Below are 65,792 nucleotides of genomic sequence, written 5' to 3'. Positions count from 1 at the left end.
AAACCCTGCAAAAACAAGTTAGACGTCCTCTAATTGTTGTTGCAAGTTTTACGTGGCTGATTTGAGTTTCTAGCAAGAACGCCTTCTTACCTACGTGACAGCCACAACGATGATATGCCAAAACTATTTACCCTTCATAAGGACCCTTTTCATCAAATCCAATCCGACTAGAGTAGGAGAGACAGACACCCGCTAGCCACCTTTATGCACGATGTGCATGTCTGTCGGTGGAACCAGTCTCACGTAAGCGTACGTGTAAGGTCGGTCCGGGCCGCTTCATCCCACAATACCGCCAGAAAAGAATAAGACTAGTAACGGCAAGCAAATTGACAAACCATCGCCCACAACTTTTGTGTTCTACTCGTGCATAGAATCTACACATAGAAAACCTGGCTCGGATGCCACTGTTGGGTAACGTAGCATAAATTCAAAAAATTTCCTACGCATGTTCAGATCTTCCTATGGAGAGACCAGCAACGAGAGAGGGTAAGAGCATCTTCTGTTGGAATTATGCCCTAGAGGCAATGATAAATGTAGTTATTATTATAATTCCTGTATCAAGATAATCATTTATTATCCATGCTATAATTGTATTGAATGAAGACTCATTTACATGTGTGGATACATAGACAAAACACCGTCCCTAGCAAGCCTCTAGTTGGCTAGCCAGTTGATCAAAGATAGTCAGTGTCTTCTGATTATGAACAATGTGTTGTTGCTTGATAACTGGATCACGTCATTAGGACAATCACGTGATGGACTAGACCCAAACTAATAGACGTAGCATGTTGATCGTGTCATTTTGTTGCTACTGTTTTCTGCGTGTCAAGTATTTATTCCTATGACCATGAGATCATATAACTCACTGACACCGGAGGAATGCTTTGTGTGTATCAAACGTCGCAACGTAACTGGGTGACTATAAAGATGCTCTACAGGTATCTCCGAAGGTGTTAGTTGAGTTAGTATGGATCAAGACTGGGATTTGTCACTCCGTATAACGGAGAGGTATCTTGGGGCCCACTCGGTAATACAACATCACACACAAGCCTTGCAAGCAAAGTGACTTAGTGTAAGTTGCGGGATCTTGTATTACGGAACGAGTAAAGAGACTTGCCGGTAAACGAGATTGAAATAGGTATGCGGATACCGACGATCGAATCTCGGGCAAGTAACATACCGAAGGACAAAGGGAATGACATACGGGATTATAGGAATCCTTGGCACTGAGGTTCAAACGATAAGATCTTCGTAGAATATGTAGGATCCAATATGGGCATCCAGGTCCCGCTATTGGATATTGACCGAGGAGTCTCTCGGGTCATGTCTACATAGTTCTCGAACCCGCAGGGTCTGCACACTTAAGGTTTGGCGTTGTTTTATGAGTATTTGAGTTATATGGTTGGTTACCGAATGTTGTTCGGAGTCCCGGATGAGATCACGGACGTCACGAGGGTTTCCGGAATGGTCCGGAAACGAAGATTGATATATAGGATGACCTCATTTGATTACCGGAAGGTTTTCGGAGTTACCGGGAATGTACCGGGAATGACGAATGGGTTCCGGGAGTTCACCGGGGGGGGAGGGGCAACCCACCCCGGGGAGGCCCATGGACCTTAGGGGTGGCGCACCAGCCCTTAGTGGGCTGGTGGGACAGCCCAAGAGGGCCTATGCGCCAAGAGAAGGAAAAATCAAAGAGGAAAGAAAGAAAAAAAAAGGAAGGAGGTGGGAAGGGAAGGAAGGACTCCCACCAAACCAAGTCCAACTCGGTTTGGGGGGGGAGTCCTTCCCCCCTTGGCTCGGCTGACCCCCTTGGGGCTCCTTGAGCCCCAAGGCAAGGCCCCCTCCCTCCCACCTATATATACCGAGGTTTTAGGGCTGATTTTACACGACTTTCTCACGGCAGCCCGACCACATACCTCCACGGTTTTTCCTCTAGATCGCGTTTCTGCGGAGCTTGGGCGGAGCCCTGCTGAGACAAGATCATCACCAACCTCCGGAGCGCCGTCATGCTGCCGGAGAACTCTTCTACCTCTCCGTCTCTCTTGCTGGATCAAGAAGGCCGAGATCATCGTCGAGCTGTACGTGTGCTGAACGCGGAGGTGTCGTCCGTTCGGTACTAGATCGTGGGACTGATCGAGGGATTGTTCGCGGGGCGGATCGAGGGACGTGAGGACGTTCCACTACATCAACCGCGTTCACTAACGCTTCTGCTGTACGGTCTACGAGGGTACGTAGATCACTCATCCCCTCTCGTAGATGGACATCACCATGATAGGTCTTCGTGCGCGTAGGAAATTTTTTGTTTCCCATGCGACGTTCCCCAACAGTGGCATCATGAGCTAGGTTCATGCGTAGATGTCTTCTCGAGTAGATCACAAAAGTTTTTGTGGACGGAGATGTGCGTTTTTCTGCCCTCCTTAGTCTTTTCTTGATTCCGCGGTATTGTTGGATGAAGCGGCTTGGACCGACATTACTCGTACGCTTACGAGAGACTGGTTTCATCGCTACAAACAACCCTGTTGCTCAAAGATGACTGGCAAGTGTCGGTTTCTCCAACTCTAGTTGAATCGGATTTGACCGAGGAGGTCCTTGGCTGAGGTTAAATAGCAACTCATAGATCTCCGTTGTGGTGTTTGCGTAAGTAAGATGCGATCCTACTAGATACCCATGGTCACCACGTAAAACATGCAACAACAAAATTAGAGGACGTCTAACTTGTTTTTGCAGGGTATGCTTGTGATGTGATATGGCCAATGATGTGATGTGATATATTGGATGTATGAGATGATCATGTTGTAATAGAAAATATCGACTTGCACGTCGATGGTACGGCAACCGACAGGAGCCATAGGGTTGTCTTTATACTAACGTTTGTGCTTGCAGATGCGTTTACTATTTTGCTAGGATGTAGCTTTAGTAGTAATAGCATGAGTAGCACGACAACCCCGATGGCAACACGTTGATGGATATCATGGTGTGGCGCCGGTGACAAGAAGATCGTGCCGGTGCTTTGGTGATGGAGATCAAGAAGCATGTGATGATGGCCATATCATGTCACTTATGAATTGCATGTGATGTTAATCCTTTTTATGCACCTTATTTTTCTTAGAACGACGGTAGCATTATGAGGTGATCTCTCACTAAAATTTCAAGACCAAATTGTGTTCTCCCCGACTGTGCACCGTTGCTACAGTTCGTCGTTTCGAGACACCACGTGATGATCGGGTGTGATAGACTCAACGTTCGCATACAACGGGTGCAAAACAGTTGCGCACGCGGAACACTCGGGTTAAGCTTGACGAGCCTAGCATGTGCAGACATGGCCTCGGAACACATGAGACCGAAAGGTCGATCATGAATCATATAGATGATATGATTAGCATAGGGATGCTTACCACTGAAACTATACTCAACTCACGTGATGATCGGACTTGAGCTAGTGTAAGTGGATCATGAACCACTCAAATGACTAGAGAGATGTACTTTTTGAGTGGGAGTTTAGCAAATAATTTGATTGAGTTAAACTCTAATTATCTTGAATATAGTCTAAGTCCACTTTGAATATGTTTGTGTTGTAGATCATGGCTCACGCAACTGTCACCCTGAATTTTAATACGTTCCTAGAGAAAGCTAAGTTGAAAGATGATGGAAGCAACTTTGTAGACTGGGCTCGTAATCTTAAGCTAATCTTACAAGCTGGGAAGAAGGATTATGTCCTTAATGCTGCGCTAGAAGATGAACCACCCGCTACGGCTGATCAGGATGTTAAGAACGTTTGGTTAGCACGTAAGGAGGACTACTCAATAGTTCAATGTGCAGTCTTGTATGGCTTAGAACCGGGACTTCAACGTCGCTTTGAGCGTCATGGAGCATTTGAGATGTTCCAAGAGTTGAAGTTCATCTTTCAGAAGAACGCCCGGATCGAGAGGTATGAGACCTCCGATAAATTCTATGCTTGCAAGATGGAGGAGAACTCGTCTGTCAGTGAACATGTGCTCAAAATGTCTGGGTACTCAAACCGTCTAGCTGAGCTGGGAATTGAACTCCCGCAAGAAGCTATCACCGACAGAATCCTTCAATCGCTGCCGCCAAGCTATAAAGGCTTTGTGTTGAACTACAACATGCAAGGGATGAACAAGTCACCCGGCGAGTTGTTTGCGATGCTGAAAGTCGCAGAGTCTGAACTCCGTAAAGAGAATCAAGTGTTGATGGTGAATAAGACCACTAGTTTCAAGAGAAACGGCAAAGGCAAGAAGGGTAATTCAAAGAAGAGCGGCAAGCCTGTTGCTAATCCGACGAAGAAACCCAAAGCTGGACCTAAGCCTGAAACAGAGTGCTTCTATTGCAAGGGTATGGGTCACTGGAAGCGCAACTGCCCCAAGTATCTGGCTGATAAGAAGGCGGCCAAAGAAAAATCAGGTATATTTGATATACATGTTATTGATGTGTACTTAACCGGTTCTCGTAGTAGTGCCTGGGTATTCGATACCGGTTCTGTTGCTCATATCTGCAATTCGAAACAGGAACTACGGAATAGACGAAGGCTGGCGAAAGATGAAGTGACGATGCGCATAGGAAATGGTTCCAAGGTTGATGCAATCGCCGTCGGCATAGTTTCACTTCAGTTACCATCAGGATTAGTGATGAACTTAAATCATTGTTATTTAGTGCCTGCGTTGAGCATGAACATTATATCTGGATCTTGTTTATTGCGAGACGGTTACTCTTTTAAGTCAGAGAATAATGGTTGTTCTATTTCTATGAGTAATATCTTTTATGGTCATGCACCCAATGTGAGAGGATTGTTCATATTGAATCTTGATAGCGATACGCATATACATAACATTGAGACCAAAAGAATTAGAGTTAACAATGATAGCGCCATATTTTTGTGGCACTGCCGCTTAGGTCATATTGGTGTAAAGCGCATGAAGAAACTCCATGCTGATGGACTTTTGGAGTCACTTGACTTTGATTCACTTGACACGTGCGAACCATGCCTCATGGGCAAGATGACTAAGACTCCGTTCTCCGGAACAATGGAGCGTGCAAGTGACTTATTGGAAATCATACATACCGATGTGTGTGGTCCGATGAGCGTGGAGGCACGCGGCGGATATCGTTATTTTCTCACCTTCACTGACGATTTGAGTAGATATGGTTATGTCTACTTCATGAAGCACAAGTCTGAAACATTTGAAAAGTTCAAGCAATTTCAGAGTGAAGTGGAAATTCATCGTAACAAGAAGATCAAGTTCCTACGGTCTGATCGTGGGGGTGAATATCTGAGTTTCGAGTTTGGTGCTCACTTAAGACAATGTGGAATTGTTTCACAGTTAACACCGCCTGGAACACCACAGCGTAATGGTGTGTCCGAACGTCGTAATCGTACTTTATTAGAGATGGTGCGATCTATGATGTCTCTTACCGATTTGCCGTTATCTTTTTGGGGTTATGCATTAGAAACAGCTGCATTTACTTTAAATAGGGCACCATCAAAATCCGTTGAGACGACACCATACGAACTGTGGTATGGTAAAAGACCAAAGTTGTCGTTTCTTAAAGTTTGGGGATGTGATGCTTATGTCAAAAAGCTTCAGCCTGAAAAGCTGGAACCCAAAGCGGAAAAGTGCGTCTTCATAGGTTACCCAAAAGAGACAGTTGGGTAGACCTTCTATCTCAAATCCGAGGGCAAAGTGTTTGTTGCTAAAAACGGAGCTTTTCTCGAGAAGGAGTTTCTCTCGAGAGAATTGAGTGGGAGGAAGATAGAACTTGACGAGGTTGTCGAACCTCTCATCCCTATGGATGGTGGCGCAAGGCAAGGGGAAACCTCTGTCGTTGCGACGCCGGTTGAGGAGGAAGTTAATGATGATGATCATGAAACTCCAGTTCAAGTTTCTATCGAATCACGCAGGTCGACGAGACAACGTGCTGCTCCAGAGTGGTACGGAAATCCCATCTTATCAATCATGTTGTTAGACAACAATGAACCTGCAAATTATGAGGAAGCAATGGTGGGCCCAGATTCCAACAAATGGCTAGAAGCCATGAAGTCCGAGATAGGATCCATGTATGAGAACAAAGTATGGACTTTGGAAGTACTACCTGAGGGTCGCAAGGCTATTCAGAACAAATGGATCTTTAAGAGGTAGACGGACCCTGACGGCAATGTGACCGTTTATAAAGCTCGACTTGTGGCAAAGGGTTTTTCACAAGTTCAAGGAGTTGACTACGATGAGACATTCTCACCCATAGCGATGCTTAAGTCCGTCAGAATCATGTTAGCAATAGCTGCATTTTTTGATTATGAAATCTGGCAGATGGATGTCAAAACGGCGTTCCTTAACGATTTCCTTAAGGAAGAGTTGTATATGGTACAGCCCGAAGGTTTTGTCGATCCTAAGAATGCTAACAAAGTGTGCAAGCTCCAGCGATCCATTTATGGACTGGTGCAAGCATCTCGGAGTTGGAACAAACGCTTTGATGAGGTGATCAAAGCATTTGGGTTTATACAAGTGGTTGGAGAATCTTGTATTTACAAGAAAGTGAGTGGGAGCTCTGTGGCGTTTCTAATATTATATGTGGATGACATATTGCTGATTGGAAACAACGTGGAGTTTTTGGAGAGCATAAAGGATTACTTGAATAAAAGTTTCTCTATGAAGGACCTAGGAGAAGCTGCTTATATTCTAGGCATTAAGATCTATAGGGATAGATCAAAACGCCTGATAGGACTTTCACAAAGCACATACCTTGATAAAGTTTTGAAAAGGTTCAAAATGGAACAGTCCAAGAAAGGGTTTTTGCCAGTTTTACAAGGTACGAGATTGAGTAAGACTTAGTGCCCAGCAACTGATGAAGATAGAGAGCATATGCGCTCCGTCCCCTATGCTTCAGCCATAGGTTCTATCATGTATGCAATGCTGTGCACTAGACCGGATGTTAGCCTAGCCATAAGTATGGCAGGTAGGTTCCAGAGTAATCCAGGAATGGATCACTGGACGGTGGTCAAGAATATCCCTGAAGTACCTGAAAAGGACTAAGGAGATGTTTCTCGTGTATGGAGGTGACGAAGAGCTCGCCGTAAAAGGTTACGTCGATGCAAGCTTTGACACAGATCCGGACGACTCTAAGTCGCAAACCGGATACGTATTTATTCTTAATGGGGGTGCGGTAAGCTGGTGCAGTTCCAAGCAAAGCGTCGTAGCAGATTCTACATGTGAAGCAGAGTACATGGCTGCCTCGGAGGCGGCTAAGGAGGGTGTCTGGATGAAGCAGTTCATGACGGATCTTGGAGTGGTGCCAAGCGCACTGAATCCAATAACCTTGTTCTATGACAACACGGGTGCCATTGCCCTAGCAAAGGAACCATGGTTTCACAAGAAGTCCAGACACATCAAACGACGCTTCAACCTCATCCGCGACTACGTCGAGGGAGAGGACGTAAATATATGCAAAGTGCACACGGATCTGAATGTAGCAGACCCGCTGACTAAACCTCTTCCACGGCCAAAGCATGATCAACACCAGAACTGTATGGGTGTTAGATTTATTACAATGTAATTCACATGATGATGTGGGGGCTAGATTATTGACTCTAGTGCAAGTGGGAGACTGTTGGAATTATGCCCTAGAGGCAATGATAAATGTAGTTATTATTATAATTCATGTATCAAGATAATCGTTTATTATCCATGCTATAATTGTATTGAATGAAGACTCATTTACATGTGTGGATACATAGACAAAACACCGTCCCTAGCAAGCCTCTAGTTGGCTAGCCAGTTGATCAAAGATAGTCAGTGTCTTCTGATTATGAACAAGGTGTTGTTGCTTGATAACTGGATCACGTCATTAGGACAATCACGTGATGGACTAGACCCAAACTAATAGACGTAGCATGTTGATCGTGTCATTTTGTTGCTACTGTTTTCTGCGTGTCAAGTATTTATTCCTATGACCATGAGATCATATAACTCACTGACACCGGAGGAATGCTTTGTGTGTATCAAACGTCGCAACGTAACTGGGTGACTATAAAGATGCTCTACAGGTATCTCCGAAGGTGTTAGTTGAGTTAGTATGGATCAAGACTGGGATTTGTCACTCCGTATAACGGAGAGGTATCTCGGGGCCCACTCGGTAATACAACATCACACACAAGCCTTGCAAGCAAAGTGACTTAGTGTAAGTTGAGGGATCTTGTATTACGGAACGAGTAAAGAGACTTGCCGGTAAACGAGATTGAAATAGGTATGCGGATACCGACGATCGAATCTCGGGCAAGTAACATACCGAAGGACAAAGGGAATGACATACGGGATTATAGGAATCCTTGGCACTGAGGTTCAAACGATAAGATCTTCGTAGAATATGTAGGATCCAATATGGGCATCCAGGTCCCGCTATTGGATATTGACCGAGGAGTCTCTCGGGTCATGTCTACATAGTTCTCGAACCCGCAGGGTCTGCACACTTAAGGTTCGGCGTTGTTTTATGAGTATTTGAGTTATATGGTTGGTTACCGAATGTTGTTCGGAGTCCCGGATGAGATCACGGACGTCACGAGGGTTTCCGGAATGGTCCGGAAACGAAGATTGATATATAGGATGACCTCATTTGATTACCGGAAGGTTTTCGGAGTTACCGGGAATGTACCGGGAATGACGAATGGGTTCCGGGAGTTCACCGGGGGGGGGGGGGGCAACCCACCCCGGGGAGGCCCATGGACCTTAGGGGTGGCGCACCAGCCCTTAATGGGCTGGTGGGACAGCCCAAGAGGGCATATGCGCCAAGAGAAGAAAAATCAAAGAGGAAAGAAAGAAAAAAAAGGAAGGAGGTGGGAAGGGAAGGAAGGACTCCCACCAAACCAAGTCCAACTCGGTTTGGGGGGGGGGGAGTCCTTCCCCCCTTGGCTCGGCCGACCCCCTTGGGGCTCCTTGAGCCCCAAGGCAAGGCCCCCTCCCTCCCACCTATATATACGGAGGTTTTAGGGCTGATTTTACACGACTTTCTCACGGCAGACCGACCACATACCTCCACGGTTTTTCCTCTAGATCGCGTTTCTGCGGAGCTCGGGCGGAGCCCTGCTGAGACAAGATCATCACCAACCTCCGGAGCGCCGTCACGCTGCCGGAGAACTCTTCTACCTCTCCGTCTCTCTTGCTCGATCAAGAAGGCTGAGATCATCGTCGACCTGTACGTGTGCTGAACGCGGAGGTGCCGTCCGTTCGGTACTAGATCGTGGGACTGATCGAGGGATTGTTCACGGGGCGGATCGAGGGACGTGAGGACGTTCCACTACATCAACCGCGTTCACTAACGCTTATGCTGTACGGTCTACGAGGGTACGTAGATCACTCATCCCCTCTCGTAGATGGACATCACCATGATAGGTCTTCGTGCGCGTAGGAAAATTTTTGTTTTCCATGCGACGTTCCCCAACATCTTCATACCTTTGAAGATCGCTAAGCGGAAGCGTTGCTAGAACGCGGTTGATGGAGTCGTACTCGTGGAGATTCCGATCTAGTGCCGAACAACGACACCTCCGTGTTCAACACATGTGCAGCCCGGTGATGTCTCCCGCACCTTGATCCAGCAAGGAGGAGGGAGAGGTTGGGGAAGAAGTACAGCAACACGACGGTGTGGTGTCGGTGGAGAGATGAGGTCTCCCGGCAGGGCTTCGCCAAGCACCGGCGGAGAGGAGGAGGAAGAAGAGCAGGGCTGCACCAAGGGAGAGGGAAAAGTGTGTTCTCCAAAGGCCAAAACCCCTCTATATTTATAGGAGGAGGGGGAGGGGTGCGCCACCCCTAGGGTTCCCCCCTAGGGGGTGCGGCAGCCACCATATGGGAGGGGGGCGGCGGCCAGGGCAGGGAAAGAGGGGGACGCGCCCTAGGTGGGCCTTGGGCCTCATCTGCGCCTAGGGTTTCCCCTCCCCCCTTCTCTGGTGCGCATGGGCTGGGTGGGGGGCGCACCAGCCCACCTAGGGGCTGGTTCCCTTCCCCACTTAGCCCATCTAGCCTCCCGGGGTCGTTGCCCCCTTCGGTGGTCCCCCGGGGCCACCTCCGGTGGTCCCCCGGGGCCACCTCCGGTGGTCCCAGTACATTACCGGTGACGCCCGAAACACTTCCGGTGTCCAAAACCATCCGTCCTATATATCAATCTTTACCTCCGGACCATTCCGGAGCTCCTCGTGACGTCCGGGATCTCATCCGGGACTCCAAAAAACTTTCGGTAACCTCGTACAACAATTCCCTATAACCCTAGCGTCATCGAACCTTAAGTGTGTAGACCCTACGAGTTCGGGAGGCAGGCAGACATGACCGAGACACCTCTCTGACCAATAACCATCAGCGGGGTCTCGATACCCATGGTGGATCCCACTAGCTCCACGATGATCTCCTCGGATGAACCACGATGTCAAGGATTCAATCAATCCCGTATACGATTCCCTTTGTCTGTCGGTATAGAACTTGCCCGAGATTCGATCGTCGGTATACCTATACCTTGTTCAATCTCGTTACCGGTAAGTCTCTTTACTCGTTCCGTAGCACGTCATCGTGTGACTAACTCCTTAGTTACATTGAGCTCATGATGATGTTCTACCGACTGGGCCCAGAGATACCTCTCCGTCAAACAGAGTAACAAATCCCGATCTCGATTCGTGCCAACCCAACAGACACTTTCGGAGGTGCCCGTAGTGCACCTTTATAGTTACCCAGTTACGTTGTGACGTTTGATACACCCAAAGCACTCCTACGGTATCCGGGAGTTGCGCAATCTCACGGTCGAAGGAAAAGATACTTGACATTAGAAAAGCATTAGCATACGAACAATAAGATCTAGTGCTAGGCTTAGGATTGGGTCTTGTCCATCACATCATTCTCCCAATGATGTGATCCCGTTATCAATGACATCTAATGCCCATGATCAGGAAACCATGATCATCTATTGACTAACGAGCTAGCCAACTAGAGGCTTGCTAGGGACACATTGTGATCTATTCATTCACACATGTATTACTGTTTCCTGTTAATACAATTATAGCATGAACAATAGACAATTATCATGAACAGGGAAATATGATAATAACCATTTTATTATTGCCTCTAGGGCATATTTCCAACAGAAACAGGGATATCAATGTGATAAAATCCCAAACCTACTGCTGCACTTCCAAAATATTCAGCTGTAGGTTGTAACTTGGCCCAAGCCACACAGTTGTTCACATTGTGATTGCCAGAACATATGAAGCATTTTTTGGCTTCAACACAGTTCCCCACATAGTGACCAGGCCAACTACAATTGAAGCAGATCATGTCTTTGTACCTAGGATCAAGGGGTTGCACAACAGGTCCTGGAGGAGGTACAGGGGCTGTCACCTGATTTGGACCTCCCTTAGTAATAATACCTGGGGCTTTGGTTGCTGCAGGTGCACCCACAACAAGAGGGGCTGCAGGCTGTGGGGGAGGAGCACCCTGACCTCCCTTCTTGACAGGCTGCTTCTTAGGACGTTGCTGAATCCGTGGATCCATGCTCTTCTTCACCACAGCTGCAAAAGATTCACCTCCAGCACCACTCTTCCCGCAGATCTTGAACTTGGTGGGGACGGAATCAAACCTTCCAGGGCGAAGGATAGGGAAACAGTCTTTTATTGAGAAGCACCCGGATTGGAAGAGATCCTTCCGGATCCAGAACAAGTGGCTGCCCAGAGTCAATCTGGATTTAGGTGGAGGAGGGGGGGGTGGGGGAGAAGTGGCCACGATATTTGTGGCGGCGGCTGGGGGAGGGAACAACCCACAACTGACCATAAAAGGTCTCAACCGCCTCCTCGTTCCTGTTACACGGCCTAGAAAGCGCCTTTCCTTTTCCCGTATCCTTCTTCACCACAGATCCATAGATCAATGGCCGAGATTCATTCTGGTAGCCCAAAGAGGGCCATATCTCATCCACATCCCTCTCCATTGCACCCGCACAAGCAGGGCAGATAGATATACTGTTATCTTTCAGAACCGTAATATTTTTCCTTCCTAAACCACCAACTGTCAGACTGTCAATTCTCTAAAACTCCTCACAAATCCCCTCACGACTAATCCCACTGTCCTTCGTGTCTATCCTACTCTCAAAATCACCTGTAGGTTTAGAATTCACATCCACTACAGCAAGATCACCATCTGTAATTGTTTCTCCCACACAAGCAGGTGCATCAACAAAAATGTTATCCAATTGTTGGGATACATTTTTGTGATTAAAGGATTTGCCAACACAATCACTGTATGATCGTACTAAGTCAACAGCAATTACAGGAGTAGAAACTCCATCACTATTGCCATTATCAGGTTGCCCAGAGTCATCTGATAATTTTGCAGTATACGGAGTAGAAACTCCAAGTTTAATACTGTCTACTAGATTCCTACCATTCGACAGAGATTGAATCTCACTAACACCTCGGATTGGGGTCCTAGCAATGGACTTGGCTGTTTTTGAACAAATTGTTGTCTCACTATCTCTATCCATGTTCCAACCAAGGGCCCGAGAATCATGAACAACATTAACAACTGCACGAACAGAAACAGGAGGACGAGCACGTACCTTATTACGAGGATGGACCTCCCCTCGATCTCCTGGCCATGGCGGCGGTTCGAAGCGATTGCGCAGCTCCTTCCCCGCCTGACGTCCTCGCCGCGAAGTGGTCCGCCGCGAAGCACGTCCGCCAGGAGGCCGCGGCAGCAGCTGGCTTGAGGAGGGTCGATCCCCGGCGGCAGCTCCTCGCGAGGGATCTGGGATATCTCCAATACAGATGGCGGATTGATGTTGAGGAGGAACAGAATCGGTGATTTGAAGCGACTCCACTTCCTCGCCACTCGTGGATCCGAGACCTCCGCCTCCCGCATCGCCCAATAGATGAGCTCGAAGTCCATGCCTCCATCGTCGCCGCAGAAGAGGGCTCGCTCCGCGAAGGTCGCCGTGCGGATGATCTCCACCATCATCTCCGGCCAGCTCGCTCGATCCGGGAACTTCCCCTGAACCACCCGCAACATCTCCGCACGAGCCTCCGCCGAACGAAGCTCTGCTGATGGCAGGAGCGTCATCGGAGTCGGAGCGCCGAGGCCCCGCGGTGGCGACACCATCTCCGCACGGATCCGCCGTACTCGGATCCTCCTCCTCTCTCCCACCATTGCGATGAGGGTCGGCCGAGGGAGAGGAAGGGGCCCGAGGTGATGTGGTTCGTCGCCGCGCGCGGTGGAATGGAGAGGCCCGAGGCAAAGCGGTAGCGTAAGCAATTTGTGGTCAAGGCCGGGCGGTGGGCGGCAGTTACTGTCATTAATGGCGGTGGGTGGAGGTTCGCCCGATGTTGCGCCCGAGCGGCCAGGCGAAGCGGTAGGTGCCATCTCAAAAATCGGTACATCTATTTCTAGACCCAATAGTTTAGTGTAAAGCGGGGTTCACTTTATAGGCTTGTGGCATCGGCCACGTTGAAACCAGCTCGAGCTGAAACGGCAACCAAATATTATAAATATTTTCTAGATCACGACTTTTACCATATATTGGGGACAGCACAAAACCATTTTTTGTTGGAGCCACGCTTGATTGAGGCGCTGATGTCGCAGTTCACTTTCACAAGCGCAGAGCCGCCCAATGTAAACGGTTAAAAACACCTTCCGCTGACACAATTTTGAACCAGTCATGTTGAACAAGGAGATTCTTCGCACACAATACAATTAATTGTTGCAGTATAGCTCCGCCCGTCACACACGAACGAGAAAGTAAATGTCTGTGATGAGGCATAGTGCAGATAATTCTAGTGCTGGAGCGGTATAAAAGGCTTTGACGGTGTGGGCGCGCTATGCCAGAATATGATGCGAGTGATAAATATTAGTGATGGCGTTGACAACTAACATCAAGAATAATGTAGGTACTAGTGGCACGTGTCGCATGTCAACACTATAATTTCTTGTCTAGCGACGTTTCATGTTATGTGTACGCCACCAATGTGTTTTCGAGACAAATTAGTTTTTGCAGCACCACAGCATTTTGCATCCTACATGACAACGACACATATGAAAATAGTATAAAGAAGACTAGCGTTAAGTTTAACAATGGCCAAACGACTTATATATTTACAATTTACAATATATAAAGCGGCTAAGCTAGGAGCAACCTCCTGCATTATCAGTGCTCTAGCGTGAGCGCTTTTGTGATGACATGTGTCTCTGATTTTTAATTCCGTTCACTTCCGCTTTTCTATTACTTTTAATTTTCTATCAACTAAAAAAATATGTTAAATTTTTTTCCGCTCATCTCTTAAGGCGACGCTTCAGGTAACCATGTGGCTGCTCTCTACTCGATCCACCTTCTCACAAATCCTCCTCGAGACTACGCCACGATGACGGCAGTGGGGCGGTGCTGCAACACTATGGCCGGGTTGGGGCGGTGCGGCAGCATGGCATCCTCTCCCTTGCATCATCTCTCTTCCTCCCAGCAGCACCCTATCCTCTTCCTTGCCGGTCGCTGGTTGTGGTGTCAACCTAGACCCGCCTCCCTCTTTTCTCCCTCTTTGTCGACCTCTCTCTCTCCCTGGCAGCAGTGGGGTGACAGTGCAGCGGCGCAGTTGACGGTGTCCCTGATTAGGGGGTGCTCACCACGTCATCCCATCATCCACGGACTAAACCGAGGACCCACCAACCGTTGCAGGACAGGCCATGCAAGCCGTGGCTCACGACCTGCTTAAGATGGTATCCTCCTAAGACTTAGCGTAGACTTCACATCGAATCTAAATGGTCGACATGTTTATCCCTAGCTTGCAATCGATCACATGTAAACCGTATATACCCGGGTGCGTATATAAGCCAAGGGTTCAATATGTAGAGACACACTTTCAAGGTTTTAGACCTTAGAACACAATCACATGACGCCGAGGTAGATCATCTTGTACTCTGTACCCCATCCATAATCAAAACAATATAAGCAAGACGTAGTGTTTTACCTCCTCGAGAGGCCCCGAAGCTGGGCAAAACGGTGTCCTCATTTACTTCATGTTACCATCGTATTGAGAACAACAACTCAGACTCCCTTACCCAAGATCCGCCGGTTTTAGCACAGACATCGATGGCCCATGTAGGTCCGACTGTGTGGTCCCTGAGGTTCAATGGCTCATCTTCGAATCAACAAGGGCGTCGGCTATGGAAAAACCTTTGTCCCTGGCCAACTCTTCGCCTTCGACATCATCGTGTTGCACTGTGATTCGACTGGCCACCTCGGCCAGGCCGGGAACTTCCCCTCAGGCCAAACCATCAGGTTAGGCAATCTGGAATATGTTGCAGATTCCCGCGGTGAGCTCGCTTTCTTGGGTTAGGTATCACGCCAACCCAAAAATCCCAGCGATCCGGCTGTCCGGATGCCAGATTTAATCTACGAATAGAAAGCCCAGGCAATAGATACCTCGGAACTGGCTTCAAGCCTGGATCCGAAACCCATGCTATTGGTTCATGCCTCAAGCCCGGGCCGCAAACACTCCGAGGATACGTGAGATCATCCCTTGTTTTGAGAGAGATTTGTTGAATGTGCACCACTGACGGTATATGCTTTCAAGCAGCAGAGAGACATGATACATCTCCGTCGTATCTAGAATTTTTTTATTATTCATGTCAATATTTTATAACTTCACATACTTTTGACAACAATTTATATTATTTTTTAAACTAACATATTGATCTAATGTGAAGTGTCTGTTCATTTTTTGCATGCTTTTTTATTTCATGGAAAAGCCATATGAAATGAAGTCCATACACGTAAAATCTTACGGATATTTTTATGAAATATATGGGATTTTTTGACGCATGAATCAATAGAAGGCCTAGCCCACAGGCCCTACAAACTCACACGGGGCGCCCCCTACCCTAGTGCATGCCAGGTAGGCTTTTGGCCACCCCGTAAGTCGGTTGTGACTCTCCATCAGGCGCAAGGAAGGTAATATCCGAATAAAAATTATGCTAAAATTTCAGCCCGATCGCAGTTATGGATCTCTGGAAATTTAAAAGCGGTGAAGGGTCATAAAATAAGGTCGCGAAATAGAGAAGAAATGAAGAGAGATCCAATCTCGGAGGGGTTCCTCCCCTCCAAGGGTCATGATGGCCAAGGACCAGAGGGGAAACCATCCTCCCATCCAGGGAGGAGGCCAAGCAAGAGGAAGAAGGAGGGGGCTCTCTCCCCCTCTCTTCCGGCGGAGTCGAAGCGCCGTCGAGAGAATCATCATGGTAGCGACCTACACCAACAACTCCGACATCTTTCTCAACACCACCATCACCTTTCCTCATTTATTATCAGTAGTCCAGTCTCCCATAACCTGCTGTACCCCCTACTTGAACATGGTGCTTTATGTTATATATTATTATCTAATGATGTGTAGCCATCCTATAATGTTTGAGTATTTGTCCTATGGGTTTATTGATGCTCGTGATTGGTTTAAGTTGCATGTTTCATTTTGGTGATGTCCTATACTTCATTCCGGGCCATGCACACGTGCGAGATTACCGCTCAAAGGGACGAGCGGGGAGTGGCCGCTCTCCGGGTTTGCCACCACGGGCACCCGATCCAGGGCACCCATTGTGGGTGGAGGCGGCCGCCGCCGTGCTCTAGGGCTTGTCACGACACGAGGGGCAGAGAAGGGTGTCGAAGCAAAGCGAAGCGGTAGTGGATGTGGATGTATAATTACCGGTCCACGACTTCACCATTAAAAATGATGTGTTGGGGGCGGCTAGATGGCTGACACGCTGACCCGTCCATACGTGCGGACTAAATGGGGCAGGTGAAAAGTTGTTGCATCGCCCACATGCGGGTCCGAAGGCGGACGGCGAAAGATGGGTGTGCGTCCGTTCAACATCCATTGAATGCAAATCCGGCGTAAATTTACGTCTGAATTGGGTCGTGGTTGACCCAAGACGAGAGAATTTGTTCCCGCACTTATGCGTTGGACCATAACATTTGTCCATTTCGATCTAAACATTACTAAAGCAGAGTAAATACGATCATGCGTTAGAGTTGACCTAAACAACCGGAGGCAACCCAAATGCGAAAGAAAAGAACGGGAGATAATCCGATGCAGACCAGGCTACCATAGGGAGAATTAAGCAGTGCCATGTCCGTCCGCTGGAGCTGACTGAGGGTAGTGTCAGTCCGTTCGAACAGACATCACTCTGATAACATACGCTGTGTGGGCTGGCCACTGTGCCTAGTGTGATTGAAATATACACTCGGTAAACATGGCAGCCTCATCTTTTTTTTATTGTAAGAGAGAAAAAAAACGAAATGCTTGGGATGACTCAACTGATAAAGGCACGTGCTTCCTCCGCCTATGTGGCCGCCGGATCTGTTTTTTGATTGGACAGCTCGGGAGCAACCTAGTCTAGGTTTTGTAACAGGGCTGATGTTGCAATCTTCCCCACCACAATAACTGACTTGTTACAAATCGAGAAGGGAAGGGTTTGGATCCCTCGACAGCAGGAATGAGAGGGAGAAGGAGAGGGGACGGCCGGCGAGGTGAAGGAAACACAAATGTGCTGGGGAGCCGATGAAGCCATGGATTCGAGAGCTCGATCCGGTGCCATGGTAACGAAGCTGGCACGAGATTGAAGGAGAGCAGGTGGCAGGGAGGCGAAGCAGGCTCACCGGCTTCGGTGAACGGCTGCGGATCTGGATGAGGCAGAGGGTTGGGACAGGCAACACTAAGGCTTATGCTCGGTGTCTGCTTCGGTTTGTCTTGCCGGAGGGCAGGAAGGAGTGGATCAAGGCGGCCTCGATTGCGTGCTGTCGATTGCCGTTAGTACTCACCGGAATCGATCGGCATATATAGGTGGTGGCGATGAGAGCGGAGATGTGCCTTTTTCAACAAGGACTTGTTGCGAGATGCCTCTGCAATGCTGATCATGATGTTGCAGTAGTTAAATCACACAATGAGCATATCAGACGAATTGCGATTTACCCGTTCCTCAAGAAAGACAAAGAAGAAAAATATATGAAACATGTAGCTCATCGAAAGTACCGTTGAGAGGACGAGCTCAAATGAGCCCAGATGAACAGTTAAATAAAAAAAATGAAACAACATTTCAATTAATTCTAATTTTTTTGTGGTAAACTTTGGCAAATGTTCCAAGTGTTTGTAAATTTTCAACATGAGATTACATTCGTGGTCGGCATGGCAGAATAAAAATAAGTCAATGCTCCAAAATGCTTTACCTGGGGTGCGTGTTGTCTGTACTCGCGGGAATCGATCGGTGTAGGTGGTGCGGCCAAAGCGGTGTTTTTTTTCTTCTATTCACCAAGGGTCTTGTTGCGAGATGCCTCTGCAAGACTGCAATTGTCGACGATCCCGCACAATGAGTGTATCAGACGGATTGCGACCTCGGCCGATCTTTTCCGAAGAAAAAAGAAGAAGAAAAAAGACATAAAACGTGTAGCTCGCCTACTTTTTTTGAGGGGACAAGGAAAACAATAATCAATACGGAAATATGGATACGTGATGTGGATCGATATTCACTCGGGCGGGCGGGGGGGCAAGCCAGGTGTGATGTTTGATATGGATTGGCAATTAGGCATTCAAAACTTGACGTGGATTGGCATTCATCAGCCTCCGAAGAAGAAAGAAGGAAGGAAATCAGAGAAAAGAGATTCGGTCGGCAGTTGGGCAGTCGTCCTCGTTCGGCCTGCTACCCAACCCAGCATAGCCAGCTGCCTAACCGTATAGGAAGAGCAGTGGCGAATTGACGGACGAAGTGGAGTTTTTTGTTACCACGTGACACATGCGGTAAGCGATTCAAACTATTTCGAGAAGAAAATAAACTTTTTGTTTGAACGGGACGCTGGAACACTCAAGCGGGCAAACCACACGAGGAATTGATTGACACGATGAGGACTTGCGCGTGCCCGTCGTCGTCATACTCGATATGATGGAGAGCGATCGGTCGATCATGGGGACAGAGGAGGAGCTGGAACCGCAAGCCCAGATGGGCAGGCACCAACCTCGGTGAGTAGATAAATAGTAGTAGAAGCCACGCGATGCCCCATGCATACTCCCGCTATTTTTTGCCAGCGCCTGCCGCCTTCGCCACCGCTCCGCTGCTGCTCTTCCACCTCCTCATCCTCCCTCAGGTACGGCCGTCTTGCACCTCCTCCTCCTCCTCCTAACCTTCTCTACCAAATGGAATGGCGCCCTCTCCTCTACATGGAAAGAAGGAAAGGAAGGAAGGATCGATTGTTTTCTTCCTTTGCTTTGCCTTTCCGTACATCTATATCCATCTATCTATCTACAACTCCCTCCGTTCTAAAATAAATATCTCAAATTTAATACTCCTAATTTTATGTAAATGTTTGTCTCCGGTGCCCCGGCTGAAGATTGGACCGGTCACACCTCAGCCGCTCCCCCGTTGCTCCTATCGATACCTTATCCTCTCGCGTGTCCCATCATTCTTCTTCCTCACAGGAAAAGCGTTGCCCATTGTGTTTTGTAACCCGCACCACTACTAACCGCCATATTTCTTTTTTTATATTTATATTGTATTCACACACGGTTATACATATTAACATATACCAACAAAATAATTGTGCAAAAAACAACATTTAGATTAAAGTGAATGGGTGTAAGTGATCAAGTTGGGTTAAAGGAAAAATATGATGTTGTGAATTGCAATATCATATTTTCCTCTAATTCAACTTGGTCACTTGCATCCATCCATTTTAATCATCTAAGAACTCATCATTCTTTTAATCATCTAATAGCTCATCATCATCTTAATCATACCAAGTTAAAATGTTATAAAACAAAAAAAAGCCATAGTCACCATCATCCTAATCGATAATGTCAAGTTCATATAAACCATAAAAACTCCTCTTTCATAGGACCTAGTCCTCTCTCCTAGGTAAAATGTCATAAAGCAGAATAACATCTATGTCTCCATGATGAAGCAAACAGATCCAACAGTCTTCAAGTTGTGGCTTGCGATCCTTCTTTATTTCTTCACATGCTTCAATTTGGAGTTTTCCTTGTGGTTTGCGCTCAGTCGAGTATGGATAAGAAAAATGGGCCCTCGTAGGGCTTTTAATTGTCATATTACCTTTGTCATGCATCAACGGAGACACAACACCATTTGATAGTTTCTGTTGAAGAACATAATAGTAGCCTAGTTAACAATGTAATTTACATAAGAGCAGCATAAATAGCAATGTAATTTTTGTAATAGTAGTGTAGTTAGCAACTCTTAACAAGATATTTGCGTGCATGTATCATGTATAATTTGGCCCACGTTCATTATATATGTTGTCCTTAGCACACATGACACTATTAACAAAGGTGACAAGAGTATCCTTCTCCTTCCATGTTAGATGTGATCCATAAGAGCATCTCTAGCAGACCTCGTATATCGTCGACCCGCAAAAGTCGTTTACTGTTCGCGGAAAAACTGATTTGCGGGCCGGCGTGGGCTGCGGCCGAGCAGACCCCGTAAAACGGACATGTGTATCCTTTTATACGGGTCCGTTTTGCAGGGTCTTCTCGGCCGTCGCCCACGCCGGTCCGCAAATCAGTTATTTGCGTTTCAATTTCGAGCATGAAAACACATTTATTTGCTTCTTTATTTTCTTCAAAGGCATTGGATACATAATAATTCACCAAATCTTTGCTAAAATAGCAAGACCAAAGAAAACAAGAATCAAAATTAGACATTTTGGAAGATATCCAACTTCCATAACTGCTCCCACTAGTTGGACCAACATCTTCTCCATGCATTCGTTGTTGATCTGTGGATTCTTGATCTTACATTCTTCATTCTTCGCTTTGATTCTAAAGAATTAGACGTTGCTTCCCCTCTAATTTCTTTTCTAATTGGACATGCAGCTGCATCATTAGCCCCAATTATAGTAAGGAGTGCACGAACATCTATTAAGTTTCTTTCTATCAATAAATCCAAGTATTCTTCTTCCCAATACAAAAATGAGCATCCACCTTCCTACACGCATGAACACCTCAATAAGCTATTCAAATTTAACCAAATAAGTTGACAAAGACGAACAGAAAGAAGAACATACCCCGTCGTTATTGCATTTAAAGAATACCCATCCGAGGTGTTTCCGCCTGTTAGATGTGAGCCGCAACACCACTGTCTCTGTGCAGTTGTCGCACTCAATGAGCGGCATCGACAAGCCGGCGAGCTGTTGCGCGAGCACCGAGCCTTGGGCGATGGTCGGAAGAGTCTTTGCCAGCAAACCGATGACAACGACTAGAGGCCAAACCAGTGTGTGTATGCTGCGCTGGCGCTTTGCCGGGGCTGTGATGGGTCCTCCCAACCAATCCATGGCTTGGCGCAGCCGCCGGTGACCGTAAATGCCAAATCTGGTGGCCGCGACAAACAAGTCGCCGATCTGCAGCTTTCCGTCCAGCCGAGGCACGAGGGTGTGCCGGAGGTCAATCTTGGGCGTGTGACGGCCCGTCGGCATGATCCCGACGGCTGATATGGCCGGAATCGAAGGTGGCAGCCTGACGGCGGTGGGTGGGGGGAAAGCACGGGCTGAAATGTCCCACCCACCAACCACTCCCGATATATACAGGGCACCGACGGGGCGAGGGGGAGAACCTACATTTTCGCGGGTTGGGGTGCCATTTTGTCGTGCCCTGCAAAATCTTTTACGGGTCGGAGGCGTTTGCGGGATCTGGTCGGGTAGCTTTTTCTACGCCGACCCATATTTTGGCGGTTATTTTACGGGTCCAGGCATAATACGGGGTGTGCTAGAGATGATCTAAGCATAGTGTGTCATGTCTGATGTCTTCTGTCTTTCACTCGAAGATAGGAAATAAGTTGTCAATTAAAAATAAATAAGTTAAATAGGGATGAACACCAAGTAATTTTAAATAAATAATGCAGATTACTTAACAAATATGGTTGACAAACTCACATAGAGGTAAAACTGGAAGCATATCGACATCCACCCAAATGTCGATATTACTTTCAATATCATCTTCAGGACAAATATCGAAGGTTATTTTCATATCCTCCTGAAATCCATATGCCTTGCATAGAGCTTGCCAAGTTGAGCAACCAAAATGCGATTGATTAACTGCATTGTATAGTTTAACCAGAAATGTAAAAACCATATTTAGTCCTTAGGAGAGCTCTCCTCATCTCCATATTCTCCATTTCTTAAAAATCGAGCTTCTCCAAGACATACCGTCTTGCATGGCAGGAGATGCACTAGTCGAATTGTAAAAAACAGAAATTACAAATTGAAGCAAAGAAACAGAAAGCAAAGAAGCAAAAATAGTGGTCATCGTTGCGTACGGTAAAAACATCAAAAGTCTCGTCAAGCTTGATGGTGAAGAATCTACCATTTTGCAGGTGAGGCTTGTCACACAGACCCCGATCTTCATCGCAATAATCACACTCAGGTATCCCTCATCGTCAGACTACATTTCCTATGTTCATGATTCAAAGATTAAAAATCTACGACAACTATTGATGTATTTGAAAAATCAGCATGGGTTGAGTTTCGGTCTGTCGAGGCTAACTTGAAAAATTCTCATATCTCATGGTGTATATGGTGCACGCACACTCACACTGATATGATGGTGTATGTTGGTGTACACTCCCTCACACTACTATTTTGACCGTCGGTAATAACCGCTCCTCCCTTCGTTCCCGCGTGCATTACCAAAATCTCTAGCACACAGGAACGAAGGAGGAAGCATCCCCCGCGACAACAGCCGGGATTCTTCCTCTGAGATTTCGACTATCGGTGTTAGTTGCTTCCTCCTCTTCTTCTCTCCCTCATACTAATATTTCGATCGTCGGTGATGGTCTCACCTCTTCTTCTCTCCTTGCGCATTGTACCAAGGTCTATATGGCAAGAAGAAAAGAAGAGGAAGCGCCGCCCACGGCAACTGTCGGTATTCCTCCATCAAGAACATACTAAAAGTTACACAAGGAGATCCAACAGACCGAAATTCACCCAATTCATAAGTCAAATAAAATTACATAAAAATGACCATTGCTAAAATAGGACATATCGAGCGCGTGGAATTTCTCTAAACGGAAATAAATCAACATTCCGGAAAAACATACGCACTAGGAGTTGCTCCCTGCAAAATGATACAAGTATCACCAATAAATTGATGCAAAAACATTCCATAGCAATATTACCACGATGAAGTACTAATATCCATATATATGCTTCAATCCATCCATATTACCATCAATCCATCTAAATGCATCCATTCATCTAAATGCACACATTCATCTAAATTCATCCATCCATCCATCTAACCATCGAAATGGATCCATTCATCTAACCATCGATCCATCTAAATGCATCCATTCATCTAAATGCATCCATCCATCAATCTACCCATCTAAATGCATCCATTCATAACCATCTAAATGCATCAATTTGTAACCATCTAAATGCATTAATTCATCCATCCATTCATCTTATCTAGCAAAGCAAAAACAGAGGGTGGATGGAGAAGGGGGAGAGTGAAAGAAACGAGGGAGGGAGAACTACTACAGCGTGGATGACTGGGACAGGGAGGACCGCCGCGTGGGGAGGGCCGGTACTGGGAGGGCCGACGGGATGCGTGAGCAGCGCCATCGCGAGGGAGATAGTGGAACGAGGGGGAAAGAGCGAGGAGTGAGGAGTGAGGGGCGCGAGGAAGAAGTGGATAAGGTACGACCTAGGGGTAGCGCGTGTAGGGGATATGTTCTACTTCTAACTTGGAGGAGCAGAGGTGGGCCTGGCTAGCCACAGTAGTAGCACAGGCTCATGGAAGGCGCTACTGCTAACCCCATTATGAGTAGCGTCGCTCGTGAGCCGGCTCTACTACTGTGGCTAGCCCGTGTGCAAATGGTATCCCACACCTAGCTATTAATAGCGCCCCCTAACACTGGCGGTGCTACTGCTACCGATTACCAGTAGCATGTTTTTTGGCCAGCGCTACTACTAATTTTACCCAACTCTACTCGTAATATTCTACCTATAAGCTTTTCCCTAGTAGTGAGAATCATATCATTAGAAATTGCAGAATTGAGAGCCCCTCCTTAACTAGATGTGGCACTACTAATGCAACTTGGTCATCTTATGTAGCAAACTCTATCAGAATGGCAAACATATCAGCATCATTGTTAAATACTATTAGAGAGAGTGGATCGCCCTAACAGACTTCTTTTTTCATTTTCAAGTGATGCCCAACATATCCATTCCCTTTTATGGACATACTATCACTAGGAAACTAATCAACCCATGCAACCCATTTCTCGGAAAAGCTCTTCATTCTTGTGTTTGCTAAATAGAAGGCCATTCGACTTTGCCCTAATACTTTTCAAAGTCAGTTTTCAATTCCATTGTTCCAATTTGCGGAATCACATATGTGTCTTTTAGTAAAGAATTAAGTTCCGATGGGAAAGTTTCGAATCTATCCAACTCCATCTCGTGATGATGCAACTATGCCTTTCCCTTGTTGTTATCTACCCAACTCCTATTTGGATAAAAATATATGATTGTTGATTTCTGTTGGGCAGAAATGGAGGCTAGTGCCCGCACTGCTATGTATCCTCAGCACAGCTGCAAAAACATATACCTGGTACTACAACTCCTCAGTTTTAGTCAACCAACTTGTATGAAACATGTAAAGAATGTCCCATCTGGTTAACTATAGCAAACATGTGCAGGTGAGGCATGCTCAAGGTATTCATAATGTGGAAGGTGAAAAGGATCATAGTGCCTACATGTCGCCCGCATTGCTTGATGCTCACATTACCCCTTTGGGCTGGAGACAAGTAAAATCCCTTGTTTCTTTTATGTTACCATGTGTTGTCATATTTCTAATAAAAATGGTACACATTATGTTACGGGAAACCAAGGTGGTGCCTTTGTCAAATATTTAAGGCAACAATGCCACTATGATACTGAGACGAGCATGACAAATGGAAGAACAAATGATTTTTCTATTGTCTTTCATCATAGGATTGGATGGCAGCATGTATGTCACTATCATGTGTTGTGCTCATGGTATCAAGCCATAAATGGTATACTATTATCAGACATTAATATTGTTAATATAAAAATGTGTAAAAGTAGCAACAAGTCATCATGCTCTAGTGGTAAAAGACATTTGTTGTGCAATTGAAGTGTTGGGTTCCAAATTCGTTCACTTCACAAACTAACATATCCTGACTTATGATATTCAACCTTTATTTACACTGTGAAATCTCTAGTCAAATGAAATTGTGGCAGCGATTATTGGTGTTATGGCAATGTTCGATGTCTTTGTTCTATCAAATTGCCATTATTGACATCATGAAGAATAATATTTCTTTACTAATGTAATGTTCATGCAAAATCATATATGTCGATGTTGCCAGTTGGTAGTTCACGTGGCTCTTATTGCCGCCTTAAAATAAAGGAAGTCACATGTGTTAGCATGAACCTCAGGCGAATGATATGTTCTATTTCGGAATAGCATCTCATCATGCAAGCACGGATCCTCATCATGCACCATATGCATGGGAATATGTCCACCTCAACATGCACCCATGCATAGAAAAAACCCACTACAACATGCAAGTATGCATGCAAATTTTCATACTATTATGTTATTTACACGTAATAGATATTTTACAAATATAGAGTAGTCAAACACAATAAGTTATATGTATTTTCAGTTTATATTCTAAATCTAAATAGCTTTCCCCCACCAAACCATTTATCTCAACATGTGAGCATGCCACCTTGTCATACAACATGCATGGAAACAGGGCCACCTCAACATGCAGCCATGCGTAGGACAAAGTCTACTTTAACATGCAAACATGCATGCGAATTTCCATTATATCATGCTTTTATACATTTTAAAAATATTTTATAACTATGAAATAACAAAACACCGTAAGTTATATGTATTTTATATTTTAGTTCTCATATTATTACTAGAAATATTTATGTTCCATACAACCAAATCTCTTTGAAATATATTGCAAAGCATTTTCGCAAAATGGTGTGGGGTAGCAGCAAGTTAGTCGCAATCCTAGTTGCATCAAAACGCAATGACACCTTCTCTTTGGATGACATTGAGATTCCTTTAGTTGATTCATTTAAGGTCATGAGCCCATTTGAAATGCTCATTTTGAAGTCCTCATACACATAAAGTATATTGAAATGTCACTTTTTTATTTACCATTCCCAATTGAATGGATGCTAATTTACATGCATTTGTAGGTTGATTGCCTGCGAGAGCATGTGACAAAATGTGGACTAGACAAAAAGATTGAGCTGGTAATTGTTTCCCCACTATTGAGGTATATTTTTCCTTGACCTTTTGATCTTTTTGTACATAATTTCATTATTTTGTATCCTCTTCTAAACTTTGTAGATTGGATTTTGTACACTAACGAATATCAATGTGGAGTGCAATCCTTATTACATGTCTTGCATGGCCCATGTGCGTGTAATCTAGTAAAAATGAAATTTAGTTCGAGCTCTTCTTTTACACCCTTAATCATGCTTGGTGTGTCAATATGTACATAATCTGCTTATCTAGTATACATTATTGTGAGAACTCCTATGTTGAGGCATGATATAATATGATGGTGCATTACAGTAGTATGTTTTGCTCAATGAGGCTCACAATATTTTATTGAACTAATCTCACAGGACCATGCAAACTGCAGTGGGGGTTTTTGGTGGTGGGAGCCATACTAATGAAGTAATTGCATCACCATTATTAATGGTAGAAGGTGTTGGCCAAAGTGGACATGCGGCAATTTCAAGTTTGAACTGCCCACCATTTCTTGCAGTTGAAGCATGCAGGGAGCGCTTGGTATTCCTCTCTCATGAATAAATACATGACCGTTAGGAGGCCGCGCTCCTGCGACTCCCCCGCTCCCAGCGGCGGGCCGCCGCCGCCGCCTCCTGCCGGCGTCCCAGCTTTGGCCAACCCTCCCCGGCGCCCCCTCCACCACCTTCCACCTCCCCCACCCTCCCTGCCCCTCAGCTACCCCTCGGCCCCCCTCAGGAGGCCAGCTCAACCCTTGGCGCCAAGATCCGGTGCCGCCGCTTCGTCGAGCCCCCTTCCGCCGCCGCGCGAGGCTCGTGCGCCGCCTCGCCTCCGAAGCTCCGTCGTCGGCTCTCTCATCCTGGACGTGCCGTCCGCGGAGGTCTGCGACCGCGTTAATGGCGCGCTGTCTGCCTGGAGGAGCGCGGGCTGCCCTCCATCTTCGTCCTTCTCGTCGGCTGCCCCGAAGGGAATCCTTCGTTCTGCTTCCTCTTCCAGGACGGCGCGCCCGCGGGGCTCGGTGCGCTTCATCCTCCCAGCCCCCCATCTCCAAGGCGCTCAAGGCTCAACCTCCCCGCGCCGACAGGATCCCGCGGGCCCACCGTTTTCTCCTGGGGAATCGGAACCGGGCTGGACTCTGGTGCGTTCCCGTCGCGCGCGTCGTGAAGCCCGCTTCGAAACACGAAACGCCGCCTCTTCATTGCTGCGCCGCCGCTCCTCTTCCTCGCGCGATCATCAAGGGGGAGGAGAACAGCCATCCTCCGTGCCTTCAAAAGGCAGACTCCGACTCTGCCACCGCTGCAAGTCCCCCAACCACCTCGTCGCCGTCTGCACGCGGGAGCGCCACCCCAAGAGGCCTCCGCGCTCGTTTCTGCAAGCCTCCACCCTGAGCCCGACGCCTCTCAACCCTCCGGCCCCGCCGGCCGCCGTCTGCGCGGCTGCTGAGATGGACGGCGTTGGACTGGGCGACCCGTCGCTCCGCACAGAGGAAGATACGTGCTACATCGCCACCTCCTACGACCTCGACCGCGCTCGGCTGGACTGGGAAAGCTCGGCCATCGTGGCTTGGACGCTCTCTGCACCGTCGGGGGCCGACCGCTCCGACGTTGAAGACGTCTTCTGCAGGAAGTACCGTCTCCGTCCCTCGGAGTTGGTGGTGAGCTCCCACTTCCCCGAGCAGTACATCGTCAAATTTTCCTCCGCCGAGCTCCGCGACCAGGTGATGCGCACCGAAAGATGCTGCTTCAAGCTTGATGGGCTCGACGTCCACTTCCGGCCATGGCGTGCGGTCTCGCACGGCTACAACGCTGACCTCCACTACCGCGCCCATGTGTTGGTGGACGGCCTGCCGCCGTTCGCTTGGCGCCCGGAAATCGTGGACCAACTTGTGGGGCGGAACTGCGCGGTGCAACGGTTCGACGACGGCTTCACCACGATGGAGGTCACCTCATCGTTCGGTATGTGGGTCTGGACGCCGTCCCCGCGCCGCATCGCCAAGGCCATGTGGTGCACTTTCGTCAACAAAGCGCCTTGCGGCCTCTCTTCAAGGATTCGCATCGACGAGGACAGACCGGACCAGTGGAAGAGGGGCATGACCTTCCGGGTACTTCTCCACATCGACCGCATCGAGGATTTCAACGGCGCACCGGTGCTTGATGGTGGCGCCCCTATCTCGGACTTCAGGCCGCGAGTGCACGCCCTCCCGCCTTGCCACCTGGGCACCATAGATGGCATGCCAGTGGATGCGGGCGCCGGCTCCGTCCTCCCGGCGGCGATCCCACCACTCGGTGACCTCCGCCCGCGCGACAAGGACGCCCGCGACCAGAAGGACCTGGGAAGGTTTCAAGCCAGGCGCGGCGACTCTCGACGCTCCCGCTCAAGACCTGCGCCTGAGGGGTCGCGCCGCTCCCGCTCTCGACCCGCGGACGGTACGGAGGCGCGCCGCTCCCGCTCTCGGCCTGCGGACGGTGTGGAGGCGCGCCGCTCCCGTTCGCGGGGCTACGTTGGCCATGACAACTCCAGACGCTCCCGTTCACGCAGCCGCGAGGAACGCCGCCGCAGCCGATCCCGCGCTGGACGACGCTGTGATGATCGCAGGCCAACCACACGCCATCCACATGACGATGATGGTGACGCTGACCGCCATTCTCCTCGCCACGCTCGGGATAGGTCGCGCGCAAGAGACTCCGGCCGGCGCGCACCCCTGGACAACCGTCGATGCAGCCATGGACACCATCGCTCCTCTCGCCACCACAACAGCGAGCGCGGGCACCGCAGCTACAATCAGAAGGACGCGACCCTGGCTGTAGCCACGCCCCCAGCCCTGGCTTCCGTCCTGGTGCAGCTCCAGCATTCAGTTTCTGCTGCTCCTGAGACCGCGCTGCATTCCGCCACCATGAAACCTCTACAGCCGCATCAGGAGCCGTGCCGGGACTGGTCCCTGGCCATCAAAGGCGTACCTGACGTCCTGAAGCTGGGCTCTTTGAAGCTCGCTTCGCTGCCACCCTCGGTTGAGGCTGCCCCACAGAGTACATGGGAAGATGAAGCCCCTGTGGAGGAGTGTCCCATGGCTGCACCCACTTGTCATGCGTCGCCGCTCTCGCTCTCGCTTCTGCTCCAGCCCCACGTTCCGGAGGTCTGGGACGACGACATGGAGAAGGTAGCTTCCGATGCTCTGGGGCATGAGGTGGCGCTCCTGCCACTTCATATGCAAGAGCCAAACGGGCAGCTGGGCCAGGCGGTCGAGGCCCCATCCGACCCGACCTTGCTGGAGCTGGAGACGCCTTCCACGGAGCTCGAGTCTGCGTCGGCCGAAACGCCTATTTTGAGCTCGGTGGAAGATCTCTTCGACAGGCCGCCTGTGCCGCTCCTACCGCGGCCTGCTGCGATCACACCACGTCCTCGACCAGCTGTGGCTGTGCCCCCTTCTGAGGCACGTCGCAGCGAGCGCCTTCGTGCTAAGCCGGTGATGCACGCTTTGGATAAGGCGATACAAGTGCTCCTCAACAAAATGGGCTGTGATGCCGAAGGTTTGCCTCTGTTTCAAGCTAGGGAGAAGTACATCAGCAAGTTCAAGACTCAGCTGCCAGACAAGACCATTGAAGGTCTAGCTACGCTTTTTAAGCTGAACGTTCGTAGCATCATGGATGCGGATAATGCGCTGATCGCCATGGGCGGTGCGGGTGGAGCTGATTCTAGCCTTCAGAAAGACTTTGCTTAGATGGAGACCAGGTTATGGTTTCGTGGTTCGATGGCCCCTAGTTTTGGCATGTTTGTCTCAGTCTTGATGTTATGCAATAGCTTTGGGGGCAGGCATGTCACCCCCGTTTTCATCTACTATCTGGCTTTCTTTTCTGAGCTGCTAAGATGATCGGTCCCAACCTCAACGTGGCTGACTGGAACGTTCGAGGCCTGAACGTCCAAGCTCGCAAAGACACGGTCCACGCCTTTCTGTCAGACACTCCCTGCCATATCGCGTGTCTTCAAGAGACCAAACTTGATTTCATAGATCAGCAAACTGCGGCCTACATTGGTGGTTTTAAGCTCAGATCATTCGCTCACAAACCAGCTGTTGGCACACGAGGTGGTATTCTTCTTCTCTGGAATGAAGATCAAGTCTCTGTTACAAACGTTCACATTGGCAGCTTTTTGATCTCCGCCCAGATCACCATCCGTGAGTGCAGCACCTCTTTTCTCCTCACCACAGTATATGGCCCTAGCGTTGACACAGATAAAGGAGCTTTTCTTGCCGAAATCATCGCCACTGCTCCCAACAACGATCAGAAATGGCTCATCCTTGGTGACTTTAACCTCATCCTTCAAGCGGAAGACAAGAACAATGATAAGATGAATCTTCGTCTCATGGGCCAGTTCAGGCGTGCTCTGAATACTTGCCATCTCAAGGAGATAAAACTACAGAACAGGAAGTTTACCTGGAGCAATGAAAGGGAGAACCCCACTCTCGAGAGGCTGGACCGCGCTTTTTGCAACCCGAGCTGGGATTTGACTTTCGAAAGCCATGTCTTGTACGCTCTTTCGTCATCCTTGTCGGACCACTGCCCCCTCCTCCTTTCCAATCAGAGTGGGCCCCGTAAACCTGCGACTTTCCGCTTTGAAACCTTCTGGACTAAAATGCCGGGTTTCCAAGAGACGGTTCTACAGGCATGGTCAGCGCCCTCTTCTCACACTCAGCCGGTGCACGTAATAAACCACAAGCTCAAGACCACCGCGCTCAGCTTGCGATCCTGGAGCAGGGGTCTCTTCTCTAACTGCAAGCTTCAGCTCTTCATGGCTCTGGAGGTCATTCTCCAGTTAGATGTCGCCCAGGATTCTCGCCCCCTGTCCACGGAAGAGAGGGCCCTCCGTGCTGGCCTTAAAAGACGGATTCTAGGGTTGGTGGCCTTGGAACGCTCTAGAAAACGTCAGGCCTCCAGAATCAACTATCTTCGCGATGGAGACGCCAACACAAAGTTCTTTCATCTGCGGATTAACTCGAGGAAACGCAAGAACCATATCCAAAGGCTCAAACATAATGATGGTTGGCTGGCAACACATGAAGATAAGGAGAACGTCATTCTCGAACACTTCTCCAAGACCTTGGGTCGCCCTCCCCTCCGGCAGCTAGACTTCAATTGAATGGTCCTTGATCCTAGCACCCATGCTTTGGAAGATCTCGACCTCCCCTTCTCTGAGTTGGAAATTAAGGAGGCGATCGATGATATGCCTTCAGAAAAGGCCCCCGGCCCCGATGGATTTTCCATTGCTTTCTTTCAATCATGCTGGGATATTGTCAAAGATGATCTCATGAGGGCCATCACTTCTTTCTCCGAGCAGTCAGCTTCTAATTTCGCCATCCTCAACACAGCTAACATCGTCCTCATTCCAAAGAAGGACGGTGCGGAAGCCATCACGGATTTCAGGCCAATAAGCCTCATCCACGTGGTCCTGAAGATTATCGCTAAAGCTATGGCTCGCCGGCTCGGTCCGAAGATGGATGCTATTGTTTCTCGCTGCCAAAGTGCCTTCATCAAAACAAGAACCATACATGACAACTTTATGTATGTCAGAAACACCGCTCGCAGTCTCCATCGCAGCAAAACTCCGGCTCTCCTCATAAAGCTGGACATTGCCAAAGCTTTCGACACAGTTCGCTGGGACTATCTACTCGACCTTCTGCGCCGTCTCGGCTTTCCTCCTAGATGGCGTGCTCTGCTATCCAGCCTCTTCTCCTCGGCCACGTCTAGAGTAATCCTTAACGGTATCCCCGGTAAGGACATTGCTCACGGCCGAGGACTTCGCCAAGGAGACCCGCTATCCCCCCTGCTTTTCGATATCGCCATCGACCCGCTGCAACAAATTCTGGATAAAGCAACTGCGTCTGGTCTGATGAGCGAAAGTCCTGGAGGTTCACAACATCCTCGGATCTCTCTTTACGCTGATGATGCTGCCATCTTCATTGCCCCTTCGGTGCAGGATATATCCTGTCTGGCAAATATTCTTCAAGGCTTCGGGGAGGTTACGGGCATGGTGACCAATGTGGCTAAGAGCTCTATTGCCCCAATTCGCTGCTCCGATGTTGATCTCACCGCAGTTCTGGCAAACTTCTCGGCGGCTATCACCCAGTTCCCTCTCAAGTATTTGGGGTTGCCCTTGTCGCTTGGTAGACTCAGAAGGACCGACCTTCAGCCATACATTGATAAAGCTGCGTCAAGGTTGAACCCTCTGAAAGGAAGATTCCTAAATCGGGCGGGGTGCTGCACTTATGTGAAATCTGTCCTTTCTTCCATGCCGATCTTCCTCCTGACCGCTATCAAAGTGGATAAAGGCTTCCTAAGGGCTATGGCCAAGATCTGTCGCGGTATGCTATGGGACTGCAAGGAATCTGTCAGCGGTGGGAAATGCAAGGTCAACTGGCAGAAGGTCTGCCGCCCTAAGGAGCTTGGTGGATTGGGGATCCTAGATTTGGAAAGGTTCTCCCGCGCCCTTAGACTTCGCTGGCTTTGGGACGAATGGAAGGCTCCTGAAAAACCTTGGGTAGGTTTTGAAACTCCTAACGATGCCTCAGATAGACAGCTCTTCAACGCCGCGACTCGTGTTACTATCGGGGATGGCAAGAAGGCCTCCTTTTGGTCTTCCTCATGGCTTGACGGCAAGCCACCGAAAGATATGGCACCTCTGATCTTCAAAGCTTCGAGGAGGAAAAACCGAACGGTCCATGATGCCCTTACTGACCATACCTGGGTAGCGGATATTGCGGTGGAGGCCTTCACGGCAGAGCACATTGGCCAGTTCGTCCAGCTATGGGATCTCATCTCAGATATCCAGCTCTCCCCAGATATAGAAGATTTCATCATCTGGACCCTCTCCCCAAATGGATGCTACTCTGCGAGCTCCGCCTATAAGGCGCAGTTCATGACCGCGCTGCCTTGCTCCTTCGGCTCGATTGTCTGGAAAACGTGGGCGCCTCCCAAATGCCGCTTCTTCGCTTGGCTCGCCGTCCAAAATCGCCTCTGGACCGCGGATCGCCTGGCCAAACGTGGATGGCCACACCAGCCCTCCTGCCAGCTATGCCGGTGCTCCCCTGAGATGGCGAGACACATGCTCTTTGAATGCCGTTACTCCAAGAGGATCTGGTCCGCGGCGGCATCCTGGCTCTCCTGCCCGGAATTACTGCTTAGCATGGGCTCTGGTCGCCCCAAGGTGGTGGACTACTGGCAGGCCTTAGCTAGGTCGCCCTCTTCCTCTCCCAAAGGTCTAAAAACGGCTATCATGCTCATCACCTGGGAAATCTGGAAGGAAAGAAATGAGAGAGTCTTCAACAAGAAATCCTCTCTGCCGGTGGTGGTCATGCTCAAGATAAGAGAGGTAGCAAAAGATTGGATTCTAGCGGGAGCAAAAAACCTGGCGGATCTTGTGGGCTGATCTGTTTGTTGTTTTTGTTTTTTCCTTTTCCTTTGGGATGGCCTAAGCCATCCCCACCTTGCTGTTGTTCTTGCTCCTTCTTTATCAATATAAGGCAAAGCTTTTGCCTCGTTTCAAAAATAAAATAAAATGAATAAATACAATTAAAACAGGAGCAACCATTTTTTTACATATATAGTGGTGTTAGTGCCTTATTTACATTAGCCACCCTTAAGTACTAACTAGAATAGACTTTTTTGCAGTTGCTAGAATAACTTATTTAGCTTAGTTCATTCTCTTTTAAGTCAACTACCTTCATTTGAGAAATTGGACGCCTTTGTTTGTCTTTTATTCTCCCGTGTGAGTAATGCTCTATCAACAAATATTCTAATATTTAATTTTGAATTTAATTAAAAATACAGGGTGTTCATCCCTGTGACAAGAGGAGCAGCATAACAAAATACAATACTCTCTTTCCTGCCATTGACTTTTCCCTGGCAAGTACCTAATATTGCTAGTTCACAAGGAGAGTTCATGCGACAGTGTCTTGATCGTGTTTTAATATATGTGTGCTTGTGTTCTTTATAGATAGAGAATGATGAAGATGTTCTTTGGGAACCAGAAGTCAGAGAAACAATTGAATCTGTTGCTGCCAGGGGCATGAAGTTTATTGACTGGTAATTTTCCTTTTAAAGACTAATTACTTTCTTTTCTTTAGTTTCTTAAAATAAAATTGTATTGATTTGTTATATGAACATGAAACCAACGTACCTCAGTAATACTCAGGTACACGTCCCATATCACTTTTATTATTTTCTTGTGTGCTTCAAAACAATTTGTTCACCCGAGACATTCACCACTCTATTGGCCTGATGGTAGTCCCATGCTCCGAGCAAATAAGGCTATTTTACTTTACACATGTACGTACATATGCTATACTTCCTTTGTGTCAATACAAAACCATGTTGCATATTTTAGAGAAAAGCTAGAACTTATGGCAAAGGATTGTGCAGTGCCTCGATAATACCCTCCACCCCTGCATAATGCTTCCTCTATTTCTTGTTTCTCATATAATAGCGAGTTATCGCTAAGTAACTATTTGACACTAGAAAGTACGAGCGTCGGAGATTCATGTGTAGCATGCATTGAAAAAATGCAAACCTTAGATCTTAGATGACACACGTTGACTCTACATGTAACTTTATTTTAGAAATTATATTAAAACTAATCTATAGATGTGCTTCCAGGTTATGGACAAGAGAAGAAAAAGATATAGCTATTGTCACCCACAGTAGTTTCTTGGATTTCACTTTAAACATGTACGGTAAAGAGTGTCATCCAACCATAGTAGAGGATATGGCCAAGCGGTGAGTATTTCTTTCCCTTGGTAATTGTCATATAATCAACCCACCATATCTGCATTCTTGTGATGTTGTGACAACGCAATATTTTCATTATATAACTACAACAACTTTAAACCCCCACAATAGCAAGCAAATTGGACTAGTTTTTCTATATGTAAATGGAAACAGGTATTGTATTCTTTAGCTTGGTATAACATGAATAGATAGAGTCATAGAGCTAGTTGTTCAGAGAACTTTTGTCTTGCAATCTCAGTAAGAATATTCTTGTGCTAGATCCTAAAAGGTTCAAGCCATGCATTGCTGATTCTATCATCATAAGTGCATGTCGCTCACTTTTCCCTTGGGGTGAGGGTGGGGGCATGTTGCTAACTAGCTTTGACTTGGTTACATACAGATTTGCCAACTGTGAGCTCCGCTCGATGGTGTTGGTTGACAGAAGGTTAGTTCTTGTTATGCTTGGTTATATACAGCTTTGCCAATGATTACACTAAAGTTGATGGATATTTTTAGCATGCATTTACTTTGGAATGCTGCAGTAAGCTTGGATCAGAAACTCATACATGCAATTTCTCTGGGAAGATACCAGCCACATTTGATCTAGCTACTAATGTCGTGGACAAGAAGTGAGCTAGAGCACCCACCCGCATTCGAGTCGTTCTCCGCAAGGTGCCTCATTTCTACGTAAAACCATACACATAAGGGATGTAACTTCCCCTTTAACTATGTTTTCTAGAAATAACTAAGACCGTTTAGCGCATGATTTTCTTTGATTCTTTAATCAAACCCAACTTATAGCTGACAATAAGTATGAACTGAACTATTGTAATTGATGCCAAGATAAACGAAATCTATGGATATCATTTTCCATATGCCACTCTCAAGTGTGATCGGTACAATTCGCTATGTTTGTTATACCATTTGTTGTCTAGATACATACCCATATTATACATGCAACCCTTTTTTATCAAGGACATTATGTTGATACGTTTGTTACTCGTATTCCTTCTGACATTTCTCTCTGTAGCTTTTAGTTTTTAATGTTCATGGTACTTTTATTATATGATGCACTAGGATCACGGTGCAAATAGTAGTCATCATAATGTGGATCTTGTTGTTTCTGAATTTAAAATGTCTTTAATAAATAATTTTGAACATATAACATGCTTGTATAAAATTGTAAAAGATGGTAGTATAGGAAAAGTACTTGATGAATAAAATACTTGACAAAATAAAATACTCCCTATGATCCATATTATGTGTCGCTCAAACAGATGTATCTAGCACTGAAATAGGTCGAGATATATCCTTTCGAGCGACATGTTATATGGATTGGAAGGAGTAGCAATTTGTATATGAATAAACCACAATGGAAAGTTTGATTGTATAATTATATGGTGCCATCTATTGATTAATAAGGGAAGTCCTAGTTTTTTCCGACAACTTTGCATGTCCTGCCTAATATTATTCGATTTAATTCACCTTATATTAGATTCAATTTCATTAAAATATAGGAAATACTGTAGAAAAATGACTATGTGTTGATGATTTGATTGTGTTTTTTCTTATGCATTTGAGGTATTATTGTTGGTAAAGATCTCATATATGTCTAGATTCACCATGTAAAATCATAGAAGTCATAATATCTAGATTTTCCTCATTAAATCCTTCTTAGTTCTCAATTTCTATCCTTCTACCAATATTGATAGCATTTTATTGATAATTATAAATTTAGGTGACTCTCATAGTCCTTGTATTCTCTTCCCTCCATCCGTTGCATCATTGAGGGCATGTAATTATATAATTCAATTGTTTTACTAGTTATGAATACAGTAAACACATAATACCCGAATACATCTAGAATTAAGCATCTTATTCAAATAGTGTGCTCAATAATAATTCAATTTTTATCTATTCACATGGCTAATTCTCCCTCAACTATGTCTTGATTTAGTCCTTCATAATTGAAAGCCTTTTAGGCATCAAGAAAGGAAGCCTTCGGTATAAAACTTACTTTAAATCTCTTGGACTACTTTCAATCAAGAATTAAATCCAACTATCATTGGCCATCATTGGAAACCAATATATGAATGATTTCACTGGTCTCCATATTATTTCTTTCAAAATGTTTTGTTATATATACTATTAAAAACTATTCTTTTAGTAAATAATTACCATTTCATGTTTTTCCATAATGATAAGCAACCCATGCTTGTCGATACCTATTTCTCTAAATATTGGATTCTATCTATTTTATATCATATATATAACTAATCTATTTATTGGTCTATTAAGTTGTAGTTTATTTTTGTAATTCCAAGTGCTAATTTTCATACAAGAAATATTACGAACAACTACAATTGATTGACGCTAATTATCATTAAACTATGATCTCACTAATTTTTCTTTTGAAAGGGAAGAATAGTTTGTAACAATATTGGGATGGCCTTTGAAGTTCCCAAAGCGCAAGTGAAGCTAGAAGATTATATATAAAGGCACACAAGAGGAAGTGGATTGGATCCATCCATATTATTTGCATTTTAGAAGATTCATATAAACATGTATATGTGCTTTGATTGGTTGGCATGCATGACTATATGTTAGTAATGGCCTATGTGCCTATTTGTACCGGTGTCAACAAAAGTCTATATATAATTATACAGTTTGGTTTATGAACATGTATGCTACATTCGATATTGACGTATGGTCGATTGATTATGCATGCAATAGATGTGACTTGCATAGGAGCTCATAGGGTGCTCCCCTCTCTTGTCTCTTGATGTGAGCAGGGTAGTAGTAAATTTGTATTTTAGATATGTATACCTTGTGTATACACCTATATGATATCATAATTTTCTTAACTGTCCAATGATACGTGTCATGTATCTATAATTGTTGATTGTTTCATGCTATTATATTATCAATCTTGAATACTTTATATGCAATTGCATGTTATTTTATATCATTTTCTAGAACTAACCTATTAACCTAGTGCCCAGTGCCAATTCCTATTTTTTCCATGCTTTTGCCTTTTTAGAGAACGAATTCCAAACACAATGAAACTTTACGGGGGTTATTTTTTGACATAAAGATACCCTAGAAGCTTCGGGAGGCGACCAGATGAGCCACGACGGAGCAACGAGCTTGCATGGCGCGCCCTGGGGGTAGGGCGCACTGTGCAGGTTAGTCCCTCGCGAGCCCTCCTGACCTAATTGCACTTCCGCTATGTTTGGATGTCGACTTTGAGGTGTTTAATTCGGTATTGGCATTTTCCACTCTCGAATACCAACATTTGGGTGGTCATAGGTATTTAACCGTGGCACTGAATCACAATATTGGTCGTACCCTGGGAACACTTCGCACCCTCTTCCCAAATACTTCGCTCTCGCGCTTGGTTTTGGGCTGATCCCCTCCATTCCATACCCCTTCGGCCCTTCCCCTCTCCTGAACAGTCCAGTGGGGGAAACGGACTCACGAGACGAGGGGAGAAGCGACGGCAAGCGGCGGTGCACGTGAGCCCTGGCCTCGCCCCTGCTCCCCCAACCTCGCCTTTCCGGCCAGCAACTGCCTTGGCCTTGGCCCTCTCGACCTTTCCCCTATAGTGGCAGCACAGGTGAGCCCCGGCACACCATGGAACCTGCCCCATCACCGATCTCCTCCTCTTCCGCATCTGACCCATCCGGCCATCTTCCTCGCCCATTCCCCTTCCCCTTCCCCAACCCGGCCTCACCCACCCCGTCTCCTCCCTTCCCGCCTCTGCCCCATCCTTTCCCGCCCCGTCCATGTCTGATCCCAATCCCACCCCATCCACGTCCGATCCTAATCATGTAGTAGGAGCATGTCACTTCCCTATACATCATGGTGGCAGCAGCTCGCCTCTGTTTTAAGCAAATCTGCAATCCTAATTCCTCCCATGATGGATTGTTAGATGCTAAGTATTTCTTCCCAATTTGCAGGTTCACTAGTGGAATCAGGGAATTTCCATCAGTCGGTTCTTTGTCGTCTGCTGGCTGATGGCAAAGATCCTCTTTGTCGTCAGCTGCCAAAGAACGGGCGGCAAAGTAATGGTTGTTGGCAAATATCCTATTTGCCATTAGCCATCTCTTTGTCGTCTACTAGCTAACGGTAGAGAAGGTGTAGGCAGACGACAAAGGGTTGGCTATTGGCAAAGAACTTATTTGCCATGAGCCAGACCTTTGTCGTCTGCCAGCGGACGATAAAGAAGGTGAAGGCAGACGGCAAAGGGGACGGCCGGTGCCAACCCTAACGGCCGGCACCAAACCCACCCCACCCCGCCCCACCTACCCCATTATCATCTGCCTCCACACCTTTGTCATCCACCTGCATACGGCAAAGGGGACGACCCCATAACGGCCACTTGTGCGCCCGCTATCTCTCTCCCACTCTCTCCACCCCAACCCACCCGCCTCTCTCTCTCGCCCCTGCCCACCCCGAGCGCTGCCGCCGCGTCGGCCCCCCACCGCGCAACGGCCACCCACTCCTCCCTACGCCCCCTAATGCCCCTTCCATCGGTCGCCAGGCCGCCACCGCCATCGTGGTGCCCCTGGCCGCCACAGCCACCCCCTGCGTCCCTGCGCCACCCCCGTCCACTGCCCCCCATGCCGCCCCCCGCTGGTGAGTACCACCGCCGGTCGCCCCCTTTTTTCATTTTTTCTGTTTTTATTTCGGTTAATTTAGTTAGTTTATAATTAGGTTATATTTATTAGTTTATTAGGTTAATAAGGTTAGTATTATTAGTTTATTAAGTTAGTTTATTAGGTCAATTAGGTTAGTTAGTTAGGTTAGAAGAAAAGAAGAAGGAAAAAATGAAAAAGAAAATGTAAAAGAAGAAAAGAATTAGAAGAATAAGAAGGAAAAGAAGAAAAGAATTAGAAGAATAAGAAGGAAAAGAAGAAGGAGAAGAAGGAGAAGAAGAACAAGAAGAAGAAGAAGAAGAACAAGAAGAAGAAGAAGAAAAAGAAGAAGAAGAAGAGAGAGGATAAGAAGAAAGAAGAGGAAAAAGGAAAAGAAGGAAGAAGAAGAAGAAGAAGAATAAGAAGAGGAAAAAGGAAAAGAAGGAAGAAGAAGAAGAGGAGGAAAAAAGGAAAAGAAAGAAGAAGAAGAAGAAGAGGAAGAAGAAGAAAAGGAAGAAGAGGGAAAAAGAAGAGTAAGAAGAACAAAATGACACCCTGACACCCCGACACGATGCCCCGACACCCTGACACGACGCCCCGACACCCCGCCACAACGCCCCAACACGGCATTCTGACACTCCGGCACGAAACTCTGCACAACTGTTAATACGCCGCCCCCGACGCCACTGACCCCCAACCCTCGACCCCGACACCTCTTCGGCCTCTTGTTGACCGAAAAGGTGATCTTCGGCCTTCCAGAGGCCGCCGTCTGCGGACCTCTTTAGGAGAATGCTCGGAGAGGAGAGGAGAGGAGAGGCAGAGAAGAGAGGTCTCCGGAACCAGAAGAGTTGGCGTGCTGACCCTTCGACCGTGCGTCACCATACCTGAGGGTGCCGGGGACGAGAGAGTTAGCGGGTTCCTCGACGTCGATGGAACCCTAAATGATATCTATATAGGTCATATATTTGTCTTAGGTCATATTTTTTCGATTTTATTAATGAACACAAAATATTTGTGTTGATCGAGTGGATTTACATGTGCAGTTGTCTTGTCGCTGTGAGGTCTGTTGTGCGAAGACCTCCCCATGCGTTCTACGAGCTCCGCCCCTGCATTCGTGGGTGAGTACAAATATCATCTCCTCCTTGCCCCTTGATACGTCTCCATCGTATCTACTTCTCCAAACTCTTTTGCCCTTGTTTTGGACTCTAATTTGCATGATTTGAATGGAACTAACCGGGACTGACGCTGTTTTCAGCAGAATTGCCATGGTGTTGTTTTTGTGCAGAAGTGAGAGTTCTCGGAACGTCCTTAAAATTTACGGAGAATATTTCTGGAAAATATGAAAAATACCTGCAAAGATCCACCGGAGGGGATGGGCCAGTGGGCCACAAGCCCTGTCGCAGCGGCCTCCCCCCTGGTCGCGGCCACCAGGCTTGTGGGGCCCACGTGGCTCTGCCGCCCCCAATTCCAGTGCTATTTATTCCCTTTCGTCCCGGAAAAAATCAAGAGAGAAGATTTCATCACGTTTCACGATCCAGAGGCGCCGCCACATCCCGTTCTTGCCTTGGAGGGCAGATCTGGAGTCCGTTTTGGGCTCCGGACCAAGGAGATCGTCGCCATCGTCATCATCAACCTTCTTCCCTCTCCAATTCCATGAAGCTCTTCATCGTTCGTGAGTAATCTATTCGTAGGCTCGCTAGGCGGTGATGAGTAGGATGAGATCCATCATGTAATCGAGTTAGTTTTTACGGGGATTGATCCCTAGTATCCACCATGTTCTGAGATTGATGTTGCTACTACTTTGCCATGCTTAATGCTTGTCACTAGGGCTCGAGTGCCATGAATTCAGATCTGAAATTATTATGTTGTCACCAATATATGTGTGTTTTAGATCCGATCTTGCAAGTTGTAGTTACCTACTATGTGTTATGATCCGGCAACCCCGGAGTGACAATAACCGGAACCACTCCCGGTGATGACCATAGTTTGAGGAGTTCATGTGTTCACCAAGTGCAAATGCGTTGGTCCGGTTCTTTATTAAAAGGGGAACCTTAATATCCCGTAGTATCCATTTGTACCCCGCTGCCATGGGAGGGATGGACAATATATGCCATGCAAGTTCTTTTCCCTAAGCACGTATGAGTACACATTAACGAACGGGAGCTAGCCACATATCTCTCTGTGTTATAACTGTTGCATGATGAATGTCATTCGACAAATCATTGATCCATTGCCTACGAGTTTGTCCCACTTCTGATGTTACTTGCTTTGCTCTGCTGCTATTACTACTGTTGCTGCTACTGTTACTTGCTTTGTCTTGCTGCTACTGCCACTACTGTTGCTACTGTTGTCACTTGCTACTATTGCTACTTGCTACTACTGTCACTATTGCCGTTCCTTGCCGCTGCTGTTACTCGTTACAATGCTGCTACATGCTACAATACTTTTCTTGCGCCATTGATACTTCAGTTAGGAATAATCTACCGTCAACAGATTCTTTCCTAGCACCGCTTCTATCATACTACCTTTGCTGCTTATATCCTGCTTGCAGATACTAATCTTTTAGGTGTGGTTGAGCCGACAACTCAACTGCTAATACTGGAGAATATCCTTTCACTCCCATCGTGTCGAACCAACAAATTTGGGTTGAATACTCTACCCTTGAAAACTGTCGCGATCCCACACGCTAGTGGGCCATTGCAAGACAATTGCTAATTGTTGAGCAACTGGGAGCAGCTCTTTTCCGGCTCCGTTGCCGAGGAGGCATCAAGTCAGGAATAGTTGCACGGTAACAACATTTTTCTGGCACCGTTGCCGGGGAGGATAGCTATATTATCTGAGTCACTTGGGATTTATATCTGCTGATCACTATGAAGAATCTGAAAGATCCTAGAACCAAAGTCTTGCCCTCAACTACGAGGGGACGTAAGGAACTGCCATCTAGCTCTGCACTTGATTCACCTTCAGTTATGAGTAAGTTTGCGACACTACCTCCTGCTAGAAATCTTGATATGTCGCCTGTGCTTGATGATGCTTATGATGCTATTATGCCTGATACTGCTAGAGATGCTATGCTTGATACTGCTAGAGATGCTATGCCTGATACTGCTAGAGATGCTATGCTTGATTCTGTTTTGCCTGATGATGCTATAGATGCTATTTTGCCTGATGATGCTATGCTTGATACTGCTAGAGATACTACTTTGCCTGATATGCCACTAGGGGTATTCCTTGATGCTCATGTTGCTAGAGTTACTGCCAATGCTTGTGATGCTTCTAAAACTGCCGATACTATTGAGATGGAACCTGCTTTTGCTCCTGCTAGATCTAGCTCTCCTAGATATGAATTGCGTGATATACCTGAGGGTTATGTTATGGAGGGAGAGATAGCTGAGGATTTTCTTGCGTGTAAGGATGCCTATGACACTAAGAAATTACTTCTCAAGTGGAAGGAAAAATCTCTGAAAGCTAGGATGAAATACGACCCGAAGTTTGCCACTTCACCTATCTTTATCACCGATGAGGATTATGAATTCTCTGTCGACCCTGAGATAATCTCTCTAGTCGAATCTGATCCTTTCCACGGATATGAGTCTGAGACGGTCGTATCCCATCTTACCAAACTACACGATATAGCCACCCTTTTCACTAGTGAGGAGAAGATCCGCTACTACTATATCCTTAAGATGTTTCCTTTCTGTCTAAAGGATGACGCTAAAGCCTGGTTCACTTCTCTTGCTCCTGGATGTGTAAGTAGTCCCCAGGATATGGTCTATTACTTCTGTGAGAAATATTTCCTGCCCATAAGAAGCAAGCTGCCTTGCAAGAAATATACAACTTTGCTCAACTCAAAGAAGAGAGTCTCCCACAAGCTTGGGGGAGGCTCATCCAGCTACAGAATGCTTTGCCTGATCACCCTCTTAAGAAGAATGAGATACTTGATATCTTCTATAACGGACTCACCGATGCTTCTAGGGACCACCTAGATAGTTGTGCCAGTTGTGTTTTTAGGGAACGAACTATAGAACAAGCTGAGATTCTAAATAACATCTTGATCAACGATCATGCTTGGACTATTCCCGAACCACCTCCTAGGCCAACTCCTAAGAAAAGAGGTATTCTATTCCTCAGTCCCGAAGATATGCAAGAAGCCAAGAAATCTATGCAAGAGAAAGGCATTAGATCTGAAGAAGTCAAAAATCTACCACCTATCGAAGAGATCCATGGTCTCGATAACCCGATACAGGTAGTAGAAGTAAATTCTCTACGTATGTTTGAAGAGAGTGATGTTCCTTTTGATAAACCTGCTAGCTTATGCTTTGATGAATTTCACAACTTTGTTGCCAAACAACAGAGTTTCAATGATTATGTTAGCAGACAATTGGAACAAAGTAGTCGTATGCTTAGTCATTTAAGTGCTTGTGTAGACAGAAATGACAATGATCTGAAGCTTCTGAGTAAACATGCCTCTATGATTACTACTCAGATAGAACAAGTACTTAAAGCTCAGAATGACTTGCTCAATGAATTAAATGACAACTCTGTCAGAGTCATTACTAGAGGAGGCAAAATGACTCAGGAACCTTTGTATCCTGAAGGCCATCCTAAGAGAATTGATCAAGATTCTCAAGGAATTAATGCTGATACACCCAGTCATCCTAAGAAGAAGAAGAAGGATGATAGAAACCTACATGTCAGTTCACCAAATACTGTCACACGTGAAGAACCAAATGATATTTCTGCATATGATGCAGAAACACAATCTGGTCATGAACATGAACCTGGTGACAATATGGACAGCGATGTTCATAATAATGCTCAACCTAGCAATAATAAGGATGTGGAGATTGAACCTATGGTTAATCCTGATAACCCACAACCTAAGAGATACGATAAGAATGACTTCACTGCTAGGAAGCATGGTAAAGAAAGGGAGCCATGGGTTCAGAGACCTATGCCCTTTCCTCCTAAGCCATTCAAGAAAAGGCATGATGAGGATTTTGAGCGCTTATTGAAATGTTGAGACCCGTCTTTCTGTAGATGCGGTTAATTGATCTGCTCAAAATGTCTCCGTATGCCAAGTACATGAAAGATATCCTGACCAATAAACGGAAGATACCAGATCTTGAGATCTCCACCATGCTCGCCAATTACACTTTCAAAGGTGGAACTCCTAAGAAACTTGGTGATCCTGGAGTGCCTACTATACCTTGCTCCATTAAAGGAAACTACGTAAGAACTGCCTTATGTGACCTTGGAGCCGGTGTTAGTGTTATGCCTCTCTCCATTTATCGTAGACTTGAACTGGATAAGTTGACACCCACTGAAATTTCTCTGCAAATGGCCGACAAATCAACTGCTTTCCCTGTCGGCATTTGCGAGGATGTGCCTGTTGTGGTTGCTAACACCACTATTTTAACAGACTTTGTTATCTTGGATATTCCCGAGGACGATGCCATGGTTGTCATCCTCGGAAGACCCTTTTTAAACACTGTAGGGGCTGTTATAGATTGCAATAAAGGCAATGTCACTTTCCATGTCAACGGTAATGAGCATACAGTGCACTTTCCAAAGAAACGATATCAAGTACATTGCATCAATGCTATCAAAAAAACTTCATCGATTCTTATTGGGAGCTTTGAATGCCCTATTCCTCGTGTCAAGATGAAGTATGATTTGCTTGTTGGGAAGATTCATATCCCCATTGGGGTGACTTAGTGGCTATTCGACAATTCTCCGTTTCCTTTTGCAATTTGAAAAAGTTTTGTTATGAGGATTTGATCAACCCCATTGACGGATTTCCTTTGATGACCATGAAATGGATGAATCAAGGAGTCACATACCTCTGTTTTAAGCTTTCACTCTCTGTTGCTTAGAAGAAAAATGATAGATTTAGTTTAGTTTTCTCTGTTTTCTGTTTTAGCGTCCCGGAGAAAAGTACCCCGAAAATAAAAGTTCTCCGATGGTCCTGAAAATCAAATATGATTTTTTCTGGATTTTTTGAAAAATACTGGGACTGAGAGCTGGCCTGGGGGCCACACCAGCGGGCCACAAGCCCTGTAGCCGTGGCCTCCCCCCTGGCCGTGGCCACCAAGTTTGTGGGGCCCACAGGGACCCCCTCCACTCATCGCAGCTCCCATCCTCTTCTTCTACCTCCAGAAAAATCGTTTCGCAGCTCAAACCCGTGTTCTTGCTCATTTGGCTGTGATTTTCTATCTCTTTGCTCAAAGCACCATTCTACGAACCGTTTTGGCGAAATTATTCCTTGGTAAGTGACTCCTCCATTGGTCAAATTAGCTTCTACTCTAGTGCTTTATCCTTCGCGTATTCTTGCTACCTTGGTGACCCTGTTCTTGAGCTTGAAATATTGATTTTAGTTGGTCCCAAGTAGTTTTAGCGTGTGATACGGTCTCTAGGCACTAGTAGGAGTAGTTGCTACAAGGTGTGGTTGGTATTTATTCACTTTTCTCTTGAACTTCAAAAATTTCAGCAAAAAGAAATTATGTTCAAGAGGAAGTTTCATGGTGGTTCCTCAAGTAAGAAGGGTCCCCGTCTTTCTATTCGGGAGCCCAATCCTTATCAACTAAGGGACGCACCTGTACAACCATGTGAATGGCCATCCGATGAGTTCATGATCAAAGCAGGCTTCAAGGATGAGTTTGATACACTTGTCCACAATGCCGGGTTAGAAGAATTCCTCTCAGATAAATGTGAATAGTATGTTATGCTCACTGCCTCTTTCGTGCGTAGATTTAAATTTTCAGTTGGCCGTGACTCATCCATACTGTTTGATCTGTATGATAAATCCTACATCATGGATTTGGAGGATTTCAATAGGATTTGCAAGATACCCGATGGGGGTAGTCTTAATGATCTTGCTAAGTATTCGGTTAGAGATTTTGTCTCTAGTATAACTGTTGGAGAAACTCGAGACATCACGCAAGCTAGGGAGCATTCATTTCCCTGCCTTGCACTACTTTGCCCTCTTCATCGGTAGACGCATTAACGGCAAGGTTGAACATTGTCACCTATGCGCATCCGACCTTAGTATCCTTAAGAGCGTAGTGACGGGTGACAAAAGCTTCAACATGGGAGCTATTATAGCAAGGAGGCTGAATAAGAATGCTATTGATGGGGATTTCTTTGGCGGGATCTATGCCACTCGCATAGCAAATTTTCTTGGAGTACCCATCCGCGCAGGAGATCCCCCGCTCTATACAACTTTCCTTGACCGCGTCGCTATGACACACTACCAGTTCCTTGAGAGGGATGATGAATCCCTCCTATACCGATTGATATTTAACCGGCAGCGTGATTTCCATATTACCCTTCCTGCTCCTGCTTTCTTTGACTTTGAGGTAAAACAGAGATATTACATAACCAGAGGAGAGGCAGAGGAGTATGAGAGGGAGGCGAAGGTTGCTCGTCTCCGTGAGGCAGCTATTCAGGCAGTGGCTGCAGCGCTCCCGTTAACCCAGATTATGATTTTGGGTTTCGCTAAGACCGTCCTTGGGAGTAGACCAAGTTAGGCCAGCCTAAGCTTGGGGAGTACGTGTTCTCACCGACTTTACATTCTTGCTTATGCTTTCACTTTGTTAGTTGGTGTTTACACTTTGCAAAAGTATTATCCATGCTAGTTTATTTTCGTTTTCTTGTTTTGTGACCTTTTGAGAAAACCCAAAAATATTATTCTTTCTTCTTTTTCTTGTTGGGAGCTTTCCCGTGTAAATAGTTTTCTTTTTCTTTGGGTCAAGGTAGACGATATTGGTTACAATGTTTAGTGGCTCTTGCATGCATACCTGTTTAGCTTTCAAAGAGTCATATTACTTTGTCTTCTCCTTTGTGTTTGCCTGCAGATTCCAGCTTTAGTCCAATGCACGAGCACTCTTATTATTGTTCACATCGTTCGATCGTGCAAGTGAAAGTCAATAATGATGATATATGATGAAGTGACTGAGACTGGAAAAGCTGGTATGAACTCTATCTATTTTGTTTTTGTAAATATGACTAGCTTGTCGTCCCAGATTCAGCTTTGTTGAGAGAGAACCATGTTTGCAATGACAACTTTGAGATCATAGTTTCTGATGCCATGCTTAATTAGCTAGGAGCTTATAATGGTTTGTCTTGAATGCCAACATAGATTTTGAGATGACTATGATGTAGTATGATAGGATGGTATTATCCTTTGAATGATTCGAGTGGCTTGACTTGGCGCATGTTCATGCATGTAGTTGAAACAAAATCATCATAGCCTCTATGATGTTCGTGTTCATGGTGATTTATATCCTGCTCATGCTTGCACTCAATGTTAGTCAAACTCATTGCATCTTGATGACTGTTGTCGCTCTCTAGTTGGTCACTTTCGAGTCTTTTGCTAGCCTTCACTTGTACTAAGCGGGAATACTGCTTATGCATTCACTCCCATAAACCCAAAGTTGTGCCATGAGAGTCCACCATACCTACCTATTTGCGGTATCTACCCGCTGTTCCAAGTAAATTTGCATGTGCCATTCTCTAAACCTTCAAGAAATAATCTGCTTTGCATGCCCGAACCGCTCATGTGGTGACAGGGGCTATTGATATCTTCCATGTTAGGCGTGTTATCCTCGACATGTGTTTATTCACTGTCATTCACGAGAAAGGGGCCGGTAATTGGAATGCCCAGTTCCACGCTTAAATCGAAAACATAACTTCAAAACAAGACTCCCCCCCGGATTAATGTTAGTATGGACGGTACCCGAGGATTCGGCTAGCCGTGGAGTGTGATTGATTGGTGGTGGGGGAGTTACAACTTTACTTTTCTGTTTGGGAACCGCCTATAGCATGGGTAGCGTGGAAGATATTGAGAACTCTTGGTCATTGCGTTGACAATGAAAGCATGCCACCCAAAATTATTATCTCTGTTTTCAAAGCTTGAGCTCTGGCACCTTTGCAAATCAATGCTTCCCTCTGCGAAGGGCCTGTCTATTTATTTTTCTGTTGAGTCATCCTCTTCTTATATAAGCACCAATTAGAGAGCACCTCTGTCATTTTTATGCTTTGCTTTTGATTGATATTGAGTATGACTATGATTGGATCTTCATTGCTATGAATTACAGTGTTTAGTCAGCCCTTGATCTTTGAAAGTGCTCTGCATTTATGTTTTGCGGTCTCAGAAAGAGCTAGCGAGCTACCACCTATTCATATTGCTTCATGCTTGTTTTGATTGAATTGTTGGTATCTGAAACTCATTATTATTTGCTCGTTAGCTGATTATGCCATTGATATTAGTTTACCGTGAGACCTTTGTGTCACTTGCTTATGTGGTTAACTTGTGATCTTGTTGAAATTCTGGTTATGAGTTAGACATAATTGCAACAACAAGATCAAATAGAGTTTGTTAAAGTTTTTCTTTCTCTTTCAGTTTGTCAACTGAGTTGCTTGAGGACAAGCAAGGTTTTAAGCTTGGGGGATTTGATGCGTCTCCATCGTATCTACTTTTCCAAACTCTTTTGCCCTTGTTTTGGACTCTAATTTGCATGATTTGAATGAAACTAACCTGGACTGACGTTGTTTTCAGCAAAATTGCCATGGTGTTGTTTTTGTGCAGAAATGAAAGTTCTCGGAACGTCCTGAAAATTTACGGAGAATATTTCTCGAAAATATGAAAAATACCTGCGCAAAGATCCACCGGAGGGGACGCGCCAGTGGGCCACAAGCCCTGTCGCCGCGGCCTCCCCCCTGGTCGCGGCCACCAGGCTTGTGGGGCCCACGTGGCTCTGCCGCCCCCAATTCCAGCGCTATTTATTCCCTTTCATCCCAAAAAAAATCAAGAGAGAAGATTTCATCGCGTTTTACGATCCAGAGGCGCCGCCACATCCCTTTCTTGCGCTGGAGGGCAGATCTGGAGTCCGTTTTGGGCTCCGGATCAAGGAGATCGTTGCCATCGTCATCATCAACCTTCTTCCCTCTCCAATTCCATGAAGCTCTTCATAGTTCGTGAGTAATCTATTCATAGGCTCGCTGGGCGGTGATGAGTAGGATGAGATCTATCATGTAATCGAGTTAGTTTTTACGGGGATTGATCCCTAGTATCCACTATGTTCTGAGATTGATGTTGCTACTACTTTGCCATGCTTAATGCTTGTCACTAGGGCCCGAGTGCCATGAATTCAGATCTTAAATTATTATGTTGTCACCAATATATGTGTGTTTTAGATCCGGTCGTGCAAGTTGTAGTTACTGTTGGAATTATGCCCTAGAGGCAATGATAAATGTAGTTATTATTATAATTCCTGTATTAAGATAATCGTTTATTATCCATGCTATAATTGTATTGAATGAAGACTAATTTACATGTGTGGATACATAGACAAAACACCGTCCCTAGCAAGCCTCTAGTTGGCTAGCCAGTTGATCAAAGATAGTCAGTGTCTTCTGATTATGAACAAGGTGTTGTTGCTTGATAACTGGATCACGTCATTAGGAGAATCACGTGATGGACTAGACCCAAACTTATAGACGTAGCATGTTGATCGTGTCATTTTGTTGCTACTGTTTTCTGCGTGTCAAGTATTTATTCCTATGACCATGAGATCGTATAACTCACTGACACCGGAGGAAAACTTTGTGTGTATCAAACGTCGCAACGTAACTGGGTGACTATAAAGATGCTCTACAGGTATCTCCGAAGGTGTAAGTTGAGTTAGTATGGATCAAGACTGGGATTTGTCACTCCGTGTGACGGAGAGGTATCTCGGGGCCCACTCGGTAATACAACATCACACACAAGCCTTGCAAGCAAAGTGACTTAGTGTAAGTTGCGGGATCTTGTATTACGGAACGAGTAAAGGGACTTGCCGGTAAACGAGATTGAAATAGGTATGCGGATACTGATGATCGAATCTCGGGCAAGTAACATACCGAAGGACAAAGGGAATGACATACGGGATTATATGAATCCTTGGCACTGATGTTCAAACGATAAGATCTTCGTAGAATATGTAGGATCCAATATGGGCATCCAGGTCCCGCTATTGGATATTGACCGAGGAGTCTCTCGGGTCATGTCTACATAGTTCTCGAACCCGCAGGGTCTGCACACTTAAGGTTTGACGTTGTTTTATGCGTATTCGAGTTATATGGTTGGTTACCGAATGTTGTTCGGAGTCCCGGATGAGATCACGGACGTCATGAGGGTTTCCGGAATAGTCCAGAAACGAAGATTGATATATAGGATGACCTCATTTGATTACCAGAAGGTTTTCGGAGTTACCGGGAATGTACCAGGAATGACGAATGGGTTCCGGGAGTTCACCGGGGGGGCAACCCACCCCGGGGAAGCCCATAGGCCTTGAGGGTGGCGCACCAGCCCTTAGTGGGCTGGTGGGGCAGCCCAAAAGGACCCTATGCGCCTAGGAAGAAAAAATCAAGGAGAAAAAAAAAGAGGAGGTGGGAAAGGAGAGAAGGACTCCTCCCACCAAACCAAGTTGGACTCGGTTTGGGGGGGGAGTCCTTCCCCCCTTTGGCTCGGCCGACCCCCTTGGGGCTCCTTGAGCCCCAAGGCAAGGCCCCCTCCCTCCCACCTATATATACGGAGGTTTTAGGGCTGATTTGAGACGACTTTTCCACGGCAGCCCGAACACATACCTCCACGGTTTTTCCTCTAGATCGCGTTTCTACGGAGCTCGGGCGGAGCCCTGCTGAGACAAGGTCATCACCAACCTCCGGAGCGCCGTCACGCTGCCGGAGATCTCTTCTACCTCTTCGTCTCTCTTACTAGATCAAGAGGGCCGAGATCATCGTCGAGCTGTACGTGTGCTGAACACGGAGGTGCCGTCCGTTCGGTACTAGATCGTGGGACTGATCGCGGGATTGTTCGCGGGGCGGATCGAGGGACGTGAGGACGTTCCACTACATCAACCTGTTCACTAACGCTTCTGCTGTACGGTCTACAAGGGTACGTAGATCACTCATCCCCTCTCGTAGATGGACATCACCATGATAGGTCTTCGTGCGCGTAGGAAAATTTTTGTTTCCCATGCGACGTTCCCCAACAGTGGCATCATGAGCTAGGTTCATGCGTAGATGTCTTCTCGAGTAGAACACAAAAGTTTTTGTGGGTGGTGATGTGCGTTTTGCTGCCCTCCTTAGTCTTTTCTTGATTCCGCGGTATTGTTGGATTGAAGCGGCATGGACCGACATTACTCGTACGCTTACGAGAGACTGGTTTCATCGCTACGAGTAACCCAGTTGCTCAAAGATGACTGGCAAGTGTCGGTTTCTCCAACTTTAGTTGAATCGGATTTGACCGAGGAGGTCCTTGGATGAGGTTAAATAGCAACTCATATATATCCGTTGTGGTGTTTGCGTAAGTAAGATGCGATCCTACTAGATACCCATGGTCACCACGTAAAACATGCAACAACAAAATTAGAGGACGTCTAACTTGTTTTTGCAGGGTATGCTTGTGATGTGATATGGCCAATGATGTGATGTGATATATTGGATGTATGAGATGATCATGTTGTAATAGAAAATATCGACTTGCACGTCGATGGTACGGCAACCGGCAGGAGCCATAGCGTTGTCTTTATACTAACGTTTGTGCTTGCAGATGCGTTTACTATTTTGCTAGGATGTAGCTTTAGTAGTAATAGCATGAGTAGCACGACAACCCCGATGGCAACACGTTGATGGAGATCATGGTGTGGCGCTGGTGACAAAAAGATCGTGCCGGTGTTTTGGTGATGGAGATCAAGAAGCACGTGATGATGGCCATATCATGTCACTTATGAATTGCATGTGATGTTAATACTTTTATGCACCTTATTTTGCTTAGAACGACGGTAGCATTATGAGGTGATCTCTCACTAAAATTTCAAGACAAAATTGTGTTCTCCCCGACTGTGCACCGTTGCTACAGTTCGTCGTTTCGAGACACCACGTGATGATCGGGTGTGATAGACTCAACGTTCACATACAACGGGTGCAAAACAGTTGCGCACGCGGAACACTCGGGTTAAGCTTGACGAGCCTAGCATGTGCAGACATGGCCTCGGAACACATGAGACTGAAAGGTCGATCATGAATCATATAGATGATATGATTAGCATAGGGATGCTTACCACTGAAACTATACTCAACTCACGTGATGATCGGACTTGAGCTAGTGTAAGTGGATCATGAACCACTCAAATGACTAGAGAGATGTATTTTTTGAGTGGGAGTTTAGCATATAATTTGATTAAGTTAAACTCTAATTATCTTGAACATAGTCTAAGTCCAATTTGAATATATTTGTGTTGTAGATCATGGCTCACGCGAGAGTCACCCTGAATTTTAATACGTTCCTAGAGAAAGCTAAGTTGAAAGATGATGGAAGCAACTTTGTAGACTGGGCTCGTAATCTTAAGCTAATCTTAAGCTAATCTTACAAGCTGGGAAGAAGGATTATGTCCTTAATGCTGCGCTAGGAGATGAACCACCCGCTACGGCTGATCAGGATGTTAAGAACGCTTGGTTAGCACGTAAGGAGGACTACTCAATAGTTCAATGTGCAGTCTTGTATGGCTTAGAACCGGGAATTCAACGTCGCTTTGAGCATCATGGAGCATTTGAGATGTTCCAGGAGTTGAAGTTCATCTTTCAAAAGAACGCCCGGATCGAGAGGTATGAGACCTCCGATAAATTCTATGCTTGCAAGATGGAGGAAAACTCGTCTGTCAGTGAACATGTGCTCAAAATGTCTGGGTACTCAAACCGTCTAGCTGAGCTAGGGATTGAACTCCCGCAAGAAGCTATCACTGACAGAATCCTTCAATCACTGCCGCCAAGCTATAAAGGCTTTGTGTTGAACTACAACATGCAAGGGATGAACAAGTCACCCGGCGAGTTGTTTGCGATGCTGAAAGTCACAGAGTCTGAACTCCATAAAGAGCATCAAGTGTTGATGGTGAATAAGACCACTAGCTTCAAGAGAAACGGCAAAGGCAAGAAGGATAATTCAAAGAAGAGCGGCAAGCCTGTTGCTAATCCGATGAAGAAGCCCAAAGCTGGACCTAAGCCTGAAACAGAGTGCTTCTATTGCAAGGGTATGGGTCACTGGAAGCGCAACTGCCCCAAGTATCTGGCTGATAAGAAGGCGGCCAAAGAAAAATCAGGTATATTTGATATACATGTTATTGATGTGTACTTAACCGGCTCTCGTAGTAGTGCCTGGGTATTCGATACCGGTTCTGTTGCTCATATTTGCAACTCAAAACAGGAACTACGGAATAGATGAAGGCTGGCGAAAGATGAAGTGACGATGCGCGTAGGAAATGGTTCCAAGGTTGATGCAATCGCCGTCGGCACAGTTTCACTTCAGTTACCATCAGGATTAGTGATGAACTTAAATCATTGTTATTTAGTGCCTGCGTTGAGCATGAACATTATATCTGGATCTTGTTTATTGCGAGACGGTTACTCTTTTAAGTCAGAGAATAATGGTTGTTTTATTTCTATGAGTAACATCTTTTATGGTCATGCACCCAATGTGAGAGGATTGTTCATATTGAATCTTGATAGCGATACGCATATACATAACATTGAGACCAAAAGAGTTAGAGTTAACAATGATAGCGCCATATTTTTGTGGCACTGCCGCTTAGGTCATATTGGTGTAAAGCGCATGAAGAAAGTCCATGCTGATGGACTTTTGGAGTCACTTGACTTTGATTCACTTGACACGTGCGAACCATGCCTCATGGGCAAGATGACTAAGACTCCGTTCTCCGGAACAATGGAGCATGCAAATAACTTGTTGGAAATCATACATACCGATGTGTGTGGTCCGATGAGCGTGGAGGCACGCGGCGGATATCGTTATTTTCTCACCTACACTGACGATTTGAGTAGATATGGTTATGTCTACTTGATGAAACACAAGTCTGAAACATTTGAAAAGTTCAAGCAATTTCAGAGTGAAGTGGAAAATCATCGTAACAAGAAGATCAAGTTCCTACGGTCTGATCGTGGGGGTGAATATCTGAGTTTCGAGTTTGGTGCTCACTTAAGACAATGTGGAATTGTTTCGCAGTTAACACCGCCTGGAACACCACAGCGTAATGGTGTGTCCGAATGTCGTAATCGTACTTTATTAGAGATGGTGCGATCTATGATGTCTGTTACCGATTTGCCGTTATCATTTTGGGGTTATGCATTAGAAACAGCTGCATTCACTTTAAATAGGGCACCATCAAAATCCGTTGAGACGACACCATATGAACTGTGGTATGGCAAAAGGCCAAAGTTGTCGTTTCTTAAAATTTGGGGATGTGATGCTTATGTCAAAAAGCTTCAGCCTGAAAAGCTGGAACCCAAAGCAGAAAGGTGCGTCTTCATAGGTTACCCAAAAGAGATAGTTGGGTACACCTTCTATCTCAAATCTGAGGGCAAAGTGTTTGTTGCTAAAAACGGAGCTTTTCTCGAGAAGGAGTTTCTCTCGAGAGAATTGAGTGAGAGGAAGATAGAACTTGACGAGGTTGTCGAACCTCTCATCGCTCTAGATGGTGGCGCAGGGCAAGGGGAAACCTCTGTCGTTGCGACGCCGGTTGAGGAGGAAGTTAATGATGATGATCATGAAACTCCAGTTCAAGTTTCTGTCGAACCACGCAGGTCGACGAGACCACGTGCTGCTCCAGAGTGGTACGGAAATCCCGTCTTATCAATCATGTTGTTAGACAACAATGAACCTGCAAATTATGAAGAAGCAATGGTGGGCCCAGATTCCAACAAATGGCTAGAAGCCATGAAGTCCGAGATAGGATCCATGTATGAGAACAAAGTGTGGAATTTAGAGGTACTACCTGAGGGCCGCAAGGCTATTCAGAACAAATGGATCTTTAAGAGGAAGACGGACGCTGACGGCAATGTGACCATTTATAAAGCTCGACTTGTGGCAAAGGGTTTTTCACAAGTTCAAGGAGTTGACTACGATGAGACATTCTCACCCGTAGCGATGCTTAAGTCTGTCAGAATCATGTTAGCAATAGCTGCATTTTTCGATTATGAAATCTGGCATATGGATGTCAAAACGGCGTTCCTTAACGGTTTCCTTAAGGAAGAGTTGTATATGGTACAACCCGAAGGTTTTGTCGATCCTAAGAATGCTAACAAGGTGTGCAAGCTCCAGCGATCCATTTATGGACTGGTGCAAGCATCTCGGAGTTGGAACAAGCGCTTTGATGAGGTGATCAAAGCATTTGGGTTTATACAAGTGGTTGGAGAATCTTGTATTTACAAGAAAGTGAGTGGGAGCTCTGTGGCGTTTCTAATATTATATGTGGATGACATATTGCTGATTGGAAACAACGTAGAGTTTTTGGATGGCGTAAAGGATTACTTGAATAAAAGTTTCTCTATGAAGGACCTAGGACAAGCTGCTTACATTCTAGGCATTAAGATCTATAGGGATAGATCAAAATGCCTGATAGGACTTTCACAAAGCACATACCTTGATAAAGTTTTGAAGAGGTTCAAAATGGAACAGTCCAAGAAAGGGTTCTTGCCAGTTTTACAAGGTACAAGATTGAGTAAGACTCAGTGCCCAGCAACTGATGAAGATAGAGAGCATATGCGCTCTGTCCCCTATGCTTCAGCCATAGGTTCTATCATGTATGCAATGCTGTGCACTAGACCGGATGTTAGCCTGGCCATAAGTATGGCAGGTAGGTTCCAGAGTAATCCAGGAGTGGATCACTGGACGGCGGTCAAGAATATCCTGAAGTACCTGAAAAGGACTAAGGAGATGTTTCTCGTATATGGAGGTGATAAAGAGCTCGCTGTAAAAGGTTACGTCGATGCAAGCTTTGACACAGATCCGGACGACTCTAAATCGCAAACCGGATACGTATTTATTCTTAATGGGGGTGCGGTAAGCTGGTGCAGTTCCAAGCAGAGCGTCGTAGCAGATTCTACATGTGAAGCGGAGTACATGGCTGCCTCGGAGGCAGCTAAGGAGGGTGTCTGGATGAAGCAATTCATGACGGATCTTGGAGTGGTGCCAAGCGCACTGAATCCAATAACCTTGTTCTGTGACAACACGGGTGCCATTGCCCTAGCAAAGGAACCACGGTTTCACAAGAAGTCCAGACACATCAAACGATGCTTCAACCTCATCCGCGACTACGTCGAGGGAGAGGACGTAAATATATGCAAGGTGCACACGGATCTGAATGTAGCAGACCCGCTGACTAAACCTCTTCCACGGCCAAAGCATGATCAACACCAGAACTGTATGGGTGTTAGATTTATTACAATGTAATTCACATGATGATGTGAGGGCTAGATTATTGACTCTAGTGCAAGTGGGAGACTGTTGGAATTATGCCCTAGAGGCAATGATAAATGTAGTTATTATTATAATTCCTGTATCAAGATAATCGTTTATTATCCATGCTATAATTGTATTGAATGAAGACTCATTTACATGTGTGGATACATAGACAAAACACCGTCCCTAGCTAGCCTCTAGTTGGCTAGCCAGTTGATCAAAGATAGTCAGTGTCGTCTGATTATGAACAAGGTGTTGTTGCTTGATAACTGGATCACGTCATTAGGAGAATCACGTGATGGACTAGACCCAAACTTATAGACGTAGCATGTTGATCGTGTCATTTTGTTGTTGCTGTTTTCTGCGTGTCAAGTATTTATTCCTATGACCATGAGATCATATAACTCACTAACACCGGAGGAATACTTTGTGTGTATCAAACGTCGCAACGTAACTGGGTGACTATAAATATGCTCTACAGGTATCTCCGAATGTAAGGTTGAGTTAGTATGAATCAAGACTGGGATTTGTCACTCCGTGTGACGGAGAGGTATCTCGGGGCCCACTCGGTAATACAACATCACACACAAGCCTTGCAAGCAAAGTGACTTAGTGTTAGTTGCGGGATCTTGTATTATGGAACGAGTAAAGAGACTTGCCGGTAAACGAGATTGAAATAGGTATGCGGATACTGACGATCGAATCTCGGGCAAGTAACATACCGAAGGACAAAGGGAATGACATACGGGATTATATGAATCCTTGGCACTGAGGTTCAAACGATAAGATCTTCGTAGAATATGTAGGATCCAATATGGGCATCCAGATCCCGCTATTGTATATTGACCGAGGAGTCTCTCGGGTCATGTCTACATAGTTCTCAAACCCACAGGGTCTGCACACTTAAGGTTCGGCGTTGTTTTATGCGTATTTGAGTTATATGGTTGGTTACCGAATGTTGTTCGGAGTCCCGGATGAGATCACGGACGTCACGAGGGTTTCCAGAATAGTCCAGAAACGAAGATTGATATATAGGATGACCTCATTTGATTACCGGAAGGTTTTCGGAGTTACCGGGAAGGTACCGGGAATCACGAATGGGCTCCGGGAGTTCACCGGGGGGGCAACCCACCCCGAGGAATCCCATAGGCCTTGAGGGTGGCGCACCAGCCCTTAGTGGGCTGGTGGGGCAGCCCAAAAGGACCCTATGCGCCCAGGAAGAAAAAATCAAGGAGAAAAGAAAAAAAGAGGAGGTGGGAAAGGAGAGAAGGACTCCTCCCACCAAACCAAGTTGGACTCGGTTTGGGGGGGAGTCCTTCCCCCCTTTGGCTCGGCCGACCCCCTTGGGGCTCCTTGAGCCCCAAGGCAAGGCCCCCTCCCTCCCACCTATATATACGGAGGTTTTAGGGCTGATTTGAGACGACTTTTCCACGGCAGCCCGACCACATACCTCCACGGTTTTTCCTCTAGATCGCGTTTCTGCGGAGCTCGGGCAGAGCCCTGCTGAGACAAGGTCATCACCAACCTCCGGAGCGCCGTCACGCTGCCGGAGAACTCTTCTACCTCTCCGTCTCTCTTGCTGGATCAAGAAGGCCGAGATCATCGTCGAGCTGTACGTGTGCTGAACGCAGAGGTGCCGTCCGTTCGGTACTAGATCGTGGGACTGATCGCGGGATTGTTCACGGGGCAGATCGAGGGACGTGAGGACGTTCAACTACATCAACCGCGTTCACTAACGCTTCTGCTGTAGGGTCTACAAGGGTACGTAGATCACTCATCCCCTCTCGTAGATGGACATCACCATGATAGGTCTTCGTGCGCGTAGGAAAATTTTTGTTTCCCATGCGACGTTCCCCAACAGTTACCTACTATGTGTTATGATCCGGCAACCCCAGAGTGACAATAACTGGAACCACTCCCGATGATGACCCTAGTTTGAGGAGTTCATGTGTTCACCAAGTGCCAATGCGTTGGTCCGGTTCTTTATTAAAAGGAGAACCTTAATATCCCATAGTATCCATTTGGACCCCGCTGCCACGGGAGGGATGGACAATAGATGTCATGCAAGTTCTTTTCCCTAAGCACGTATGACTACACATGGAATGCATGCCTACATCACATTGACTAACGGGAGCTAGCCACATATCTCTCTGTGTTATAACTGTTGCATGATGAATGTCATCCGACAAATCACCGATCCATTGCCTACGAGTTTGTCCCACTGCTACTGTTACTTGCTTTGCTCTGCTGCTATTACTACTGTTGCTGCTACTGTTACTTGTTGCTACTGTTACTTTCTTTGTCCTGCTGCTGCTGCCACTACTGTTGCTACTGCTGTTACTTGCTACTGTTGCTACTTGCTACTGCTGTCACTACTGCCGTTCCTTGCCACTGCTGTTACTCGTTACACTGCTGCTACCTGCTACAATACTTTTCTGGCGCCATTGATACTTCAGTTAGGAATAATCTGAGGTCAACAGATTCTTTCCTAGCACCGTTGCTATCATACTACCTTTGCTTCTTATATCCTGCTTGCAGATACTAATCTTTCAGGTGTGGTTGAGCCGACAACTCAACTGCTAATACTGGAGAATATCCTTTCACTCCCATAATGTTGAACCAACAAATTTGGGTTGAATACTCTACCCTTGAAAACTGCCGCGATCCTACACGCAGGTGGGCCATTGCAAGACAATTGCTAATTGTTGAGCAACTGGGAGCAGCTCTTTTGTGGCTCTGTTGCCGGGGAGGCATCAAGTCAGGAATAGTTGCACGTCAACACCCCTTCATTTGCTCTGGGTCGGTCTTCGAATGAAACTTGTTAGATATAGGTAAATTAATTTATCAGTATGCGTGACCAGTATGCTACTCCTGTTCAAAAGGGTTACAGTTATAAATATGCATGCATTTGCATATATTTATAACCGTGATTCTTCCGAATTGTCAAATGTTATCCATGGACAGTCCGGGTATGTGTATATTGGGTTCGTTTTCCTATGTGCTCTGTTCTGGATCCGATGCATAATTTTGTGAGTGCCTCCCTGTTGTTCTCCGGATACACATCCTCTCTGTTTATTGCCGAGACGTGTATCAGGAGAACATCGGGGAGGTGCTGCCGAAATTTTGCGTTGGATCCAGAGCAGAGCATGGGAAATCAAACCAAATCTACACATACTCGGATGGGATTAGGGCCTATCTTTACCTATTAGCGTGTAGGTTGCATGGACGTAATAAAACTGGCAGACTTGATTAACTGATGAATATATATGCTGAATTATATATAAATATATTTATTGTGTGTTTAGTAGCTAGGCAAGATGAGTGATCGTGCATGCATGTACACCGGTCACCCTAGTCAGAAAGAGATGACGAAAGAATGGTTTCTAAAAACCAAGGAGTTTGTGAAAGCCGCATTTGCAAATGGCCAATAAAGATACTATTGCCTCTGTCCTGGATGCAACAACTATAAAAAGACGACAGAGGTTGTAATGATTAAACACCTACAGAGGAGGGTTTTAGCCTAATTATACGGTGTGGACATTTCATGGAGAGTCTATACAATGCACCAGAGCTGAGGTGGTTCTTCGTCGCACCGACGAGCATGGTACCGGGATCGAAGACATAGTGCAAGACTTTGATGATGCTCGAGATTCTGACGATGAGATGAAGGAATCTGCAAAGGCCTTCTATGAAATGTTGGAGTCCACAAAACGTGCTCTTCACGAGCACACCTAGCTTTGTCAGCTAGATGTCATTGCACAATTAATGGCTCTGAAGGCTCAGTTCAACTTGGGAAGAGAATGCTACGACGCGATGATGATACTATTTGGACGCTTTCTACCCAAAGGACATGTCATGCCTGCAAACCTGTACCAGTCGGACAAAATACTTCGTGTACTTAAGATGCCCTATGAGAAGATAGATGCCTGTGAGAAAGGATGTGCCTTATTTAGGAAGGAGTATGCACACTTGGACTAGTGTCCCATTTGCAAGTCTTGCAGGCATCTTGTGGTAGAGAACGGTATGGGTGAGAAGAGGCAGACCAAAATTGCAGTTAATGTTCTTTGGTATATGTCAATCATAGCAAGTCTTCAACATCTTTTCATGGTCAAAGAAGCAGCGAGACAAATGACATGGCACAAATTGGGCAAAAGAACCGAACTAGATGCGGATGGGAATAAGATGGCGATAGACACATCAGATGGGGAACCGTGGAAAGATTTCGATAGATTACATCAGGATAAAGCGGTAGATCCAAGGAATCCTCGAGTCTGCGTTGCCACAGATGGGTTCAATCCCTTCGGGATGACGACAACCCAATACAGTTGTTGGCCTGTATTTGTCATTCCACTCAATCTCCCCCCTCCCGGGCAGATTATGCAAAGAAATAACATATTTCCGACGTTGATAATTTGGGGGCCCAATTATCCGGGGAAGGATGTTAATGTGTACATGCAGCCGCTTAAAGATGAATTTCAAGAATCTTGGGATAATGGGGTCAAGACATATGATGCTGCTAGAAAAGAAAACTTCAAAATGCATGTGTGGTACATGTACTTGGTGCATGACTTGCTGGCGTTGGCGCTATTCTCTCGATGGTGTGTGCATGGAAGGTTCTCGTGCCCCATATGCAAGGAAGCTCTTCAGTTTCATTGGTTGCAGGTGGGTAGGAAGTATTCTTGCTTTGACTTGCATAGACAGTTCCTCGATCCTGACCATCAGTTCAGAAAAGACAAGAAGAACTTTACCAAAGGTAAAGTTGTCAAAAACTTGGCACCGCCTGCATTGACAGGCCAACAGATCCTGGATCAGTTAAACGCCCTCGATCCTGATCCAGAGCATTCAGGGTATTTCAATGGGTATAATTCGAAACACGCCTGGACTCACAAGCCATGCTTGCGGGATCTGCCTTACTTCAAAGACCTCCTTCTTCCACACAACATCGACATGATGCACACTGGAAAAAATATCGAAGATGCTATTTTTGGTACATTGTTCAGCATAGATGGGAAGACAAAGGATAATACTAAGGCTAGAGTTGATCAAGATACACTATGTCATAGACCGATACAAAACATGAGAGAAGGCAAATGAAAGCAGAAGTGGTCGAAGCCAAAGGCCTGGTTCAATCTTGGAAGGCCAGCTATGAGGGAAATTATCTTGTGGGTCAAAATGCACTTGATGTTCCCCAATGGGTATGCGGCGAATCTAAAGAGGGGAGCGAGTCTTGAAAAAATAAAAATCTTTGGTTTCAAGAGTCATGATTGGCACATATGGCTTGAGCGGGTAATGTCGGTGATGTTACGTGGATTTATTCCTGAGGATGAATGGCTAGTACTGGCGGAGCTGAGGTATTTCTTCCGTGTTCTTTGTGCGACAGAATTGTCACGTGGCATGGTAGATGACATGGAGGAGTTGGCGCAGGAATTGTTGTGCAAGTTAGAGAAGATCTTTTTGTCGGGCTTCGGCAAGATTGGGTGGCCCGTGCAAAATTGTTGGTGCTTTGCAACTGAGAGGATGCAGAATACGCTTTGAGCTAAATGTAAAAAATAAGCGTAGAATTGAAGCGTCGATGGCCGAGGCATTCATTACTGAGGAGGTGGCAAACTTTGTGACAGCACACTATGAAGCCAAAAATCGTCATTTGCATAAGCCGAAGCCTCGGTACAATGATGCCGACCCTAAAAAAGGTGGATCCAACCTCAGCCTATTCAAAGGGAAGCTCGCACCAGCCGGCGCTTCGAAACCAATAATGTTGGATGTCGAAGAATGGCAGAACATTTCGTTGTATATCTTAAACAACCTAATAGAAGTGCAGCCGTACATTGAGTAAGTTCTCGACACATTTTTCTATAACTTCTAATTCCTTTGAACTGCTCTTATTCCCGGATATTTAATACAGTCGATACGTCACCAAATTCTTGGATGGAGCGGTGATCCAAAATGATTCTGTCGAAGAGTATGAGCTTCTGGCAAAGCATGGAGGTGGCTATCCCGGTTTCATCTCTTGGTTCAAAGAAACGGTAATTATCAATAATGTACCATTTCATTTCTTGGTCTAACTTGCGGCTAATGCAACAACCGTTTCGTATTAAACTTGTAGGCTAATTCAGAGTCTATGGACACCGAGTTGAGACAAGATGCTAATAGTTTTGACTATAAGGTCCGTTCATTTGAGAAATACAACATCAACGGGTATCTCTTTCGTACCTTTGGCAAAGAGCTATCTATGCCCGACCGGAAATCTACAAATTGTTGTGTCTCTTCTATCGGCGAAGGTGGTATCGAGTATTATGGAAGAGTTAAAGCAATTTATGAACTTCAATTCTATGGTGAAAACCCACCGAACATCGTAGTCTTCAAATGTTATTAGTTCCAGCCGAAGGAGACTAGAAGGACTCATGAACATATAGAACTAGTCGAAATCAATACAAACACACATTTAGATGTTCCCGATGGCTATATTATGGCTCAACAGGCGACCCGAGTGTTCTATCTACCATGGACATGCCAAACTGATAAGAATCTGGAAGGTTGGTATGTTGTTTATGAAGTGCCTCCACGTGTTAGACCACCTTCCCCAGATGAACAGGATTATGAACCTCACATTAACCCAGACACATATGATGGAGAATTCTTCCAAGAAACACGTATTTCCAAGAAACGTTTCAAGAACCGTCGTGCTTCACCCCAGAACATGGAAGTAGACAGCAACAATGAATCTGACTTCACCCCTGAGCCGGAACCAACAGAGGTGGAACTAGAAGAGGTTACTAATGCGGATAATGTGTCAATGCTTGACCGACTATAGAAAGGCCTTCCACAAATTCATGCCATTGAACCCGATGAGCACGTCATTCATGAAGACATGCGTGATAGTGATGATGATGATGCATTTATTGATGATTATTATTAGTTTGTATGCATCCAAACTTAAATTATATATGTACATATTATTATTCATGTCAGTTATTCAATTTTTTTATGTTGTACTAATTTCTTTTACTCTTTATCATGGCAGGTCAGCAAGTGTTGAAAGATGGTGAGCGTGAGTCCAAATTGCTCGACGGGTTCGTCTTCTTCGGCGGCCCGCACGAGGGGTGGTACTTCCATTCCACCCCTATCTCTCCGTAGAGCCTTCGCGAACAGTCAGATGACACCACTCGCGGGTGCTTCTTTGTCGGCGGCGTTGCCCACTGGCAGAGGTGGTGGTCGGGTAGGGAAGAAGGGGAAGGGTACAGGACGTGGCCGTGGGAGATGTAGGCGATCTGCTACGCCGTTCTCGCCACCACCACCAGCTCATTCACCCGAGTACAGGACTATTATGGTGGACCCGTTTGCGGAGGAGGCTACGGGGACTCCGGTCCAAGAGCCTCGGGTCGACAGGCATTCGGCCCATGAGACTCCGGTCCAGGATCAGCCTTGGGTCGACGGGCGTTCGGCCCACGAGACTCCGGTTCCTGAGGCTACGTCCTAGGAGACTCCCGTCATAGAGGCTTCGACCGATGTGGAGACATTCGTAGGGGTGCCTGGTTGGATCAGACCAAGGGGCCGGATTGGACCGAGGGTCTGGCTGGCCATTCTATTGGTGGCGGGGATGAGTCTACGGATAGTGAGGGCGGTGTGCAGGTGGATGATACGTCTCTGTCGTATCTACTTTTCCAAACTCTTTTGCCCTTGTTTTGGTGTCTAATTTGCATGATTTGAATGGAACTAACCCGGACTAACGCTGTTTTCAGCAGAATTGCCATGGTGTTGTTTTTGCGCAGAAATAAAAGTTCTCGGAATGACCTGGAAATTTACGAGCATTTTTTGTGGAATATATAAAAAATACTGGCACAAGAATCAACCGGAGGGGTGGAGCGAGGAGCCCATGCTACTGCAACAAAAGACCTTCCAACGGCGCCAGAAATACTTCTGACGTTTGTTGTGTATCCCTAGCAATGGCGCCAGAAATAGGCACGTCGACGGGAGAATGCTTGGCTTGATCTTCCTCCTGCGGCTACGCCTTAAGGGACTTCCTAGGAAAGTATGCAAAGGATTTCCCCCGTGGCCTTGCAACCTTGTGTTAAATTCTACTTGTGATTATGTTGGGTTACGACAGTCTGAAGAATTTGCGTAGCAATCAGCATCAAAAAGAATCAACTCAAAATCGCTTACAGAATAAAAATGAAAATTCTTTTCGTGAGAATAAAGTTTCTGTCTTTCCCATTATGACCAAACGATCATCCTCAAGACTAATCATAACGGTTTTGCTTGGCACAAACGCAAAAAGTAACACAAAAAACACAATCATAAAAGAATTGTGAAAGTGTGGAAAACACAAAACAGAAAGAAAAAGGATAGATTCGTTGGGTTGCCTCCCAACAAGCCCTTTTGTTTAACGCCCTTAGCTAGGCAAAAGTGATGGAATCACGTATAGTCATCTTTGGTGCTCAAACCATAGGTAGTCTGATCATTTATCATCTTAAGATTTTCATATTTATTAGATGACTCACCACTAGCTTTAGGAACAAAAACAGGCTTGACAGTCTTTTTGAGAGTAAGATTTAGAGTATTTTGCACAGCGGCAAAAGCGGAACCCAAGTTGGTTATGGCATCTTCTAATTTGCCAATTCTAGAAGAATCATTAACTATAAGTTCCTTCTCCTTTGGATCCGTACTGAGAAATTTGATTGTGGATCTTTCTATCCAAACCCTCAATAAGTTCAACCGTGGCAATTTTGTTTTCAATAGCGTCAAGCCTTTACATCACGTGTTCCAAGGTCAAGATAGTTCCATTAACCATGAGC

The 65,792-nt window shown here is 46.0% G+C and overlaps 1 protein-coding gene across 6 annotated transcripts; it reads left to right on the top strand.

The window, feature by feature from the left end:
- The first annotated feature begins 19,055 nt into the window (after positions 1-19,055).
- On the top strand, positions 19,056-37,929 carry LOC123424439 (phosphoglycerate mutase-like protein 1). Of its 6 annotated transcripts, none has more exons than XM_045108055.1 (12): positions 19,056-19,149; positions 22,386-22,435; positions 24,561-24,622; positions 24,711-24,818; positions 26,257-26,336; positions 26,692-26,857; positions 34,135-34,209; positions 34,301-34,389; positions 34,960-35,079; positions 35,471-35,515; positions 35,613-35,742; positions 37,499-37,926. In XM_045108055.1, exons 3-11 carry the CDS (start codon positions 24,563-24,565, stop codon positions 35,701-35,703), a joined length of 834 nt encoding a protein of 277 aa, XP_044963990.1. In that variant the 5' UTR covers positions 19,056-19,149; positions 22,386-22,435; positions 24,561-24,562; the 3' UTR covers positions 35,704-35,742; positions 37,499-37,926. The 6 variants fall into 6 exon arrangements, with proteins under 6 accessions (XP_044963990.1, XP_044963989.1, XP_044963987.1 ...); XM_045108054.1 differs by having other exon boundaries at positions 37,494-37,926; XM_045108052.1 differs by having other exon boundaries at positions 37,489-37,924.
- Positions 37,930-65,792: the final 27,863 nt, after the last annotated feature.

Source organism: Hordeum vulgare, chromosome 2H (assembly GCF_904849725.1).
Source record: "Hordeum vulgare subsp. vulgare chromosome 2H, MorexV3_pseudomolecules_assembly, whole genome shotgun sequence".
Classification (NCBI taxonomy): Eukaryota; Viridiplantae; Streptophyta; class Magnoliopsida; order Poales; family Poaceae; genus Hordeum; species Hordeum vulgare.
The sequence above is the reverse complement of the archived record's forward strand: the minus strand, read 5'-3'. Positions and strand labels throughout refer to the sequence as shown.

Excerpts from the sequence above, each read along its gene's own strand:
- LOC123424439 (XM_045108055.1), top strand. The coding sequence starts at position 24,563 with ATGGAGGCTAGTGCCCGCACTGCTATGTATCCTCAGCACAGCTGCAAA. Across the intron at positions 24,819-26,256 it reads CCCCTTTGGGCTGGAGACAA|GTTGATTGCCTGCGAGAGCA; the intron begins GTAAAATCCCTT and ends ATGCATTTGTAG. Across the intron at positions 26,337-26,691 it reads ATTGTTTCCCCACTATTGAG|GACCATGCAAACTGCAGTGG; the intron begins GTATATTTTTCC and ends CTAATCTCACAG.